This window comes from Coffea arabica, chromosome 1c (assembly GCF_036785885.1).
Source record: "Coffea arabica cultivar ET-39 chromosome 1c, Coffea Arabica ET-39 HiFi, whole genome shotgun sequence".
NCBI lineage: Eukaryota > Viridiplantae > Streptophyta > Magnoliopsida > Gentianales > Rubiaceae > Coffea > Coffea arabica.
Genome location: NC_092310.1, coordinates 18,864,954 through 18,937,042, shown reverse-complemented (window position 1 = coordinate 18,937,042; position 72,089 = coordinate 18,864,954). Strand labels below are relative to the sequence as shown.

Below are 72,089 nucleotides of genomic sequence, written 5' to 3'. Positions count from 1 at the left end.
GTGGATTGTTCTTAAGTTAAAAAAAAAAAAATAGAAACGCAAGAGAAAAGAGAAAAAAAAAACAGCATTCGGACAACAAAAATCCAAGAAGGAAGCCGTATTATTATTGCCAAAACTGCCTTGTTACTTCTTGTTCCAAACCCAAACCAGAAAATTACAGCAAGAAAAGAAAAGAATTCAAAAGTTTTGGCCAACCTCTTCTTGAAAATCTTGATCACCTTGGATCTTGATCACTTGTGTCACCTTTTGGGATTCTTGAGGGTCTTGATTATCTTGGGGTTTGAAGACTTGCACTTCCCTTCGTATAAAGAGTTTCTTGTAAGTTCTTGCATCCATACGGGGTTTTCTTGGTTTAGGAATAAATTCCTTGGGAGTTTCTTGAGCAGCCCGTGGGGGAAATCCGTGAGAGACATTGCTCACGTTGTCTTGAGACGCCATTGACTTGAAACAACAACCCGAAACTGTCTTGCTCTTGTCAAGGAAGAAGGGAGCCGAACTGTTTGTGTTTTGAGAGTAGAGAGAGAGCCGAACTTCTTGGGTGAAGTGTGCGGCTGTGAGAGGAGGTTTAATAGGGAGCAATAGCCGACTTTGGGAGGGGTTCAAGAAGGCAGAAATCTGGAAATTTCAGTGTTCCAAATCTGGTTTGTGTTGTGGGTATAGTGGGCGGCTGCCTAAGAGGGTTTATAGGGGTTTTTTTAGCCGACCTTGGGGAAGGAATTAAGAGGAAGGAATTCTGGAAATTTTCGGTTGAGGGAAGAAAGAGACCAATCTGTTTTGGGGGAAGGGTTAGGAAGTTGCTTATGAAAGGTCTCTCAAGGAGTTTCCAACTCCAACTTGTTTCCCAACTTAGTTTAGGAGACTAAGTACAACACTTGGATCACTCTTGGACACTTTCCTACCTTTTCTCATCTATTTTAGGAAACTTTCCTATAATTTCTCCTCCATTTTAGGATACTCTCCTATATTCTCTCGTCCACTTTAGGAAACCACTCCTACATCTTAGGATTCTTAGAGTTTCTTTTCTTGGCAATATTCCAAATCTGTCTACCGCCCCTAAGCCTTCCAAAACCGTCCTTCCTTCACAAAATCTCACCCAACCGTGTCCTTCACTCTTGTTTACTCTTGTGGGGAAAAGTTGGTGACGATTATTGGACTCGAGCAACATTTCTCAACTACCTAAACCAACAGGTAAAGGTACTTGGTAAGTCTAATAGAGTGAATTGAGCACTACACACGAGCGTGAGGAATACACTAAGGAAGTGAAGTGAGGATTATATTTGCACCTTCTTTGCTTGTTACTAACCTTTGCAGGGGCATCAAGAAAGACATGGAGCAACAACAAGCAACCACCGATCCCTCATTATTATTCGCCGCGATGAAGAATGAGCTCAGGCGAATCAGTGAGCAACAAATGGAGACGTTACACACTCGTTTTGATGAGTTGTCTAGGAGTCTTACACGAGGCTCTCGTTCTAGGTCCCATAATCGGAGTAACCACAACACCAAAGAGGCAAATGGCGAAGATTACTCTGCTAGTGAGGATGAGGAGCGGCCCGGGAGGCCTACAAGGGACACGCCCAAGAACGAACTCAAGGGGCTTAAGATTCAAGTCCCCGCATTCAAAGGCAAAAGTGACCCTGAAGCTTACTTGGAGTGGGAAGGCCGTATCGAGATGGTCTTCGACTGCTACGACTACAGCGAGGAACAAAAGGTTAAAGTTGCCACCGTTGAGTTCACCGACTACGCACTAGTCTGGTGGGACCAAGTGAGGACCAATAGGAGGAGGATGGGAGAACCACGTGTCCGGACTTGGCGAGAACTCAAGGCACTGATGCACAAGCAATTTGTTCCTAGCTACTACAATCGCGATCTCCGCTCTAAGCTTCAAACCCTCAGGCAAGACAACATGAGTGTGGAGGATTACTACAAAGAAATTGAGATGGCCATGATGAGGGCCAACATTCAAGAAGACAATGAAGCCACGATGGCTAGGTTTCTTAGAGGTCTCAATCCTGACCTTCAAGAAGCCTTGGAGCTCCAACATTACTTGGACATGCACGACCTTCTAGAACTCGCTATTAAGGCCGAGCGGGGGAAGAAATTAAGACGAGGAGCACGTACTTTCCAATCTTCTAACACCACTTCATGGAGGGGCAACCAACCACGAAGAGCAACCCACGAAGTTGGAAGTGCGACTACACCGACCTCTTCTACCCGAATACAAGGTACCGCCTCTACCCGTAGTGCCTATTCTACCCCTAACAAGGTTTCCGATGTATCCAGGTTTACTTCTAAGGAGACTCCTAAAGCTAGGAGTAGGGACATCAAATGTTTTAAGTGCCAAGGGTTTGGGCATATTCAATCTCAATGTCCAAACCAATGGGTCATGCTAATCACTCACAATGGCGAGATTGTGTCCGATGATGACGACTGTGAGGAGCTACCCGAATTGACCAAAGGTGACTGCCTGGATGACGACTTTACTGAGGAAGACTGCTCGCCTATACAAGGGGACGTAGGGTGTTTGGTGGCACGACGAGTGCTAACAGCCCGAGTCAAGGAGGACGAGCAATTACAACGGGAGAACCTATTTTACACCCGTTGCAAAGTAGGTGACAAGGTGTGTAGCCTCATCATCGACGGTGGGAGTTGCACAAACATGGCAAGCTTACTCATGGTTGAGAGCTTAGGACTTCCAACAACTAGACATCCACACCCTTATCGCCTCCAATGGTTGAGCGAGGAAGGAGAGGTACGTGTCTTCAAACAGGTACGCATTCCTTTTTCCATTGGAACTTACACCGATGAAGTTGTTTGTGACGTCGTGCCTATGCATGCTACCCATGTTATCTTGGGTCGCCCCTGGCAATTTGACAAACACGTCACATTCGACGGAAGGGCCAACAGGTACACCCTCTTGCATGATGGCAAACGCAAGGTTCTCACACCACTCACACCTGCACAAGTGTATGAGGACCAACTTAAGCTACAACGAGAGTGTGAACAAGACCGTCAAAGGAGGAAACAAAAGGCGGTCGACCCTGGCAACGGCTCTACTCCTGCAAGTGAGCCATCGACCAAGGGTCAAGGGAGCACACCTAGTGTTACGCGCGACAAATCACTCACTGCACCTACCACTAGGAAGCAAAAAATGATCATTAAGGCTAAGGACGTTAGGAAAGTTGTCAATTCTAATCAGCCTGTACTTCTCATGATTTGCAAACATGTGCTTTTAGATGTTGCTGAACTCGATAAGGCATTGCCTGTGAGTATGGTTGCTCTTTTGCAGGAATTTGAGGATGTTTTCCCCGACGAAGTCCCTGATGGCTTACCACCTATTCGAGGGATTGAGCACCAAATCGACCTCATTCCTGGAGCACCACTACCCAACAAACCTGCCTACCGCATTGGCCCTGAGGAGACCAAGGAGCTTCGAAGGCAAGTTGATGGTCTATTAGGTAAGGGTTGGGTGAAAGAGAGTCTATGTCCCTGCGCTGTGCCTGTGGTCCTTGTCCCCAAAAAGGATGGCACTTGGCGCATGTGCACTGACTGCCGGGCTGTAAATGCTATCATTGTCAAATACCGACATCCCATTCCTAGACTTGATGATATGCTTGATGAACTCGATGGTGCTATTATTTTCACCAAAATCGACTTAAGGAGTGGCTATCATCGAATTAGGATGAAAGAATGCGATGAATGGAAAACAGCCTTCAAAACCAAACATGGTCTCTATGAGTGGCTAGTCATGCCTTTTGGCTTGACTAATGCCCCTAGCACCTTCATGCGACTTATGAACCATGTTTTGAGACAGTTTATTGGCAAATTTGTCATTGTTTACTTCTATGACATCCTGATCTATAGTCGTAATGAGCATGAGCACTTGGAGCATGTACGATTAGTTCTTGAGACACTTCGACAGGCGCGTCTATACGCTAACCTCCAGAAGTGCACCTTTTGTACTAACGAGCTTGTGTTTCTAGGCTATGTGGTGAGTTCGCAGGGCATCAAGGTGGACAAATCAAAGATTGAGGCCATCGAGCAATGGCCAACCCCCACATCCGTCCCTGACATGCGCAGCTTTCTGGGATTGGCAGGCTTTTACCGGTGTTTTGTCAAAAATTTTAGCACCATTGCCGCCCCGCTGACCGCCATAACAAAGAAAGATGACAAGTTCCATTGGGGGGAATCACAAGAACAAGCATTTCTCACTCTCAAGGACACACTCACACATGCACCTGTGTTAACATTACCAAACTTTAACAAGACCTTTGAAATTGAATGTGATGCCTCTGGTATAGGTATTGAAGCAGTCCTCATGCAAGACAAGAGGCCGTGTGCCTTCTTTAGCGAGAAGTTGGGAGGAGCTGCATTAAACTACCCCACGTACGACAAGGAGTTGTACGCCTTAGTGAGGGCCTTGGAGACCTGGCAACATTATCTTCACCCTCGGGAGTTCGTGATACACACTGATCACGAGTCATTGAAGTACCTCAAAGGGCAACCCAAGTTAAGCAAGAGACATGCCAAATGGGTAAGCTTCATTGACACCTTCTCTTATGTGATTAAGTACAAGACTGGCAAGACAAATGTGGTAGCTGATGCCTTGTCACGTAGACACTCCTTGCTGGCCTATCTTGATGCCAAGTTACTCGGGTTCGAAATGGTTAAGGAACTCTACACAAATGATCATGACTTTGGTGATATCTATGCTGCTTGTGTTAAAAACCCGCATGGAAAGTACTTTTTGCATGATGGATTTCTATTCCATGTAGATAAACTGTGTGTGCCTAACTCCTCCATTCGTGATCTTTTGATTCGAGAGGCACATAGTGGGGGTCTCATGGGCCATTTTGGCATTGCCAAGACTCTGGCCATGTTACAAGAGCACTTTTACTGGCCCCATATGCGTAGGGATGTTGAACGCATGGATGGTAGGTATGCTACTTGTCACAAGGCAAAGTCTAAGACAAATCCATATGGCTTGTATACCCCATTACCTATTCCTCACCATCCTTGGGTTGACTTGTCTATGGACTTTGTACTAGGTTTGCCTAGATCGCCAAGGGGTAATGACTCCATATTTGTGGTGGTTGATAGATTTTCTAAGATGGCTCATTTTGTCCCCTGTCACAAAACTGATGATGCATCTCATATTGCACATTTATTCTTTAAGGAGATTGTTCGTCTGCATGGCATGCCTAGGACTATTGTTAGTGACAGAGACGTGAAGTTCCTGAGTTACTTTTGGAAGACTTTGTGGTCCAAACTGGGCACTAGGCTATTATTCTCCACCACTAGTCATCCATAAAGTGATGGACAAACAGAAGTAGTCAACCGCACACTTGGCACTTTACTTCGGGCCTTGATAAAAAAGAATCTTAAGTCTTGGGAAGAATGCTTACCTCATGTTGAATTTGCCTATAATCGAACTGTGCATAGTGCAACACAATATTCTCCCTTTGAGATTGTTTATGGCTTCAACCCCCTGATCCCCCTTGATTTGGTGCCCTTACCTTCCTCTGAGCACACAAGGTTAGATGGGAAAAAGAAAGCTGATTTTGTGCGCAGGTTACATGAAGCCGTGTGAGCAAACATTGAGAAGTGTACGCAGCAATACATCCAGCAAGCCAACAAACACCGTCGCAAGATGATTTTTGAGCCTGGAGATTGGGTTTGGCTACACTTGAGGAAAGAGCGATTTCCCAAGCAACGTCACAACAAATTATCCCCAAGAGGTGATGGACCATTCCGGGTGCTCCAACGAGTCAATGACAACGCATACAAATTGGAGCTACCTGGGGAGTACAATGTGTGACGACCTCACTTCTCCCAAGGGCGAACCCTAGGGTATCGGCGGGCCGCCTGCCTAGCTCGCGCCAGGACTCGAAATTTAAAACAATAAAAGCCAGAAAATCCAAAAGAGTACTATTTACAATCCCAAAAGAGTTATAATTACATTCTCCAAAAGTACCTACTTTTACTATTACATCCGTATAATTACAACCAAAAATCAAAATGTAGACCCTAAGAAGGATCCTAATACAAACCACCAAAAATAAAACAAACATCCTAATGGTTCAACTATTACAAGCCTCTACTATACTAGTGGGTGTGCCCAAACGTACCCGCGTCGGCCCCTGCTAAGGAAAACAAAAGGAATGGGGTAAGCTAAAAGCTTAGTAAGTAAACAGGGGCAAAAGCGTAAATTTCATGTAGCATCAATTACACAGTAAGAGTAAAGCAAAAGCAGAAAAGTAACATCACATAATAAGGATACGGGTGGCTCCAAAGCCAAGTCATTTGCCATGCGTGATCTCCTGTCGACCCTCCGTCGACCATAAATAAGGTCCGTAGAACTTCACTTGTACACCCACCGACACCTTATCACCCTCACTGGCCAATCACCTCACAAACTTGCCCAGGCGAACGAAATCACAAACTTGAGCTTGAGTCGCAAGCTCGGGTCACAAACTTGGTGACCTCAATCCAGGTTGGACTGACTTCGACCAAGCCCTAACCGGCTCGAATAGTCCATCTAGGTATTGAGTTCAACCTCAAACTCACAAAATTCACAAAATTATTCAAAAGTCACCCCGAGCCACAAGCGGCAAAATTGGCACGCGCAAGTGCGGAAACGGCAAAACGGCCGCACACGTCCGCGCGGAACGGCAAACAGAAATGGCCAAATCGGCCATCTCAAACCGTTTTGGTCAAAAATTAGGCTCGGAGTGTCGGATCAAAGTGGGTGAGACACCGTTTCGAAGCTAAGAGAAAGGGCTACAATTTTCGTGAAGACATTTCAACCCAGATCTCACTAGGTATGGGTCAAAAATGCACGAAATAGTGCCAGCTGTTTCATTGCGGGTTACCAAACAGGCCCTGTTTGCAAGACCGTAACTCACGGCACAGAAATCGAAATTCAGAAATTCCAAAGGCATTAGAAAGCTGAAACATAAGGCTAAAACTTTCATGTTTCGGCCAAGACCTGAATCTATTAAGAACAGAACAAAATTCGAGTGCCAAAGTACCCGTCAGAACTGTCCAAAAACCGGGCAGTTCTGACGATCGATATCGTTTCGATCATAACCGGAGCTACGGAACTGGGTTTTCGACGTACTTTATACCATTTCGAAGCTGAGACCAAGATCTAAATTTCTTATGAAGGAGTCGACACCCAGATCGAATGGGATCAAAACCGAAAAATCACGGCAGAAGCTAAACTAGAAAAACGCGCAGAATCAAAGGGTCAAAACAGGCTTGAGCATTTCGTCGATAACTCAGGCTACGCTAATCCGATGGACCTGAAATTTTGCAGGCATACTCAGGACCTACAAGGATACAACTTTCATGTTTTGAGGAATTCCTAAATCCGTACATAGCATTAAGAAAAATGAAGCCGAAGTTCAGTCGTTGAACTGTCCTGTTTTCCCAGATTTGCCGGCTTTGCGCGTCACAATCGCATGGTCCGTTTCTATGGTTCTTATACTAGTTTCCAACCAAATTCCTACCAATGAAACACACTTATACCAGCTTCTAAAAGGTCTATTAATGGTCCGAATTTTTCTCCTTATTTTACCACAAAATTACCAAACACAAACCATACTCCCTAACCTATCTTCATACGCACTAAAGACTTGATCTAACATCCCACTAACCAAACCCTAACCCAAAAGCCTTAGGCTAAACTAAACTAACCTCATGGAGTCTAGGGTTTCTTAACCCAAATAAGATTTTTGCTAGCAACCAACCAAATCAAGTGAGGCAATCTATCAAACACAACCACTACACATCAATTCTCAAGCAAAGCAACTAAGGAAAACATCAAGCAAGAAACCCAAATTTTCCCCCTTCTTGGCCGAATTTTCAGCAACCAAATAACACTAAAATTAACCATGAAACTTCCATATAAACATCAAATCAACCATATAAGTCCATAATCATAACATAATACATCATTTCCATGGCTTAAAGATCAAAACCCCAAAAGTTTATCTTTCAAGTAAGAGGCATACCTTCAATTAAGCTTTGTAGATGATTAACCTTCACTAATCAAGCACCCAAGTTGTTGCTCCAAGATTCAAACCCAAGATGGAAGCTAAAACTTGAAGATTTTTGAAGAAATTTTCTCACTTTCTCTCCCTCTCTCTCTCGGCTCTTCCTTTCTTTTTTTTTTCTTAGTTTTGTTTTGTTTTGTTTTCTCTTGTTTCTTATAAGTGGTAAGACAACATATAGTCAAAGCTTTGGGAGATATTTCTTATAGCTAACCAATCACAAAAATGCTTTATTTGTTGTTTAAACCCTTGCACTTTAACTTTCTCTTTCTTATACAATTTCCCTCACACATTTGATAATCTTTCAATTTACTCCATAAGTCATAACTTAATCTCTTTTAAAACATGTAATCACACTTAATTACTCACTAATCACTTTCTCATCTTAATCACTTACACTTAAGCATGCTTTATCCCACATAAAAGTAATTAAACAAGAACCTTTTTGTCAAGGGCAAAATTAGGGTTTAAACCCAACTTAAAACTTCTAATAAATCATAATATTAGGGATTTTGCTCACTTAGGGTTTCTACCCTTCTTAAACTTAATTAACCTATACAAACTGGATTAAATCCTATACTTATCCACACTAAGACACACATTCACCTTACTAACTTTAATCACCACTCGAACTTGTAACCAATACATAACTAGGGTTTAAATCTTAATCCCTACTTAGAGTTTTCGAAATACTCCCGAAACCAAACGTTACCGCCCAACTAATGAATATATCAACGTAAAACGGACTGGGGCCTCACAATCTTCCCCACTTAGGACAATTTCGTCCTCGAAATGGATTCGTTTGATCAAGGCGTACCTTCAAAGTCCACCGAAGGATTTGTCATCTCAGGTTGACCCATCGCATAGATTCTTGCTGGCCCTTTGGGTCGATTTTCCCCTGTAGTTGACGGCTTAGTTGTGGTGGTCCCTCCAGTCGGTGGTTTGAGTCCATCCTTCTGCATCTTAGGGCACCGGGCAATCAGATGTTCGGTGCTGCCACATTTGAAGCATTTGCGTATCGAACTATTCTTCCAGCAATTTTCATCGGTGTGATTGCCCCCACAGAAACCACAGGTTGACTTGGCGGCTGTACTTGCCCCTCCACGCTGGACACTCCTCGGCCCCTCTTGCACTACCTGACCCCGCACAAAGTTATTCGGGGTCCTTGCAGGTCGTGGACCATCCGTACCTTTATTTATCTTGGCAGATGGCTCGTTTCGCGAGCTTTGTCCGACCATGGAATCATTTGAGCTAGGTTGCCTCCTTTTCCGATCGCGGAAGGCTTTAACCTGTCCTCTGGCAGTCTCAATTCGCTGTGCTTTTTCTAGCGCTTGGCTAAACGTATTCAACTGAGCCGCTGCTAGCGATTCCTGGATTTCCACATTTAAACCTTGAACGAATCGACGGATTCGTTTCTGCTCCGTTAACACCAGCTCTGGGGCAAAGCGAGAAAGTTTAGTGAACTGAGTTTCGTACTCCGCCACACTCGAGGCCCCTTGACGTAGGCGGATGAAATCATCTTCCCGTTTTTCTTGCACAATGGGTGGTAAATATTTTTCATTAAACTCCCGTGTGAAGTTGATCCAGGTCCAAGGAGTCTGTTCGCGCTCCCACTTGGCTTTGATTACATTCCACCAGGCTCGAGCGGCCCCTTCAAACTGAAAGACCGCAAAGGATATCTGCCGCTCCTCTGAATACCTAAGCGCGGCAAATATGTCTAACATACGGTCTAGCCAACCCTCCGCTAAGTCAGGGTCGGCCCCACCGATAAACTTTGGGGGTGCGAATTTTTGGAATCGCTCCAAGGCACGGTCTTCACCCTCGTGATTGCCTGGATTATGTCCCGGATTATGTCCAGGATTCCCCATACCGCTTCCTTGGCCCTGTTGATTTGTCATTTGCTCTAGTAAATCGGCCATCCGCTGGATGGCTGTAGCGACTTGATCTTGCTCTGGTCCTTGTCCCCTTTCAGGGCTTCGTGCTCGCCCTCTACCTCCACCTCGAGTACCGGAGGCCATTTAAGTGCAAACGTCTATAGATCGGAACATTACACATAAACTTATTATCCGGACTATGAGCAAAAGTACGGACGTAAAGCGTACGAACAAAAGACACACAAAGGATAAATTCAAAATGCTACTCAAATATATACATAGATATACAAAATCACACCAAAAGATTTACAGATTACCGACCTCCAGTCGGTACAAAACCTAATGTACACATGAGCACTCCGGCTCCAAGATCTAGTCGGCCAACGAAATAAAGGAAGAAAGTGGTCATGCCAGTTTTAACAAAAGGAATCTACCAGCTAATCAAAAGACGAAAGCGACCCTAAACGCCTCCCCTAGGGCCCTGGTCCCCAACGGAACCTAAAGTACCAATCTCGCCTATCTGCTCTGGCCCAGTAGCTCGCGGGGGTGCCTCCGCGGCCATATCTAGCAAGACCCCGCAGTCAAACGTGATACTCCGGGCCCTCTCCCTAAGCTGCCTCTTCAAAGAGAAGAGGTGCTGGTGTGTGTCCCGGAGGTCCCGCTCCAGGCCCCTAACGCGTAACGCCTGCCAGCGGCTAAACTGTCTAGCCTCCTCAAGCTGCTCCCTCAGAGTCTCGACCGTCCTGTCGAGGTGATAACGCTCATCATCCAATGCTAAGACTATCTCGTCGGGATAGCCGTAAGTATACCAACACGCGCAGGGTCGGCGCGACACCTGGCCGAAGGGGGAGTACAAAGTGTAAGGCTCTCCCAGCCTCTGTCGATAACGGATAGCCCGCTTACGCAGCGGTCGATCCTCTGGGCCCCTCCTACTCGAACTGCCTGGGTCCATACCTACAAAACATTAAGTCGTCAGTCAACCGGCATTTCAACTTAAAAGATATCATTCAACTTAAAAGAATCCAATATGCCTAATGCCTATCGCGTATGTCCCACAATTGCCCAAGTCCTCTAACCTAGGCGCTCTGATACCAACTGTGACGACCCCACTTCTCCCAAGGGCGAACCCTAGGGTATCGGCGGGCCGCCTGCCTAGCTCGCGCCAGGACTCGAAACTTAAAACAATAAAAGCCAAAAAATCCAAAAGAGTACTATTTACAATCCCAAAAGAGTTATAATTACATTCTCCAAAAGTACCTACTTTTACTATTACATCCGTATAATTACAACCAAAAATCAAAATGTAGACCCTAAGAAGGATCCTAATACAAACCACCAAAAATAAAACAAACATCCTAATGGTTCAACTATTACAAGCCTCTACTATACTAGTGGGTGTGCCCAAACGTACCCGCGTCGGCCCCTGCTAAGGAAAACAAAAGGAATGGGGTAAGCTAAAAGCTTAGTAAGTAAACAGGGGCAAAAGCGTAAATTTCATGTAGCATCAATTACACAGTAAGAGTAAAGCAAAAGCAGAAAAGTAACATCACATAATAAGGATACGGGTGGCTCCAAAGCCAAGTCATTTGCCATGCGTGATCTCCTGTCGACCCTCCGTCGACCATAAATAAGGTCCGTAGAACTTCACTTGTACACCCACCGACACCTTATCACCCTCACTGGCCAGTCACCTCACAAACTTGCCCAGACGAACGAAATCACAAACTTGAGCTTGAGTCGCAAGCTCGGGTCACAAACTTGGTGACCTCAATCCAGGTTGGACTGACTTCGACCAAGCCCTAACCGGCTCGAATAGTCCATCTAGGTATTGAGTTCAACCTCAAACTCACAAAATTCACAAAATTATTCAAAAGTCACCCCGAGCCACAAGCTCAAGGGTTTTAGTTCCAAAATTTCTCATATACCTATGTCATGTACAAATAAGCGCGCAAATTAGGGTTTAGGTCGAGCGCGATAAAGTACACTCTCGCCTAGGTACCCTTTTACGCATAACGAAACACATAAACAACTAACACATAAGAGCGGCCTGAATACTTACTCAAAATACCAACAGTAGTATAAAGGCGGAATTCACTTTGTGTGTTGGCTAATAGTGGGCCCCACCGGCACCGCCTAGCTCACCACTGTCTGAAATCGAAGATTATGTCACAATATATCACAAACGGCAACTAACGTACTTGAAATAAGCCAAACGGCAAAATTGGCACGCGCAAGTGCGGAAACGGCAAAACGGCCGCATACGTCCGCGCGGAACGGCAAACGGAAATGGCCAAATCGGCCATCTCAAACCGTTTTGGTCAAAAATTAGGCTAGGAGTGTCGGATCAAAGTGGGTGAGACACCGTTTCGAAGCTAAGAGAAAGGGCTACAATTTTCGTGAAGACATTTCAACCCAGATCTCACTAGGTATAGGTCCAAAATGCACGAAATAGTGCCAGCTGTTTCATTGCGGGTTACCAAACAGGCCCTGTTTGCAAGACCGTAACTCACGGCACAGAAATCGAAATTCAGAAATTCCAAAGGCATTAGAAAGCTGAAACATAAGGCTAAAACTTTCATGTTTCGGCCAAGACCTGAATCTATTAAGAACAGAACAAAATTCGAGTGCCAAAGTACCCGTCAGAACTGTCCAAAAACCGGGCAGTTCTGACGATCGATATCGTTTCGATCATAACCGGAGCTACGGAACTGGGTTTTCGACGTACTTTATACCATTTCGAAGCTGAGACCAAGATCTAAATTTCTTATGAAGGAGTCGACACCCAGATCGAATGGGATCAAAACCGAAAAATCACGGCAGAAGCTAAACTAGAAAAACGCGCAGAATCAAAGGGTCAAAACAGGCTTGAGCATTTCGTCGATAACTCAGGCTACGCTAATCCGATGGACCTGAAATTTTGCAGGCATACTCAGGACCTACAAGGATACAACTTTCATGTTTTGAGGAATTCCTAAATCCGTACATAGCATTAAGAAAAATGAAGCCGAAGTTCAGTCGTTGAACTGTCCTGTTTTCCCAGATTTGCCGGCTTTGCGCGTCACAATCGCATGGTCCGTTTCTATGGTTCTTATACTAGTTTCCAACCAAATTCCTACCAATGAAACACACTTATACCAGCTTCTAAAAGGTCTATTAATGGTCCGAATTTTTCTCCTTATTTTACCACAAAATTACCAAACACAAACCATACTCCCTAACCTATCTTCGTACGCACTAAAGACTTGATCTAACATCCCACTAACCAAACCCTAACCCAAAAGCCTTAGGCTAAACTAAACTAACCTCATGGAGTCTAGGGTTTCTTAACCCAAATAAGATTTTTGCTAGCAACCAACCAAATCAAGTGAGGCAATCTATCAAACACAACCACTACACATCAATTCTCAAGCAAAGCAACTAAGGAAAACATCAAGCAAGAAACCCAAATTTTCCCCCTTCTTGGCCGAATTTTCAGCAACCAAATAACACTAAAATTAACCATGAAACTTCCATATAAACATCAAATCAACCATATAAGTCCATAATCATAACATAATACATCATTTCCATGGCTTAAAGATCAAAACCCCAAAAGTTTATCTTTCAAGTAAGAGGCATACCTTCAATTAAGCTTTGTAGATGATTAACCTTCACTAATCAAGCACCCAAGTTGTTGCTCCAAGATTCAAACCCAAGATGGAAGCTAAAACTTGAAGATTTTTGAAGAAATTTTCTCACTTTCTCTCCCTCTCCCTCTCGGCTCTTCCTTTCTTTTTTTTCTCTTAGTTTTGTTTTGTTTTGTTTTCTCTTGTTTCTTATAAGTGGTAAGACAACATATAGTCAAAGCTTTGGGAGATATTTCTTATAGCTAACCAATCACAAAAATGCTTTATTTGTTGTTTAAACCCTTGCACTTTAACTTTCTCTTTCTTATACAATTTCCCTCACACATTTGATAATCTTTCAATTTACTCCATAAGTCATAACTTAATCTCTTTTAAAACATGTAATCACACTTAATTACCTCACTAATCACTTTCTCATCTTAATCACTTACACTTAAGCATGCTTTATCCCACATAAAAGTAATTAAACAAGAACCTTTTTGTCAAGGGCAAAATTAGGGTTTAAACCCAACTTAAAACTTCTAATAAATCATAATATTAGGGATTTTGCTCACTTAGGGTTTCTACCCTTCTTAAACTTAATTAACCTATACAAACTGGATTAAATCCTATACTTATCCACACTAAGACACACATTCACCTTACTAACTTTAATCACCACTCGAACTTGTAACCAATACATAACTAGGGTTTAAATCTTAATCCCTACTTAGAGTTTTCGAAATACTCCCGAAACCAAACGTTACCGCCCAACTAATGAATATATCAACGTAAAACGGACTGGGGCCTCACAATCTTCCCCACTTAGGACAATTTCGTCCTCGAAATGGATTCGTTTGATCAAGGCGTACCTTCAAAGTCCACCGAAGGATTTGTCATCTCAGGTTGACCCATCGCATAGATTCTTGCTGGCCCTTTGGGTCGATTTTCCCCTGTAGTTGACGGCTTAGTTGTGGTGGTCCCTCCAGTCGGTGGTTTGAGTCCATCCTTCTGCATCTTAGGGCACCGGGCAATCAGATGTTCGGTGCTGCCACATTTGAAGCATTTGCGTATCGAACTATTCTTCCAGCAATTTTCATCGGTGTGATTGCCCCCACAGAAACCACAGGTTGACTTGGCGGCTGTACTTGCCCCTCCACGCTGGACACTCCTCGGCCCCTCTTGCACTACCTGACCCCGCACAAAGTTATTCGGGGTCCTTGCAGGTCGTGGACCATCCGTACCTTTATTTATCTTGGCAGATGGCTCGTTTCGCGAGCTTTGTCCGACCATGGAATCATTTGAGCTAGGTTGCCTCCTTTTCCGATCGCGGAAGGCTTTAACCTGTCCTCTGGCAGTCTCAATTCGCTGTGCTTTTTCTAGCGCTTGGCTAAACGTATTCAACTGAGCCGCTGCTAGCGATTCCTGGATTTCCACATTTAAACCTTGAACGAATCGACGGATTCGTTTCTGCTCCGTTAACACCAGCTCTGGGGCAAAGCGAGAAAGTTTAGTGAACTGAGTTTCGTACTCCGCCACACTCGAGGCCCCTTGACGTAGGCGGATGAAATCATCTTCCCGTTTTTCTTGCACAATGGGTGGCAAATATTTTTCATTAAACTCCCGTGTGAAGTTGATCCAGGTCCAAGGAGTCTGTTCGCGCTCCCACTTGGCTTTGATTACATTCCACCAGGCTCGAGCGGCCCCTTCAAACTGAAAGACCGCAAAGGATATCTGCCGCTCCTCTGAATACCTAAGCGCGGCAAATATGTCTAACATACGGTCTAGCCAACCCTCCGCTAAGTCAGGGTCGGCCCCACCGATAAACTTTGGGGGTGCGAATTTTTGGAATCGCTCCAAGGCACGGTCTTCACCCTCGTGATTGCCTGGATTATGTCCCGGATTATGTCCAGGATTCCCCATACCGCTTCCTTGGCCCTGTTGATTTGTCATTTGCTCTAGTAAATCGGCCATCCGCTGGATGGCTGTAGCGACTTGATCTTGCTCTGGTCCTTGTCCCCTTTCAGGGCTTCGTGCTCGCCCTCTACCTCCACCTCGAGTACCGGAGGCCATTTAAGTGCAAACGTCTATAGATCGGAACATTACACATAAACTTATTATCCGGACTATGAGCAAAAGTACGGACGTAAAGCGTACGAACAAAAGACACACAAAGGATAAATTCAAAATGCTACTCAAATATATACATAGATATACAAAATCACACCAAAAGATTTACAGATTACCGACCTCCAGTCGGTACAAAACCTAATGTACACATGAGCACTCCGGCTCCAAGATCTAGTCGGCCAACGAAATAAAGGAAGAAAGTGGTCATGCCAGTTTTAACAAAAGGAATCTACCAGCTAATCAAAAGACGAAAGCGACCCTAAACGCCTCCCCTAGGGCCCTGGTCCCCAACGGAACCTAAAGTACCAATCTCGCCTATCTGCTCTGGCCCAGTAGCTCGCGGGGGTGCCTCCGCGGCCATATCTAGCAAGACCCCGCAGTCAAACGTGATACTCCGGGCCCTCTCCCTAAGCTGCCTCTTCAAAGAGAAGAGGTGCTGGTGTGTGTCCCGGAGGTCCCGCTCCAGGCCCCTAACGCGTAACGCCTGCCAGCGGCTAAACTGTCTAGCCTCCTCAAGCTGCTCCCTCAGAGTCTCGACCGTCCTGTCGAGGTGATAACGCTCATCATCCAATGCTAAGACTATCTCGTCGGGATAGCCGTAAGTATACCAACACGCGCAGGGTCGGCGCGACACCTGGCCGAAGGGGGAGTACAAAGTGTAAGGCTCTCCCAGCCTCTGTCGATAACGGATAGCCCGCTTACGCAGCGGTCGATCCTCTGGGCCCCTCCTACTCGAACTGCCTGGGTCCATACCTACAAAACATTAAGTCGTCAGTCAACCGGCATTTCAACTTAAAAGATATCATTCAACTTAAAAGAATCCAATATGCCTAATGCCTATCGCGTATGTCCCACAATTGCCCAAGTCCTCTAACCTAGGCGCTCTGATACCAACTGTGACGACCCCACTTCTCCCAAGGGCGAACCCTAGGGTATCGGCGGGCCGCCTGCCTAGCTCGCGCCAGGACTCGAAACTTAAAACAATAAAAGCCAAAAAATCCAAAAGAGTACTATTTACAATCCCAAAAGAGTTATAATTACATTCTCCAAAAGTACCTACTTTTACTATTACATCCGTATAATTACAACCAAAAATCAAAATGTAGACCCTAAGAAGGATCCTAATACAAACCACCAAAAATAAAACAAACATCCTAATGGTTCAACTATTACAAGCCTCTACTATACTAGTGGGTGTGCCCAAACGTACCCGCGTCGGCCCCTGCTAAGGAAAACAAAAGGAATGGGGTAAGCTAAAAGCTTAGTAAGTAAACAGGGGCAAAAGCGTAAATTTCATGTAGCATCAATTACACAGTAAGAGTAAAGCAAAAGCAGAAAAGTAACATCACATAATAAGGATACGGGTGGCTCCAAAGCCAAGTCATTTGCCATGCGTGATCTCCTGTCGACCCTCCGTCGACCATAAATAAGGTCCGTAGAACTTCACTTGTACACCCACCGACACCTTATCACCCTCACTGGCCAGTCACCTCACAAACTTGCCCAGACGAACGAAATCACAAACTTGAGCTTGAGTCGCAAGCTCGGGTCACAAACTTGGTGACCTCAATCCAGGTTGGACTGACTTCGACCAAGCCCTAACCGGCTCGAATAGTCCATCTAGGTATTGAGTTCAACCTCAAACTCACAAAATTCACAAAATTATTCAAAAGTCACCCCGAGCCACAAGCTCAAGGGTTTTAGTTCCAAAATTTCTCATATACCTATGTCATGTACAAATAAGCGCGCAAATTAGGGTTTAGGTCGAGCGCGATAAAGTACACTCTCGCCTAGGTACCCTTTTACGCATAACGAAACACATAAACAACTAACACATAAGAGCGGCCTGAATACTTACTCAAAATACCAACAGTAGTATAAAGGCGGAATTCACTTTGTGTGTTGGCTAATAGTGGGCCCCACCGGCACCGCCTAGCTCACCACTGTCTGAAATCGAAGATTATGTCACAATATATCACAAACGGCAACTAACGTACTTGAAATAAGCCAAACGGCAAAATTGGCACGCGCAAGTGCGGAAACGGCAAAACGGCCGCATACGTCCGCGCGGAACGGCAAACGGAAATGGCCAAATCGGCCATCTCAAACCGTTTTGGTCAAAAATTAGGCTAGGAGTGTCGGATCAAAGTGGGTGAGACACCGTTTCGAAGCTAAGAGAAAGGGCTACAATTTTCGTGAAGACATTTCAACCCAGATCTCACTAGGTATAGGTCCAAAATGCACGAAATAGTGCCAGCTGTTTCATTGCGGGTTACCAAACAGGCCCTGTTTGCAAGACCGTAACTCACGGCACAGAAATCGAAATTCAGAAATTCCAAAGGCATTAGAAAGCTGAAACATAAGGCTAAAACTTTCATGTTTCGGCCAAGACCTGAATCTATTAAGAACAGAACAAAATTCGAGTGCCAAAGTACCCGTCAGAACTGTCCAAAAACCGGGCAGTTCTGACGATCGATATCGTTTCGATCATAACCGGAGCTACGGAACTGGGTTTTCGACGTACTTTATACCATTTCGAAGCTGAGACCAAGATCTAAATTTCTTATGAAGGAGTCGACACCCAGATCGAATGGGATCAAAACCGAAAAATCACGGCAGAAGCTAAACTAGAAAAACGCGCAGAATCAAAGGGTCAAAACAGGCTTGAGCATTTCGTCGATAACTCAGGCTACGCTAATCCGATGGACCTGAAATTTTGCAGGCATACTCAGGACCTACAAGGATACAACTTTCATGTTTTGAGGAATTCCTAAATCCGTACATAGCATTAAGAAAAATGAAGCCGAAGTTCAGTCGTTGAACTGTCCTGTTTTCCCAGATTTGCCGGCTTTGCGCGTCACAATCGCATGGTCCGTTTCTATGGTTCTTATACTAGTTTCCAACCAAATTCCTACCAATGAAACACACTTATACCAGCTTCTAAAAGGTCTATTAATGGTCCGAATTTTTCTCCTTATTTTACCACAAAATTACCAAACACAAACCATACTCCCTAACCTATCTTCGTACGCACTAAAGACTTGATCTAACATCCCACTAACCAAACCCTAACCCAAAAGCCTTAGGCTAAACTAAACTAACCTCATGGAGTCTAGGGTTTCTTAACCCAAATAAGATTTTTGCTAGCAACCAACCAAATCAAGTGAGGCAATCTATCAAACACAACCACTACACATCAATTCTCAAGCAAAGCAACTAAGGAAAACATCAAGCAAGAAACCCAAATTTTCCCCCTTCTTGGCCGAATTTTCAGCAACCAAATAACACTAAAATTAACCATGAAACTTCCATATAAACATCAAATCAACCATATAAGTCCATAATCATAACATAATACATCATTTCCATGGCTTAAAGATCAAAACCCCAAAAGTTTATCTTTCAAGTAAGAGGCATACCTTCAATTAAGCTTTGTAGATGATTAACCTTCACTAATCAAGCACCCAAGTTGTTGCTCCAAGATTCAAACCCAAGATGGAAGCTAAAACTTGAAGATTTTTGAAGAAATTTTCTCACTTTCTCTCCCTCTCCCTCTCGGCTCTTCCTTTCTTTTTTTTCTCTTAGTTTTGTTTTGTTTTGTTTTCTCTTGTTTCTTATAAGTGGTAAGACAACATATAGTCAAAGCTTTGGGAGATATTTCTTATAGCTAACCAATCACAAAAATGCTTTATTTGTTGTTTAAACCCTTGCACTTTAACTTTCTCTTTCTTATACAATTTCCCTCACACATTTGATAATCTTTCAATTTACTCCATAAGTCATAACTTAATCTCTTTTAAAACATGTAATCACACTTAATTACCTCACTAATCACTTTCTCATCTTAATCACTTACACTTAAGCATGCTTTATCCCACATAAAAGTAATTAAACAAGAACCTTTTTGTCAAGGGCAAAATTAGGGTTTAAACCCAACTTAAAACTTCTAATAAATCATAATATTAGGGATTTTGCTCACTTAGGGTTTCTACCCTTCTTAAACTTAATTAACCTATACAAACTGGATTAAATCCTATACTTATCCACACTAAGACACACATTCACCTTACTAACTTTAATCACCACTCGAACTTGTAACCAATACATAACTAGGGTTTAAATCTTAATCCCTACTTAGAGTTTTCGAAATACTCCCGAAACCAAACGTTACCGCCCAACTAATGAATATATCAACGTAAAACGGACTGGGGCCTCACAATCTTCCCCACTTAGGACAATTTCGTCCTCGAAATGGATTCGTTTGATCAAGGCGTACCTTCAAAGTCCACCGAAGGATTTGTCATCTCAGGTTGACCCATCGCATAGATTCTTGCTGGCCCTTTGGGTCGATTTTCCCCTGTAGTTGACGGCTTAGTTGTGGTGGTCCCTCCAGTCGGTGGTTTGAGTCCATCCTTCTGCATCTTAGGGCACCGGGCAATCAGATGTTCGGTGCTGCCACATTTGAAGCATTTGCGTATCGAACTATTCTTCCAGCAATTTTCATCGGTGTGATTGCCCCCACAGAAACCACAGGTTGACTTGGCGGCTGTACTTGCCCCTCCACGCTGGACACTCCTCGGCCCCTCTTGCACTACCTGACCCCGCACAAAGTTATTCGGGGTCCTTGCAGGTCGTGGACCATCCGTACCTTTATTTATCTTGGCAGATGGCTCGTTTCGCGAGCTTTGTCCGACCATGGAATCATTTGAGCTAGGTTGCCTCCTTTTCCGATCGCGGAAGGCTTTAACCTGTCCTCTGGCAGTCTCAATTCGCTGTGCTTTTTCTAGCGCTTGGCTAAACGTATTCAACTGAGCCGCTGCTAGCGATTCCTGGATTTCCACATTTAAACCTTGAACGAATCGACGGATTCGTTTCTGCTCCGTTAACACCAGCTCTGGGGCAAAGCGAGAAAGTTTAGTGAACTGAGTTTCGTACTCCGCCACACTCGAGGCCCCTTGACGTAGGCGGATGAAATCATCTTCCCGTTTTTCTTGCACAATGGGTGGCAAATATTTTTCATTAAACTCCCGTGTGAAGTTGATCCAGGTCCAAGGAGTCTGTTCGCGCTCCCACTTGGCTTTGATTACATTCCACCAGGCTCGAGCGGCCCCTTCAAACTGAAAGACCGCAAAGGATATCTGCCGCTCCTCTGAATACCTAAGCGCGGCAAATATGTCTAACATACGGTCTAGCCAACCCTCCGCTAAGTCAGGGTCGGCCCCACCGATAAACTTTGGGGGTGCGAATTTTTGGAATCGCTCCAAGGCACGGTCTTCACCCTCGTGATTGCCTGGATTATGTCCCGGATTATGTCCAGGATTCCCCATACCGCTTCCTTGGCCCTGTTGATTTGTCATTTGCTCTAGTAAATCGGCCATCCGCTGGATGGCTGTAGCGACTTGATCTTGCTCTGGTCCTTGTCCCCTTTCAGGGCTTCGTGCTCGCCCTCTACCTCCACCTCGAGTACCGGAGGCCATTTAAGTGCAAACGTCTATAGATCGGAACATTACACATAAACTTATTATCCGGACTATGAGCAAAAGTACGGACGTAAAGCGTACGAACAAAAGACACACAAAGGATAAATTCAAAATGCTACTCAAATATATACATAGATATACAAAATCACACCAAAAGATTTACAGATTACCGACCTCCAGTCGGTACAAAACCTAATGTACACATGAGCACTCCGGCTCCAAGATCTAGTCGGCCAACGAAATAAAGGAAGAAAGTGGTCATGCCAGTTTTAACAAAAGGAATCTACCAGCTAATCAAAAGACGAAAGCGACCCTAAACGCCTCCCCTAGGGCCCTGGTCCCCAACGGAACCTAAAGTACCAATCTCGCCTATCTGCTCTGGCCCAGTAGCTCGCGGGGGTGCCTCCGCGGCCATATCTAGCAAGACCCCGCAGTCAAACGTGATACTCCGGGCCCTCTCCCTAAGCTGCCTCTTCAAAGAGAAGAGGTGCTGGTGTGTGTCCCGGAGGTCCCGCTCCAGGCCCCTAACGCGTAACGCCTGCCAGCGGCTAAACTGTCTAGCCTCCTCAAGCTGCTCCCTCAGAGTCTCGACCGTCCTGTCGAGGTGATAACGCTCATCATCCAATGCTAAGACTATCTCGTCGGGATAGCCGTAAGTATACCAACACGCGCAGGGTCGGCGCGACACCTGGCCGAAGGGGGAGTACAAAGTGTAAGGCTCTCCCAGCCTCTGTCGATAACGGATAGCCCGCTTACGCAGCGGTCGATCCTCTGGGCCCCTCCTACTCGAACTGCCTGGGTCCATACCTACAAAACATTAAGTCGTCAGTCAACCGGCATTTCAACTTAAAAGATATCATTCAACTTAAAAGAATCCAATATGCCTAATGCCTATCGCGTATGTCCCACAATTGCCCAAGTCCTCTAACCTAGGCGCTCTGATACCAACTGTGACGACCCCACTTCTCCCAAGGGCGAACCCTAGGGTATCGGCGGGCCGCCTGCCTAGCTCGCGCCAGGACTCGAAACTTAAAACAATAAAAGCCAAAAAATCCAAAAGAGTACTATTTACAATCCCAAAAGAGTTATAATTACATTCTCCAAAAGTACCTACTTTTACTATTACATCCGTATAATTACAACCAAAAATCAAAATGTAGACCCTAAGAAGGATCCTAATACAAACCACCAAAAATAAAACAAACATCCTAATGGTTCAACTATTACAAGCCTCTACTATACTAGTGGGTGTGCCCAAACGTACCCGCGTCGGCCCCTGCTAAGGAAAACAAAAGGAATGGGGTAAGCTAAAAGCTTAGTAAGTAAACAGGGGCAAAAGCGTAAATTTCATGTAGCATCAATTACACAGTAAGAGTAAAGCAAAAGCAGAAAAGTAACATCACATAATAAGGATACGGGTGGCTCCAAAGCCAAGTCATTTGCCATGCGTGATCTCCTGTCGACCCTCCGTCGACCATAAATAAGGTCCGTAGAACTTCACTTGTACACCCACCGACACCTTATCACCCTCACTGGCCAGTCACCTCACAAACTTGCCCAGACGAACGAAATCACAAACTTGAGCTTGAGTCGCAAGCTCGGGTCACAAACTTGGTGACCTCAATCCAGGTTGGACTGACTTCGACCAAGCCCTAACCGGCTCGAATAGTCCATCTAGGTATTGAGTTCAACCTCAAACTCACAAAATTCACAAAATTATTCAAAAGTCACCCCGAGCCACAAGCTCAAGGGTTTTAGTTCCAAAATTTCTCATATACCTATGTCATGTACAAATAAGCGCGCAAATTAGGGTTTAGGTCGAGCGCGATAAAGTACACTCTCGCCTAGGTACCCTTTTACGCATAACGAAACACATAAACAACTAACACATAAGAGCGGCCTGAATACTTACTCAAAATACCAACAGTAGTATAAAGGCGGAATTCACTTTGTGTGTTGGCTAATAGTGGGCCCCACCGGCACCGCCTAGCTCACCACTGTCTGAAATCGAAGATTATGTCACAATATATCACAAACGGCAACTAACGTACTTGAAATAAGCCAAACGGCAAAATTGGCACGCGCAAGTGCGGAAACGGCAAAACGGCCGCATACGTCCGCGCGGAACGGCAAACGGAAATGGCCAAATCGGCCATCTCAAACCGTTTTGGTCAAAAATTAGGCTAGGAGTGTCGGATCAAAGTGGGTGAGACACCGTTTCGAAGCTAAGAGAAAGGGCTACAATTTTCGTGAAGACATTTCAACCCAGATCTCACTAGGTATAGGTCCAAAATGCACGAAATAGTGCCAGCTGTTTCATTGCGGGTTACCAAACAGGCCCTGTTTGCAAGACCGTAACTCACGGCACAGAAATCGAAATTCAGAAATTCCAAAGGCATTAGAAAGCTGAAACATAAGGCTAAAACTTTCATGTTTCGGCCAAGACCTGAATCTATTAAGAACAGAACAAAATTCGAGTGCCAAAGTACCCGTCAGAACTGTCCAAAAACCGGGCAGTTCTGACGATCGATATCGTTTCGATCATAACCGGAGCTACGGAACTGGGTTTTCGACGTACTTTATACCATTTCGAAGCTGAGACCAAGATCTAAATTTCTTATGAAGGAGTCGACACCCAGATCGAATGGGATCAAAACCGAAAAATCACGGCAGAAGCTAAACTAGAAAAACGCGCAGAATCAAAGGGTCAAAACAGGCTTGAGCATTTCGTCGATAACTCAGGCTACGCTAATCCGATGGACCTGAAATTTTGCAGGCATACTCAGGACCTACAAGGATACAACTTTCATGTTTCGAGGAATTCCTAAATCCGTACATAGCATTAAGAAAAATGAAGCCGAAGTTCAGTCGTTGAACTGTCCTGTTTTCCCAGATTTGCCGGCTTTGCGCGTCACAATCGCATGGTCCGTTTCTATGGTTCTTATACTAGTTTCCAACCAAATTCCTACCAATGAAACACACTTATACCAGCTTCTAAAAGGTCTATTAATGGTCCGAATTTTTCTCCTTATTTTACCACAAAATTACCAAACACAAACCATACTCCCTAACCTATCTTCGTACGCACTAAAGACTTGATCTAACATCCCACTAACCAAACCCTAACCCAAAAGCCTTAGGCTAAACTAAACTAACCTCATGGAGTCTAGGGTTTCTTAACCCAAATAAGATTTTTGCTAGCAACCAACCAAATCAAGTGAGGCAATCTATCAAACACAACCACTACACATCAATTCTCAAGCAAAGCAACTAAGGAAAACATCAAGCAAGAAACCCAAATTTTCCCCCTTCTTGGCCGAATTTTCAGCAACCAAATAACACTAAAATTAACCATGAAACTTCCATATAAACATCAAATCAACCATATAAGTCCATAATCATAACATAATACATCATTTCCATGGCTTAAAGATCAAAACCCCAAAAGTTTATCTTTCAAGTAAGAGGCATACCTTCAATTAAGCTTTGTAGATGATTAACCTTCACTAATCAAGCACCCAAGTTGTTGCTCCAAGATTCAAACCCAAGATGGAAGCTAAAACTTGAAGATTTTTGAAGAAATTTTCTCACTTTCTCTCCCTCTCCCTCTCGGCTCTTCCTTTCTTTTTTTTCTCTTAGTTTTGTTTTGTTTTGTTTTCTCTTGTTTCTTATAAGTGGTAAGACAACATATAGTCAAAGCTTTGGGAGATATTTCTTATAGCTAACCAATCACAAAAATGCTTTATTTGTTGTTTAAACCCTTGCACTTTAACTTTCTCTTTCTTATACAATTTCCCTCACACATTTGATAATCTTTCAATTTACTCCATAAGTCATAACTTAATCTCTTTTAAAACATGTAATCACACTTAATTACCTCACTAATCACTTTCTCATCTTAATCACTTACACTTAAGCATGCTTTATCCCACATAAAAGTAATTAAACAAGAACCTTTTTGTCAAGGGCAAAATTAGGGTTCAAACCCAACTTAAAACTTCTAATAAATCATAATATTAGGGATTTTGCTCACTTAGGGTTTCTACCCTTCTTAAACTTAATTAACCTATACAAACTGGATTAAATCCTATACTTATCCACACTAAGACACACATTCACCTTACTAACTTTAATCACCACTCGAACTTGTAACCAATACATAACTAGGGTTTAAATCTTAATCCCTACTTAGAGTTTTCGAAATACTCCCGAAACCAAACGTTACCGCCCAACTAATGAATATATCAACGTAAAACGGACTGGGGCCTCACAATCTTCCCCACTTAGGACAATTTCGTCCTCGAAATGGATTCGTTTGATCAAGGCGTACCTTCAAAGTCCACCGAAGGATTTGTCATCTCAGGTTGACCCATCGCATAGATTCTTGCTGGCCCTTTGGGTCGATTTTCCCCTGTAGTTGACGGCTTAGTTGTGGTGGTCCCTCCAGTCGGTGGTTTGAGTCCATCCTTCTGCATCTTAGGGCACCGGGCAATCAGATGTTCGGTGCTGCCACATTTGAAGCATTTGCGTATCGAACTATTCTTCCAGCAATTTTCATCGGTGTGATTGCCCCCACAGAAACCACAGGTTGACTTGGCGGCTGTACTTGCCCCTCCACGCTGGACACTCCTCGGCCCCTCTTGCACTACCTGACCCCGCACAAAGTTATTCGGGGTCCTTGCAGGTCGTGGACCATCCGTACCTTTATTTATCTTGGCAGATGGCTCGTTTCGCGAGCTTTGTCCGACCATGGAATCATTTGAGCTAGGTTGCCTCCTTTTCCGATCGCGGAAGGCTTTAACCTGTCCTCTGGCAGTCTCAATTCGCTGTGCTTTTTCTAGCGCTTGGCTAAACGTATTCAACTGAGCCGCTGCTAGCGATTCCTGGATTTCCACATTTAAACCTTGAACGAATCGACGGATTCGTTTCTGCTCCGTTAACACCAGCTCTGAGGCAAAGCGAGAAAGTTTAGTGAACTGAGTTTCGTACTCCGCCACACTCGAGGCCCCTTGACGTAGGCGGATGAAATCATCTTCCCGTTTTTCTTGCACAATGGGTGGCAAATATTTTTCATTAAACTCCCGTGTGAAGTTAATCCAGGTCCAAGGAGTCTGTTCGCGCTCCCACTTGGCTTTGATTACATTCCACCAGGCTCGAGCGGCCCTTTCAAACTGAAAGACCGCAAAGGATATCTGCCGCTCCTCTGAATACCTAAGCGCGGCAAATATGTCTAACATACGGTCTAGCCAACCCTCCGCTAAGTCAGGGTCGGCCCCACCGATAAACTTTGGGGGTGCGAATTTTTGGAATCGCTCCAAGGCACGGTCTTCACCCTCGTGATTGCCTGGATTGTGTCCCGGATTATGTCCAGGATTCCCCATACCGCTTCCTTGGCCCTGTTGATTTGTCATTTGCTCTAGTAAATCGGCCATCCGCTGGATGGCTGTAGCGACTTGATCTTGCTCTGGTCCTTGTCCCCTTTCAGGGCTTCGTGCTCGCCCTCTACCTCCACCTCGAGTACCGGAGGCCATTTAAGTGCAAACGTCTATAGATCGGAACATTACACATAAACTTATTATCCGGACTATGAGCAAAAGTACGGACGTAAAGCGTACGAACAAAAGACACACAAAGGATAAATTCAAAATGCTACTCAAATATATACATAGATATACAAAATCACACCAAAAGATTTACAGATTACCGACCTCCAGTCGGTACAAAACCTAATGTACACATGAGCACTCCGGCTCCAAGATCTAGTCGGCCAACGAAATAAAGGAAGAAAGTGGTCATGCCAGTTTTAACAAAAGGAATCTACCAGCTAATCAAAAGACGAAAGCGACCCTAAACGCCTCCCCTAGGGCCCTGGTCCCCAACGGAACCTAAAGTACCAATCTCGCCTATCTGCTCTGGCCCAGTAGCTCGCGGGGGTGCCTCCGCGGCCATATCTAGCAAGACCCCGCAGTCAAACGTGATACTCCGGGCCCTCTCCCTAAGCTGCCTCTTCAAAGAGAAGAGGTGCTGGTGTGTGTCCCGGAGGTCCCGCTCCAGGCCCCTAACGCGTAACGCCTGCCAGCGGCTAAACTGTCTAGCCTCCTCAAGCTGCTCCCTCAGAGTCTCGACCGTCCTGTCGAGGTGATAACGCTCATCATCCAATGCTAAGACTATCTCGTCGGGATAGCCGTAAGTATACCAACACGCGCAGGGTCGGCGCGACACCTGGCCGAAGGGGGAGTACAAAGTGTAAGGCTCTCCCAGCCTCTGTCGATAACGGATAGCCCGCTTACGCAGCGGTCGATCCTCTGGGCCCCTCCTACTCGAACTGCCTGGGTCCATACCTACAAAACATTAAGTCGTCAGTCAACCGGCATTTCAACTTAAAAGATATCATTCAACTTAAAAGAATCCAATATGCCTAATGCCTATCGCGTATGTCCCACAATTGCCCAAGTCCTCTAACCTAGGCGCTCTGATACCAACTGTGACGACCCCACTTCTCCCAAGGGCGAACCCTAGGGTATCGGCGGGCCGCCTGCCTAGCTCGCGCCAGGACTCGAAACTTAAAACAATAAAAGCCAAAAAATCCAAAAGAGTACTATTTACAATCCCAAAAGAGTTATAATTACATTCTCCAAAAGTACCTACTTTTACTATTACATCCGTATAATTACAACCAAAAATCAAAATGTAGACCCTAAGAAGGATCCTAATACAAACCACCAAAAATAAAACAAACATCCTAATGGTTCAACTATTACAAGCCTCTACTATACTAGTGGGTGTGCCCAAACGTGCCCGCGTCGGCCCCTGCTAAGGAAAACAAAAGGAATGGGGTAAGCTAAAAGCTTAGTAAGTAAACAGGGGCAAAAGCGTAAATTTCATGTAGCATCAATTACACAGTAAGAGTAAAGCAAAAGCAGAAAAGTAACATCACATAATAAGGATACGGGTGGCTCCAAAGCCAAGTCATTTGCCATGCGTGATCTCCTGTCGACCCTCCGTCGACCATAAATAAGGTCCGTAGAACTTCACTTGTACACCCACCGACACCTTATCACCCTCACTGGCCAGTCACCTCACAAACTTGCCCAGACGAACGAAATCACAAACTTGAGCTTGAGTCGCAAGCTCGGGTCACAAACTTGGTGACCTCAATCCAGGTTGGACTGACTTCGACCAAGCCCTAACCGGCTCGAATAGTCCATCTAGGTATTGAGTTCAACCTCAAACTCACAAAATTCACAAAATTATTCAAAAGTCACCCCGAGCCACAAGCTCAAGGGTTTTAGTTCCAAAATTTCTCATATACCTATGTCATGTACAAATAAGCGCGCAAATTAGGGTTTAGGTCGAGCGCGATAAAGTACACTCTCGCCTAGGTACCCTTTTACGCATAACGAAACACATAAACAACTAACACATAAGAGCGGCCTGAATACTTACTCAAAATACCAACAGTAGTATAAAGGCGGAATTCACTTTGTGTGTTGGCTAATAGTGGGCCCCACCGGCACCGCCTAGCTCACCACTGTCTGAAATCGAAGATTATGTCACAATATATCACAAACGGCAACTAACGTACTTGAAATAAGCCAAACGGCAAAATTGGCACGCGCAAGTGCGGAAACGGCAAAACGGCCGCACACGTCCGCGCGGAACGGCAAACGGAAATGGCCAAATCGGCCATCTCAAACCGTTTTGGTCAAAAATTAGGCTAGGAGTGTCGGATCAAAGTGGGTGAGACACCGTTTCGAAGCTAAGAGAAAGGGCTACAATTTTCGTGAAGACATTTCAACCCAGATCTCACTAGGTATAGGTCAAAAATGCACGAAATAGTGCCAGCTGTTTCATTGCGGGTTACCAAACAGGCCCTGTTTGCAAGACCGTAACTCACGGCACAGAAATCGAAATTCAGAAATTCCAAAGGCATTAGAAAGCTGAAACATAAGGCTAAAACTTTCATGTTTCGGCCAAGACCTGAATCTATTAAGAACAGAACAAAATTCGAGTGCCAAAGTACCCGTCAGAACTGTCCAAAAACCGGGCAGTTCTGACGATCGATATCGTTTCGATCATAACCGGAGCTACGGAACTGGGTTTTCGACGTACTTTATACCATTTCGAAGCTGAGACCAAGATCTAAATTTCTTATGAAGGAGTCGACACCCAGATCGAATGGGATCAAAACCGAAAAATCACGGCAGAAGCTAAACTAGAAAAACGCGCAGAATCAAAGGGTCAAAACAGGCTTGAGCATTTCGTCGATAACTCAGGCTACGCTAATCCGATGGACCTGAAATTTTGTAGGCATACTCAGGACCTACAAGGATACAACTTTCATGTTTTGAGGAATTCCTAAATCCGTACATAGCATTAAGAAAAATGAAGCCGAAGTTCAGTCGTTGAACTGTCCTGTTTTCCCAGATTTGCCGGCTTTGCGCGTCACAATCGCATGGTCCGTTTCTATGGTTCTTATACTAGTTTCCAACCAAATTCCTACCAATGAAACACACTTATACCAGCTTCTAAAAGGTCTATTAATGGTCCGAATTTTTCTCCTTATTTTACCACAAAATTACCAAACACAAACCATACTCCCTAACCTATCTTCGTACGCACTAAAGACTTGATCTAACATCCCACTAACCAAACCCTAACCCAAAAGCCTTAGGCTAAACTAAACTAACCTCATGGAGTCTAGGGTTTCTTAACCCAAATAAGATTTTTGCTAGCAACCAACCAAATCAAGTGAGGCAATCTATCAAACACAACCACTACACATCAATTCTCAAGCAAAGCAACTAAGGAAAACATCAAGCAAGAAACCCAAATTTTCCCCCTTCTTGGCCGAATTTTCAGCAACCAAATAACACTAAAATTAACCATGAAACTTCCATATAAACATCAAATCAACCATATAAGTCCATAATCATAACATAATACATCATTTCCATGGCTTAAAGATCAAAACCCCAAAAGTTTATCTTTCAAGTAAGAGGCATACCTTCAATTAAGCTTTGTAGATGATTAACCTTCACTAATCAAGCACCCAAGTTGTTGCTCCAAGATTCAAACCCAAGATGGAAGCTAAAACTTGAAGATTTTTGAAGAAATTTTCTCACTTTCTCTCCCTCTCTCTCTCGGCTCTTCCTTTCTTTTTTTTCTCTTAGTTTTGTTTTGTTTTGTTTTCTCTTGTTTCTTATAAGTGGTAAGACAACATATAGTCAAAGCTTTGGGAGATATTTCTTATAGCTAACCAATCACAAAAATGCTTTATTTGTTGTTTAAACCCTTGCACTTTAACTTTCTCTTTCTTATACAATTTCCCTCACACATTTGATAATCTTTCAATTTACTCCATAAGTCATAACTTAATCTCTTTTAAAACATGTAATCACACTTAATTACCTCACTAATCACTTTCTCATCTTAATCACTTACACTTAAGCATGCTTTATCCCACATAAAAGTAATTAAACAAGAACCTTTTTGTCAAGGGCAAAATTAGGGTTTAAACCCAACTTAAAACTTCTAATAAATCATAATATTAGGGATTTTGCTCACTTAGGGTTTCTACCCTTCTTAAACTTAATTAACCTATACAAACTGGATTAAATCCTATACTTATCCACACTAAGACACACATTCACCTTACTAACTTTAATCACCACTCGAACTTGTAACCAATACATAACTAGGGTTTAAATCTTAATCCCTACTTAGAGTTTTCGAAATACTCCCGAAACCAAACGTTACCGCCCAACTAATGAATATATCAACGTAAAACGGACTGGGGCCTCACACAATGTTAGCGCGACTTTCAATGTCGCGGACCTGAGCCCATTTCTTGGTGAGAAGGATCCAGATTTGAGGGCAAATCCTTCTCAAGAGGAGGGGACTGATGTGGGCATGAACCAGAGCCCAGTCCGAGCCCCATTGGGCCCTGTCACACGTGCACGGGCCAAGCTCTTCAAAGAATCCCTCCAAGCCCTTGTTCGAGTTGTCCAAGATCAACATGGAGCCCATAGAGATATTGAAGGCTTGGAAAGAGTCAATCAAGCAACTTACACATTGATCCAAGCCCATGAAGAATCAAGTGGGCCTCTTTGTCAGTCGGCCGAGTAGGGCCTTAGTCGTTGTTATTTATTTAGTTGGACTAGTTGCTTAGTAGAAGGCATGGGCCGGCCCATCTTGAAGACAAGCTGGCCGACCTTTTCCTTAAGGTTTCTTTAGGGTTTTCTTGTTATCTTTAGCCTATAAATAGGCTAGCTTTGTAAGGTTAAAGACACAAGTTTTATGAATAAAATTCTTAGTACTTTCGTTTTCTTTCTAGAGAATTCGAGCCTTAACTTGCTTTGGCAAGGGTTATTGAGCAATCTTGCGTCCTGTCCTTGATTGTTCATCCGACCTATTCCCCTGGAGTATTCACCTTCATCGGAGTGTCGTCTACCACCTAAATCCAATCGTGTCGTCCGTTTGGTTCTAGGTTCCGCAATCCAAGCGTTGGACAACCTCGCTAGATCCTTGGGCAAACGTGCTACGTGCCTCAAAACGTGTTTATCGAGGAGCGTATCAAAGGGTGTGGATGTCTAGTAGTTGGAAGCCCTAGGCTCTCCATGAGTAAGCTTGCCACGTTTGTGCAACTCCCACCGTCGATGATGAGACTACACACCTTGTCACCTACTTTACAACGGGTGTAAAACAGGTTCTCCTGTTGTAGTTGCTCGTCCTCCTTAACTCGGGTGGTTAGCACTCGTCGTGCCACCAAACACCCTACTTCCCCTTGTGTAGGCGAGCAATCTTCCTCAGCAGAGTCTTCATCCAGGCAGTCGTCTTTGGTCAATTCGGGTGTCTCCTCATAGTCATCATTGGACACGATTTCGCCATTGTGAGTGATTAGCATGACCCGTTGGTTCGGACATTGAGATTGAATATGTCCAAACTCTTAGCACTTAAAACATTTGATGTCCCTACTCCTAGTCTTAGGAGTCTCATGTGGTGCCTTAGAAGTAGACCTGGATACATCGGTGATATTGTTAGGGGTAGAAATGAAATTTCGGTTAGGCACAATACCTTGAATTCGGCTCGAAGAGGTGGGTGTGGCCGAATATCCAGTTTCGTGGGTCGCCCTCCGTGGTTGGTTGCCCTTCCATGAGGTCGAGTTTGAAGACTGGAAGGTACGGGCTCCTCGCCTTAGCCTCTTTCCTCTCTCTGCCTTGATAGCGAGTTCAAGAAGGTCATGCATGTGCACATAGTGTTGAAGCTCTAAGGCTTCTTGAAGGTCTGGGTTGAGACCTCGAAGAAATCTAGCCATGGTTGCTTCGCTCTCTTCTTGAAGGTTCGCCCTTATCATGGCCATCTCGATCTCTTTGTAGTAGTCCTCCACACTCATGTTGCCTTGAGTGAGGGTTTGCAATTTGGAGTGGAGATCTCGGTTGTAATAGCTTGGAACGAATCGCTTTCGCATCAATGCCTTGATCTCTCGCCAAGTTCGAACTCGCGGTTCTCCTATTCTCCTCCTATGGGTCTTCACTTGGTCCCACCAAACTATGGCGTAGTCGGTGAATTCAACTGTGGCAACTTTGACTTTTTGTTCCTCGCTATAATCGTAGCAGTCGAAGACCATTTCGATGCGGCCTTCCCACTCTAAGTATGCCTAGGGGTGTAATCGAGCCAAGTTGAGCTCGAGTATTGCTATACTCGAGCTCGACTCGACTCATAAACACCAAAGCTCGAGCTCGACTCGAGCTCGATCGAGCCCAAAAAATCGATACTCGAAGCTTGACTCGAAGAATTTCCTTTAGGCTCAAGACTCGACTCGATAAGGCTCGATCTTTAATCGAGCCTTATCAAGTCGAGCCTTATCAAGCTTTTTGACTCGACTTGACCAAAATATCAGATCAAAGGTGACGTTTTGGGAAGATTCAAAGGCACGCAAGTAGCTATCAGCTGGAGTAAATGAGGCATAAAATCCATGATTCATCGATACAAATACAACCAAAAGTATCCACATTCTACCTCCCACAGTTAGCATCTTTAACACCCCTAAAAATTAGATTCACCACAAAGAAGAATAGAGAAGAAAAAAGGGAAATTCCCACTTGCTGGATTGATGTCAATGAAACTTTCAAATTCAGCAATTACCCACCAACGGTAGGTGCCCACAAGAACAGCAAAAACTGGATGATTCTAATTCCTCGGACCATAGTTCCTAAGTGTGCTGCGAAAGTACCCAAACTAACCAAAATTCCCCACAAAATTCCAAAACTCAGCAAAACATGAGCTGAGCCACCAAATTGAGAGACAAACAATTATGTCAAACACCACAATATCACTAATTATCTCAAACAGCCACAATTATCTCAAACAGCCATAATATCCCAACTACCACAAGCTCAATTCAAGAAACCAATGCCAAGATCTATCCAGAAATTCCTTTTCCCCACAAATATCACTAATTACTAACTAAAGAAAGCTGCTTTAAACAAGAACATGTCAGAAAAATATATTCCTGGTTCAGAAATGGACCATAGTCCAGCAGAATTACAAGTGTTTGAACAGGATATAGAAGAATGAAGTTGAAAACTCGTCACTAACCTGACCTAGCAAAGATGACCTCAATACCACCATTAAAATGAAATCCCAGAGGCTGGAGCCTTTTACAGCAAATTGCAACAGCTCTTTCCAGGCTGTTCATTAGGCTGTCATTTTACACAGAGGAAAGAGCAAAAGAACTGGACCCACAAGCAAAACCTCTGAATCTTATACCACACACGACACGCTTAAAAAACAAGTTTTCTAGACATTTATCCTACACATTAGCATGTCATTAGCCAGCGGCCAGCCTGCTCATACTCCACAATACATAATAAGTTACGTCTCATAAATTAACAAGGTCCAAATTATGAGCTAATCTAGATTTAGAAACATAAATCTTCAAAGTTTTGGCAAGTCGAATTCTTTGATTGTCTTGACTTCCTACAAAAAGCATAGAGGTAAAAACACCAATCTCCTGCGCACATCAATACTTGAACTGTCTCGGGGTGAAGTGCTGCTCGATAGGTGTCAATTACTCTAGTTCCGGCACTAAAAGTGGCCTCCGATGCAACTATAGTTATCGGAATGGCCAATATATCGCAAGCTATTCGAGAAAGTACTGGATATGAGATTCGATTTATTTTCCACCACCCCAAACAATCAAATTCATCGAGATCTTCTCCAATCTTTTGGCGAGGCTTGTCTAAATAATCAACCAATTCTGACTTATGAGGTTCGCTAGTCTCGACTTCATCACAATATTGATCAAAATCACCCCATCTAGTCTTCTTGGTCGCATTTGTTCCTTGCCTTTGGGAAGAGCTAGAAGCCATTGGCCCTCCTGTTGGATTCGCCGCTAGAGCAACATACTCATCATATAACTCAAAGAGCACTCGGCGAATGGTGGAAATGTTATGAGAAGCCTTTGAAGGTAGATACATTTGAGGGTAGGTGAAGTCCACAACCCTCATTTTCTGTCTTGGATCTAAAATGGTAGCCACGGTCAATATCAAATTACATTCACCCTAATACTTGTCAAACTTAGTTTTCATCCTTCAAACCATGGCCCGAATGAAGGGGTCTTCATCATTGACTCGAGCATCCAGCACTTTTTTTATCTTCACCAACTCTTGAAGGAAAAGATTGCTCGTAGGATAATCTGAACCAGAAATTATATGTGTGCACTCCCAAAATTTTTCCAAGACCGAACAAACCTTTTCAACTTTTTTCCAGTCCTCAGCAGATGGGCAAAAATCGTAACTTTGCTCTCTATCTTGGAAATGGGGAAAAACATCCTTAAATTTTATGGCACAATTCAGCATCTCAAATGTGGCATTCCATCTTGTCTTATAATCGTAAAGCAACTTTTTTCCTGGTATATGGAGTTGTTGCGCAATTTCAGCAAACATCAATGCACGCCTCTCTGATCGATTCACAAATTCCACGGAATCCCTAATGGCTTTGGTGATGTCCACAATCTCAAAAATGCCATCTTGAACTACAAGGTTCAAGATGTGTGCACAGCATCGAACATGGAACAATTTTCTATCACAAAGAAGCTTTTTGGACCTGGAGATGTCATCTCTTAATATTCTAATAGCTACATCATTGTTCGAGGCATTATCAACTGATATGCCCCACTCTTTTGCACTTTTAAAAATTGAAGATGCTATCTCAACTCCTCGGTGAGGCAGTGGTATGTGTACAAAACTCAAGACATGCTTTTGTTGTTTCCAATCAGAATCAATCCAATGCCCGGTGATGACCATGTACTCGATCTTTTGATTTTTCGACTTCCAAAGATCGGTTGTGATGCTCACTCTTTCCACATTTTTCAACTTATTCCTCAACTTATTTTTTTCAAGCTCATATACTTGCGTACAATCATTTTTTGCTGTTGCTCGAGAGATTTTCTTCCACTCTGCACCGCTCGTTTCATCATAAGATTGAAGCCTTCTTCTTCTAATATGGTGAATGGATGCTCATGCATTAGCACCCAATGTGCAGCTGCCTCTCTAACTTTCTCCATGTCAAACTTTCCGCTCAAGGGTGGCAAAGTCGGAAAAGAATCATGAGCTGGCTGGAAATTTAATTTTGTTTGCTGCTCAGCCTTTCTAATGCTTGCTTTTCGGGCGGAACATCTATTCCGATATCTCCACATGCTACTTGTTTGTTTTGACTTGCCTCTTGACAGCTTTTTCTTGCAATGCTTGCAAATGGCATAATTCAATGCATTTTCCTCAACTTCGTCAAAATCATCCCAAGCCTCAGATGTTTTATTTCTTTTAGGGATCTGGAATTCATCTTCAGCTTCAGTCACTTCCTGCGTGTCTCCTCCTATTTGACCAGTTGGTTCTTCTTCTTCTTCTTATTCTTCAAGAGCAAATACTTGAACTCCAGCTGGTGTTGTATCATTACTTATGAAAACAGGGGTATCCAATGTGAATGGAGTAGTTGAATCATGAGCAGATAATCGCGGGATAGAAGATACCTCGGGAGGACTAATTGCCATACCTACAATTTACCCATAAAGTGAATATAAACATTCATTAGTACCAGCATATCACTTCAAAAAAACTGCCCAACATATTATACATTTAGCTTACCAACTCCTTCGGCATTGCCTTCTAATCTTGAGCAACTCGTTGAATGTCTAGTGCCACTTTGCATTTTCTTGTCAAAGATTCTGCCCGACTAGATTCAGAAGACATGAAGGTAGTAAGACATCCAAAACAACAAAGTGTGGTCTAAGAAGGAGCAGAAAAAGAAAAAGAATAAGCATGTGAGGTTGCTCAAATCTATAATCCAAATAAAAGCCAATCACAATTGTTGACTTTTGAGTTCCTTATATACTATACTTGTATCACCTATGCTGACACCAAAAAAAGCATCAGGGAGCTACGTGCAACATTTCATATCTAAGGGGAGCTTCTAACAATTGTGCTAAACCTCAAGGAGGCATGAGAAGCCAAAGTTAGCAAGCAAAGTACACTATCTTCATGAATGGCAGAATATTGTTAAAAAAAAAAAATCATGAACAATTGGTGATATCATTTCTAAATTGAGGCAGACATTATGACATGAACATTTGGTTACATTAAGCGACCCAACACTTCCGCAAGAACAAAAATTGGACAAAAATGACATGATGATGAAGAAGGCAGGCAGAAAACAATTTTTGAGAGCCATGCGGAATATTCGTTACTGTAAAACGAACAGAATAAGCAAGCAATAAATTTTCTGTTTGGTACTATGCTACGGAATCAAGTGCTTATATAGGAATTAATTTAGTCACTCTTGAATTTTTTTATTTTTTTTGACTGTAAAAAAAAAATATTTCATTCATTCATTCAAATCTCCAATTACAACTTTACCCAAAGATGCAGGGAAATCATTCCACCGTACAATTCTACCTACTAATCCAAGAGAAAGGTTTGAAACAAACTATTTAAGCAGCTAAGTACTGCTATGGAAGCATGGACAGTCAATAAACCCCTATTTAGAGAACAGTTCAAAAATGATTTTTACAACACCGAGGCACAGTCCAAGAAAGTTTGACAAAGCAAATCATCAAGCAAAGGATACCAGAAGAGCTGCGGCGAAAATTACCAAGACACCAACTTTAACAAACTCAGAGTAACCAGATGCGGTAATCAATCATACTACATTAGAGTAGAGGCAGGCATACCAGTAACCAGATGCGATGGCGATGGCGATGGAGTCTCACAGATGCGGCGAGCAACGGCGTCGGTGACGAACGAGAGACTGAGAGTAATGGAGTGAGGGTTTAGATCTAAATCAGTCAGAATCAGTGGTTGGTAAAGTGAATTTTTTGGCGAGGCTTTCTTCGAACAGAGAAGAAAGTCGAACGGAGAAGAAAGTCTTTTCTTCCTTTTTTTAGACATTTTTCATTTTAGGTCTTTTTCCAATTATGTTATTACTTTTTTGCCATTATAGGATTTTATTATAAAGAAGGATATATTGTAAATTTCATATAACTTATACCCATAACAGTCATTTTATAATTATAATACATATATATTATTTAAATTATAAATATATTATTTAAATAACTCTGGCTCGTCGAGCTACTCGACGAGCCTCGAGCTGGGATATTTCGACTCGAAACTCGACTCGATTTTCATTCGAGCTACTCGAAACTCGGTCGGGTTGAGTCGTTGATCGAGCTACTCACGAGCTACTCGTGAGTAGCTCGGCTCGTGTACATCCCTAAGTACGCCTCAGGGTCACTCTTGCCTTTGAACGCAGGTACTTGAATCTTACGTCCCTTTAGTTCGTTCTTGGGCGTGTCCCTTCGAGGCCTCTCGGGTCGTTCCTCGTCCTCACTAGCGGAGTAGTCTTCGTTATTCGCCTCTTTGGTGCCATGGTTACTCCGGTTGTAGGATCTCGGACGAGAGGCTCGTGTGAGACTCTTGGATAACTCGTCGAAACGAGTGTGCAACTCCTCCATTTGTTGCTCACTGATGCGTCTAAGCTCATTCTTCATTGCGGTGAACAATAATGAGTGATCGGTGGTTGCTTGTTGTTGCTTCATATCTTTCTTGATGCCCTGCAAAAGGTTAGTAACAAGCAAAGAAAGTGCAAGTATAACCTCACTTCACTCCCTTAGTGTATCACTCACGCTCGTGTATAGTACTCAAGTCGCTCTATTAGACTTACCAAGTACCTTTACCTGTTGGTTTAAGTAGTTGAGAAATGTTGCTCGAGCCCAACAATTTGTCTCCAACCTTCCCGCAAGAATAGTCACGTGGTAAGACTCCAGATGGAAAAAGAATGGCATAGGGAAATGGTAGTTTAGGCGACGGACAGCAAGGAAGATGCGCCTATGTGAATAGAGAAGGAATCCCTAGTTTTCCTAAAGTGTAGGAGTGATTTCCTAAGGTGGATGAGAAAATATAGAGAAGTATCCAAGACTAGATGAGAGAATGTAGGAGGCTTCCCTAAAGTGGATGAGAAAATATAGGAAGTGTCCAAGAATGGATGAGAGAATGTAGGAGGCTTTCCTAAAGTGGATGAGAAAATATAGGCAGGTGTCCAAGAGTTATCCAAGTGTTAGTCTCCTAAACTAATTTTGGAAAACAAGTTGGGTTGGAAACTCCCTTGATGACAACCCTAGCAACTTCAAAACTCTTTTCTCAAACAGATTCGGTTCTTTCTCTCCCTCAACCGCAAATTTCTAGAAAATTTCCTCCTTAAAACCCTTCCCCCCAAGTCGACTAATATTCCTATGGAAACCCTCTTAGGCAGCCGCACACTTTACACCCAACACAAACCGGATTTGGACCTCCAAAATTTCCAGATTTCTTCCCTCTTAACTCCTTCCCAAAGTCGGCTAACCCTCCTATAAAAACCCTCTTAGACAGCCGCTCCTTGCCCCAAGAAGTTCGGCTTTCTCTACTACAAACCAGATTTCAATTCGGCCAAGGCAGTTTTGGTCTTTGTTCAAGACAATGGCTTCCCAAGAAAATGCGAGCAATGTCACTCAAGGATCCCCCAAGCGACTTGCCCAAGAAGCTCCCAAGAAATTCACTCCTAAACCAAGAAAACCCCGTATGGCTGCAAGATCATACAAGAAGCTTTTTATTCGAAGAGAGGTGCAAGTTTTCAAGGCTCAAGATGGTCAAGAACCTCAAGGATCTCAAAGGGTGACACGAGTGATCAAGGCTCAAGGTGATCAAGATTTTCAAGAAGAGGTAGGCCAAAACTTTTGAATTCTTTTCCTTGGTGTAATTTTCTGTTTTGGGTAGGAACTCAATGTAAGAAACAGATTTGGTAATAAAGCCACGTTCTTCCTTTTCTTGTTCGGCCTTTGTTCCACCGATTTGTTTTTTTTCTTTTTTTTTTTTTTGACTTGGCAATGTAGCTACACCTGGCGGAGAGGTTTACAACCAGATTCTGGTTAGCCCTATCCTTTCTACAACCACCAGCCCCAAAAACTCCAAGATCTTATCAGGAACTTCCACGAACTTCAAGATTAATTTCAAGAAACTCAAGGAACCCTAGATTATTGTAGTTCCTCTTCAAGATTCCAACGCCAAACAAGTTTAACCACAAAATCAGTTTTAGGAAGCTACGCAAACAACTTAGATAAACAATTGGACACTTGGACAGATTTGACGACCAAGGGAAAACCCTAGTCGTACTCAAGAAACCCTAGTTGCCGCTGCTATGTTTTCTTGTTGTTTCGGCTTGGACTCTCTCAACCAAAGCTCTGAAGCCAACTGATACGTTCCTCGATCAACTCGTTTTGAGACACGTAGCACGTTCTCCCAAGGATCTAGCGAGGTTGTCCTACGTTTGGATTGCGGGACTTTAAATCAACACGAGCGGCATGTTTTGATTTAGAGCGGTAGAACGACACTCCAATGAAGGTGAATACTCCAGGGGAATAGGTCGGTTGAACAATCGTGGACAAGACGCAAGATTGCTCAAAACCCTTGCCAAGCAAATAAATGAGTCGACACTCTCTTTTAGAAAAGAAGAATCGAAAACAAAGGAATTTTTTTATTCATAAAACTTGTGTCTTTAACCTTACAAAGCTAGCCTATTTATAGGCTAAAGGTAACAAGAAAAACCCTAAGGAAACCCTAAATGGGGAGTCGGCCATCTTGACTCCAAGATGGGCCGGCCCATGTCTTCTACCAAGCAACTAATCCAATGAAAGAAGTAATAAAGACTAAGGCCCTACTCGGCCGACTCACAAAGAGACCCACTTGATTCTTCATGGGCTTGGATCAAGGTGTAAGTTACTTGATTGTCTCTTTCTAAGCCTTCAATATCTCTATGGGCTCCATGTTGGTCTTGGACAACTCGAACAAGGGTTTGGAGGGATTCTTTGAAGAGCTTGGCCCGTGCACGTGTGACTGGGCCTAATGGGACTCAAACTGGGTCATTGCGTGGGCCCTGATCCATGCACACATCAAAAACTCTCTAATTAGTCTTCGAGCATGGACTGTCATGATGTTACCTACACAATAAATCACACAGTTAGTGGTCATAGGTATAAAATATACTATAGCTTACCAGTCACGTGCACAAGATAAGGATCTTCATAATGATGCTCGTTGAAGCTAGAGAACCCCTGAATTGGGTTGTACAAGGTGGTATAGTTCGGCCCTTCTTCGCAATATGCAACTAGAACAAGCATGAAATCAGGTTGCAACTCTTTGGTCAAAGCTGAAAATTTTCGGACAGCTTTACTACCTACAAAAATGAAATAAGTTTCAGCTTGTTTCGAACCATAAATTGGATAAAGAAGCAATGGGACATCATTAGCTAAATGGTAAGAAGGTGTAGAACAAGATTTAAATGTGAAAACTCCCTTTGACACTTCAATGTGCCTTCCACCACTTGATTTAACTTGAGAATCTAGTGCGGGTTCTCTACACTCCTCATCAAAATCTACATAGAAACGATGCGATTTAGGACTTCATGCTCAAAATAAGCCAAAAATGATGAATGAACCATAGGTAGAGAACAAGAAGAAGAGTCTGGAATTTCCCTTTTACGATGAGCTCGAATGAATCCTCCAATGGCACGGACAGGTTTGAATGGACATTGTTCCATGGATTGATACCAGAGAGATTTAGCTCCTAGGAGACAAACTCCATGAAAACTCGCAAAGTATCCAAGTGACTTCGGAATGGAACATGCCATGACTAGCTTTACTTGACTTAATCTGCACAAAAGAAGAGATACTAAACAAAGTAAAGGTAAGTTCGTTAGAAAGATAATAGGCCCTCATATTTTTGCTCAAAATCAGCCCACTTTCTCTCTTCTCTTCCTTTTTATCACCCATCTCATCAGATTTGTCCATCTCTTTTTCTAGTTCAACAGCTGACCCTTTTATCTCATTACTTTCAACTCCCTCGGATTTTACCTCTTCAGGCTCAATTTCCTCATCTAGCTTTTTCTCCATCCTATAACGCTCAAGCTCCCTTTTCATGTATGCTAGATCAATACAAAGCTGGTCATAAGTAAGTGCTACAAGTACAAAACGATGACCATTAAATACGAAGGAATGCTTATTAATATGTCCGTCATATTTAACTTCTCGCCTTGACATCCATGCTTTGCCCAACAACACATGTGTCACTTGAATTGGGACTACATCACACAACACCTCGTCCATATATTTGCCGATTTGAATAGGTACAAGTGTGTGCCTAGTAACCCAAACATCACCATGTGTACTCATCAACTTGTATGGTTGAAGATGATCAATGGTTGGAAGATTTAATTTCTCAACCATGATAGCGCTTGCAAGGTTGACTTCACAACTCCCATCAATGGCCAAGCTGCAGATTTTATCCTTGACACCACAATGAGTATAAAACCAACCAAACAACTGAGATTGACGATGTCCAATTGCTCATCTACACCACGTAATGCCACTTCTTTGACTCCCTTAGGATCAGGAAGACAATGTTGAGTTAGCTTTTATGCGTCTTGTACTCGCCATGATGTATGGGGAACCTACAAAAAGTTAGCAACGAAAAGGAATTTTCCTCCCACACACAAGCTCACGCATGTACACTCTACTCTCGTGTATCACTCATCCTCGTATGTTCACTCAAAGCACTCTAATGATCTTACCAAAATGCCTTTACCTGTCGAATTGGGTAGTTGAGAAATGCCGCACAAAGATCCAACAATTTTCACCAAACTTTTCCATAAGAGTAATCAAGAAGCAAGACACGAAATGGGATGCAAAATAGGACGGAAATAGACGGATTTGGAAGGTCAATGACAGCGGACAGAAATGGAAGTGGCGCTAATGGGAACTCAAAAGTAAGAAACCCTAGCTTCCTAAAATGTAGGAGTGAGTTCCTAAAACGTAGGAGAGAATGTAGGAGAGTGTCCTAAAATATAGGAGAGAATATAGGAGAGTGTCCAAGTGAAACAAAGAAGGTATCCGAGTGTTTTGCTTAGTTTCCTAAAGTGATTTGGAAAACAAGTTAGTTTTGGAAACTCTTTAGAAAACCTTTCTTGAACAACTTTTAGAAACTTCCAAATTCCTCTCCAAGTAGACTTGCAAATCAGATTTGATATCTACCTCTTCAACCGAAATTTTCCAGATTTTCTTCTTCCAAAATACCTCCCCCAAGGTCGGTTGGAATTCTATAAATCCTTCAAGGAAACTCGACACCCTCTCACACCAACACAATTCGGATTTTTCTGGTTAGAGCTCAAATAGTTTTGCCCTTGTTCAAGTCAAGAAAATGGTAGGTCAGAATTTTTTTTAGTACTTTTCTTGGGTTTAAATTTCTGTTTTTGGGTAGAAACAGGGGGTAACAACTGATTTGGGCAATAAGAGGATGTAACGAACTGATTTGGGCAATAAAGGACTCGACCTTTCTTTCTTGTTTGCTCCCTTGCCACCCGAATCCTTTTTATTTCTTTTCCTTTCGTTTCTTTCTTTTTTTTTTTTGACTAAACACGGAACAAAAGTTCACAATTTGGCCGAATGGGAGCAATTTTCCAGATTTTCGCTAAGCCGAAACAATTCACAAGAAACAATCAGGATACTCAAGATCCTTCAAGAACTTTCAAGTAAGTTATCAAGAACTTCAAGATTGATATCAAGAAATTCAAGAAACCCTAGATTCTTATAGGTTCTCACAAGATCCACAATTACCAACAAGTTTAATCAAAATCAGATTTAGAAACACAAGTAAACAACTCAGACGAACCCATAACAACTTGGACAGATTTGAAATATAGAACCGTAGCGCAAAATAAAAACCCTAGCCGCACAAAGAAACCCTAGCCACCACCACTAGTGATTTTCTTGTGGCTTAGGCGATGACTAACGACCCAAACAAACTTGGAGGCTCAACCAGAATTTTTTTTCACGTTCCAAGTGTACACAAGCCGCGATTGATTGGACACAAACAACGAGCAAGACTATGGCAGGCTTGATGACAACGTCCAAACAAACAACAAGACATGACTTGCGGACAGATTTGTTCGACAATACAAGGCGCACTATGGATAGAAATTTAAGCCAAACGTCATCACACTTTGGTCAGGTTTCCAGGCAATAATTGGACACCAAAGACGGACAGAATTCAACGATGCAATATGTGAATCAAGTTGCGGCCAGATTTGAACACAACTACAGACAACAACTCGACACAACAAGAACATAAACGACGGATAGAATTGGAGCCAAACGATTCAAACGCAAGAAACAAGTTGTGGACAGGAATTATCAACAAACTAGACATAAACACAAAGGAGATAACACACCAACAGATTTTGTGTTCGGATGAATAGTAACGTGAATAGTGTTGATTAGGGGTGGGCAAAAAAACCCGCCGATCCGAAAACCCGATGAATCCGATTTGATCCGATCCGAAAAATAGGATACCCGATCCGATTTTTCTTAGCGGGGCAGATGAGGGTCGGGTACCCGAAAAATCGGGTACGGATACGGATCAGAAAAATAAAAACCCGCGGGTACCCGACCCGCAGGGTATATTTTATAAATATTAAAAAAGTAGGGATCATTTTATAATTTTGTAATTTTTAATTCTAAGTGCAAGTGAAGTGGCTCGCAGCCTCATATTCTAATCCTATATGATCTACTCTTCTCATTTTTTTTGAAGAAAGCGAATATTCTCGGTGAAACATGAACAAAATGAAAAAAAAAATTTGTGAAACTCTGTTATAAAAATTGTTCATCCCTTTCATCTTTTTTATTTTTATTCTACCTCCATCGATCTTTCCTGCAAATCTTGCATCAATTCAATCAAAGATTTTTGTTTGGAGTTTCAATTTTCTGTTAGCTAGATAATTAAAATATTTGTGTCATTCATTTGCAATTATATCTCTTTAATTTGTCTCTTTTATTTAGTGTAAGAAATTTATTTTTCTTTTTCATCACCTTAATACCATAAGGTCTATTCCAAAGATGTAAAGAAGTTGGGGAAGATTTTTAACATTATTTTTGGTTATATTTTTTTCAAAAATAATTAGTTCTATTCAATTCTTTTCCGAACTTGATTTCACAATTGACTTATTTGAGATGCGGTCTTGTACCATATTATCCTTGGGGAAGTTACCAAATACTTATTATCCTTGTGTTTGTTGTGTTGTAGAAGTATGAAATGTGTGAAAATGGTGATGTACTCAAAATTATTATGAAACTTCGTTTTGTCTATTAGATATTCTAATATGTACTAAATTTATGAGATCGATTTGATTATTGGATGAAATGTGTGAGAATGGTGATGTATGGACTTTAATTACAATATCTCTACCAATATTAATTGGAAAAGCATGTTTTTTTTATTGAAAAACATGTTGATATTAAGTAGAAAATAAATTTTTTTTATTGAAAAATAGTTTTTTTTAGGGGCGGGTACCCTATGACCCGCCCCTTTTTTTCGGGTACCCGCTATTCGGGTACCCGAAAATATTAGGAGCGAGTTAGGGTCGCAAAATGGCTGATCCGATATATTAGGGTCGGGTCAGCCAAATCATGTTAGGGGCGGGTACCCGACCCGTGCCCACCCCTAGTGTTGATGAACAGTGTCGGTGAACAGTATGATGAACAATGGCTTTTTTTTTTTTTTTTTTTTAAACATGGCAGCACAACAAGGAAAGCAAAAACAAAAACTATGGATATAACAGAAGATACCTTCACCAAAACTCTGAAGCCAACTGATACGGTCCTCGATCAACACGTTTCGAGACACGTAGCACGTTTGCCTAAGGATCTAGCGATATTGTCCAACGCTTGGGCTGCGGAACCTAAAACCAACACGGATGATACGAATTGGTAGAAGGTGGTAGAACGACGACTCCAACAGAAGTGACTACTCTAATGGATAGGTCGGTAGAACAATCAAGGAGCTACGCGAGATTGCTCAAACACCCTTGCCAAAGCAAGTAAAGGAACGAAATTCTCACAATAAGAAAATCGAAAGAACAATTTGATTAATCAATCGAGTCTACCCTTTATGCTTACAAAGCAAGCCTTTATATAGGCGAGACTAATGAAACCCTAATATCCGAACCCTAATATCGAAAAGCTAGATGGTCGGCCACTCTTTAGACAAGGTGGGCCTATCCGTGGACTCAATAACAAAAGGCCTAGTGGTTCGGCTATCCTTAGACAAAAGGTCGGCCGAATCCATGGCTAACAAAAGGACTAATCTAAACTTAAGACTCCTAACACTAAGGCCTAATCGGCCATGGTCCACTTGGCTCTTCACGGGTTTGGATTATCGTGTAGACAACTGGGTTATCACCTTGTGACGCCCCACTTCTCCCAAGGGCGAAGCCAAGGGTATCCACGGGACGCCCGCCCAGCTCTCGCCAGGACTCAAATACAAGTCAAATCGAACTTAACGATACATACCAAATACTACAAGTCAAAATGAAGAAAAGTCGCTTCCTTAACTAAATATTCAAATCTTACATCATGTTCACAAAAGATACATCAAGTCCCAAAATACAACCATTAAAAATTGACTAAACATTTACAACCCAGATTCCAATAAAAAATATAATCTAGTAGGCTTTTTCAAAATCTTCCAATCCAACCTGTTAAGGAAAACAAACTAATGGGATGAGTCAATACTCAGTGAGGCCAATAAACACACATGCAAACACATAATCCAAGTTGCCACAAATTACATAGTAAGTAAAGCTATAAAGTTCGAATAATTCACATTTCGAATAGGAAAAATAAACAGAAACAATTCAAGGATACTGTAGCTCTCAGGAGCTAAATTCCACGTAGTCGAGTCGAAGTCTTGATCACATTTTTCGTTGACACTCCGTCAACCACATAAGTATCAAATCCATAGATACACCACATTTCTTCGAATCCCGTCACCGTTACACCCCCTTTACCGGGCCCACTCATCAAAGTTTTTGATAATACTCGAGTATATCATGGCAATACTGCGCGAGTAATGCCGAGCAAGATCTCTCCAATAGATCATGCTCTACGAATATCTCATGGTTTGCTAAGCTTATCGACCAAGCCCATGCTGGCTCGATTAGCCAATGAGTTTGGGCGTCCCCCGAATACGAATACGAATACAAATACGAATACGAATATAAGTCGACGAGCAGCGCTCAAATCGACGATTCCAAATAGGAATCACAAATACGGATCACATATACGAATCAAAACAAATACGAATCACATCCACATTACCATGTACAAGTTGGATATGAATTCACATAGCACAATTCGAATATAATTTCATTTGAAAGAGCACGAGTGCGGTAAAGTACACGCTTGTCTCAAAATTTCAAATTTTCATAACGGATAAGAAACAGATAACCACTTAACATCAAGTTCATGCACTTGACACTCACCAATCGAAATAAGGGAGTAAGTGCGTAATCGAGCCTTTAGGTGTTCCTCTTGAGATCCTCTTGAAGGTCTCCTTGAGCACCTGAGCAAATGGTAATTGTCTATTACACACTATCGCTTAAAACCCCTAATTATCAAGAAAGATTGTACACTTGTACAATCTAAGAAAATTTCACGAAAATGAGCCTTAATTACTCATAAATCGAGACTCAAAAATGGGGTTTTAAAACACAAGCGAAATCTGATTTTCATCTTTGAAATCAAGTGTACAACGGTTTAACAATATCGAAGGAAAATAGAGAGTTCGCAACCCTCAATTTCCTTTAAGTTCGGAAATTTCAGATTTGTCACCCATAATTTGAAAATTCGTATCTCATTCTTTACAAATTCAAAATTGGAAAACTTGGTGCCATTATAAACTACTTCCAAAGTAATAAAAGTTCTTAGAAGACACTTTTCCATGATTCTAATTGGAAAATATTCGAAATTTAGCCCAAAGTTGCTGTTTTAGAAAATCAAGACAGATTTGGGTTGATTTTCGACAAAGTTTGAAAATTCGGCAAAATTCATACAATTCGAGCTAGCCTCTGAAATTTGGAACTCTATTAGAGTTGTAATCCAGGTTTGAAACAAAACAAGTGGAATGGGAATTGAAGTTTCGAGCACCAAGATATGGAAGCTCAAAGTTACCCAAATTTCCTTGTTAAACAAGGGTTTTCCAAAATCAAGTCACGAACTTTGGAAGTTTAGTTGAGCAATGAAACGGCCTCGTAATAACACCAAAATTAGCAGTATAATACTAATATATGAGGGTTGTTCCTCTACCAAATTTCATGAAGAAATAAGTACAGAAAGTGGGTTAACAAAATCATTGAAATCACAAGAAATTCTAAGGCTAAGCTGCCTTTGAACTTCCGTTTTGCCGTTTCCAAACATTTGGCCAAGGAACATCTCCAACATGGTTCATTCCAGTAGGAAATGTCCAAAATAGGTTCAAGGTACATTTGATAGGTGATTTACACCAAGAAGTTTCGGATAACAAGTCCCAAAACATCGTTAGTTTCAAATCTGTCCAAATGCATGGTTTTCCTTCACAAAACCAGTTTCGAATTTTGATCATAAATCACTCAATTCAACTCAGAATTATGCGTAGTTGATGGCGTTAGAAAATAGACTCATAAGACTATATTTTCTCAGAAGAAACCATTTTCAAAATCTGTCCATAACCAGCTCATACGTGAGCATCAAATTGCAGTTCATAATCTGCCTCCCAGTGACAAACGAAACAGGACAGCAATTTTTAAATGAATGGTTTGGCTCCCTCGAGAGGAACCAGAAAGTGCATTTTACACCAATTGAAATCTGGGAATGTCTAGTTTCCAGTGCCACAAACGGCACTTTATTCCGACATCGGAGCGATGAGTTATAGCCAAAACAAGACGACTGCCTGGGCAGTGACGGGAACAAAATTCCAATTTTCTACCCTTTTGAAATTTCAACCTTTGGGTGACCAAATCAAGTTATTTTTCAATGAAACTTTTTACACAACCAATATAACATGTAAACAACATAAACAAGCCATTAGAACCTCAAAATTTTGTACAAAAGTGGTCGAACAAGGCAGGGGTAAAACGGTCACTTTTTCCCATTGCACCTCATTTGAGTTTCCATCAATAACCCAACATTAATCCACTAGTTTAAGCACTAAATAAACATTATTACCATCAAAACACCACAAATCACTTCATATATCCAAGGTGGGAGTTCATAGAGCCCACACAACCAATTTTCCATCACAAACAAGCTATCCATATGCAAGTAAGAGTTTAAAGGTGCACTAGAACTTTCATAAATTTAGTTTCCGAGGTTTGATCGTTACCTACTTGCTTTGATGTGTACAACAGAAATTTCGGCTCTCCTTGGCTCAAGAAAAATCGCGGACAGCAGCTCCTTTTCTTAGCTAGATGAAATCTCCAAGTGTTGAGCTAAGTGTGGTTGAAATTTGAAGTGAAATGGTGATGATTTGGAGCAAGTTTAGGTGAAGAAAATTGAAGAACTTGAGTTGTTCTTCTTTGGGATGGTGGCCGGCTGTCTTGGAGAGGAAAATGAGAGTGTTGTACGCCACTTTAGATGATGAATTGAAGGGTTATGATCTAGTGTGATGCACCCAAGAGAAGCTTAATAATGTGTGGCTCAAAATGCTCCAAAAGTCAACTAAGGATAATGCGCGTACACGCGCACCTCGTGCTCGATTCCTCTCGAGTTTATTTCACTAGTGCACTAAACCTTTAATGCACTGATATTCATATAAATATTGTCCACTCTTAATTGTCCCAAAATTAGGGTCTAAAGTCTCTCAATTAAGTCGCGCGTGTGAAAACGCGTATCTCCAAATTAAGCGCGATAAAGCGAAACTTCCAAGAATTTCTTATAACGATAGTACTAATAACTGTCACTTAAGTATTTAAACATAAAATTATCTATTTTAAATCTATCCTACAAGTATCTAATTTTCCAAACATAGTGTATTCTCGAATCGATTATTAACTCCAATCGCGTATTCGCTATTTTCACTTCACGAGTTTCCAAAAATTAAATTTTGAAACGAGTCACTTTAAAATTATAAAGAAGCTATAAACTCATGTAATTAGGTCTAAATGGACTAGAAAATAATATTCAGAGTAAATGGGCAATTAAATATTTAAATAAACTCGAAATGGAATTTAAAATAATAAATTTTGCGAGTCCTCACATGAGTCGAGTTTTAACTCCTCAAATCTCAAGTTAACTTTTCTTAATCTACTATTGATCATTCTTACTTCTCCAAAATTAATACACTCTCGATTCAAATATAGCCTCGAAAAGTGTATACTCGTTGTTCTGAACTAAACAAGTTTTCGAAAAGTAAATTTTCTAGCAAAACGTTTTAAAAACATAAGAGAGGTGTTTTTCCATATAAATGGATTTCAAGTAGTTGAATTAAATAATTCGGAGAAAATAAGTAAATAACTATTTAAATAAACCAGTAATATATGACGAAAATAAGAAAATTTTCGGATCCTCACAACCTCCCCTCCTTAAAAGAATTTCGTCATCGAAATTCATATCTAGGATAATATCATATTCCTTAAGAGTTATACTTATCAAATCGATCAACAACTTACACTTTCCAACCTATATCTCACAATTTCTATTCATTCAATTAGCAATGAACTTTAATTTCCCAATAGGCGTTTTGCTTCCAAGTTGTAGGACAAGTGATCACACTTTACTTATACCATTCATGAAACTGGGGTTTACACAAGAATAATTGGTTCCAGTGTCAATTAAAACTCCAGTTTAAAAGATTCAATCTTGTAGTTCAAAACTCGAATAGAGTGATATATTGTCAGTAGAAGACTAAACTTACCAAAATTTTCGGACTTAATTTGTCCAAATCGAGTCAATCATAGCATGCGAGATAAAATCGAGGGTTTTAATGTATTTTGGATATGTATGTGGCAAAATGCAATTCAGAATTTCAAAACTAGAGTTAAAGTGTGAGAACCCGTACTTTCTTCATTTTCCTAGGTTTTAGTTTTTATTTAATCGCATGCTTTTCTACATTTGTTTTTATATAGGAAAATTTTTCCAGATAATTTTATGAGTTAATATAGTTTTTAGATGATTTTCCTAGTATCGGATAGTTTTTGAAAAATTAAGAACGTATAACGAACGTGGGACCCGCTAGTGAGGAAAGTTCGGAAAAATTCGGCCAGTTCGGTTAAGTTTTGGATACTGGGTTTAATTTACCGGGTGTTATGAGATATTTAGAGGTACCAAGTGCATAGGTGTGAGAAAGACAAAAAAAAATTTAGGCATGACATTAATGAAAGGGACATGTGTCACTTAGAGATTCATTCTTACCTTTTGACCTTTTTACCACTATTCATGCCTTTACCATTTAAACCAAAAATTGACCAAAATTATCCCCAAATTGAAGCTTCTTGGCCGGCCACCATTCAAGAAAGAAAGAAAAGAAAAGCTCTCCAAAGCTTTGCTCCAATTTTGCTCAATCTTCAATTCCAACCGGTTAATCTTACATTTGTTCCATAAAAACCTTCAAGTGAGTGCTAGTGAGGTGATTTGTGAAGTTGTTTGGAAGGCTAAGGTGTTGAATTGCTTCCTTTCTTGTCTTACAAGGTGAGTGACTAAGGAACTACTTTTGTCTTTCCAATAATGCTTAATTAATACCCTATGTGAGTTAAAGTGGTGATTTTTGGTGTGATTTCATGATTTTGGTTGAGATTGATGAGATTTTTCTATTTAAACATGATATTTCTGTTTTTGTGACGCCCCGAAAATTAGGGTTTTCATTTTATGAATCTTTTGTTGGACGAGCGGAGTAGCACAGCTTTTCAACTCGGAAAAGAAAAGAAAAGTTTCGAAAAATGGCAGGGGCCAAATCCGGCCGGAAATCCGGCCAGTTTCTGGCTGGATAGCTGGCCGGATTGCCTTGCAGTTTTGGAAAAATTGGTTTCGATTCTGCCTTGTATCCGGCCAGAAATCCGGCCAGATTCCGGCCGAAAATTCTGCCTTTTTCTTCCTTCTTATCTTATTGTTTTGGCCAAAATCTCTCATTTTTTCTTCCCTGCTCAACCGAGCTTCATAGAGAGAAAACTCTCAAATTTCCTAAGTTCAATCTTTGCCAAAATCTTGAGTTTTAACGGATGGTTTTGGAAGCTACTCCACACAAGGGCTCACTATGGTGGACTAAAGCTCTTGATGGATTGGATTTGGATGGGGTGCTCCATGTTGATAGCTTCTTGAATTTGTGAGGTAAGATGTTTAAGGAAGGTCTTTCTTGTTTTGACAATGCTATATTGGTAACTTGTAGAGGTTGAATGTGTTATATTGTGGAGTATTTCATGGGTTTAAGGAAACTATGGTGAATTTCTAATTTATTGGGCATTTTCCTGATTTTATATGAAATGCATGATTAGTGTTGGATTGATGGTTTGAAATGGTGTTAAATGGAGCCTTTATACGTTAATTCCGGTTGTTAGAGGAAAATTTCCACTTGTGAGGTGATTTCCGGTTTCTAGGGTTTAAATTGGGGATTTTCTTATGATTGGTTTATATGGCTTTAATTGAAGGGGTATTGTGGCTCTAATTGAGTATATTTGCTAGTCCATAATTGTATGTAAAATTGGGGTTGAATGGAGGTATATTTGGTATTGAATGGTAGGTTGGAAATGTGTAAAATTAAGGGGAAATGCTGTCCCATTTTTGGAGAGTATATGATTGATTTGAATTTGTGTGATCTTGACTAGTTTTATGGAAATTCTTGTGAATTGGAGGTTGGGATGATGAAATCCCATGTTAGTGGTATTTCCGGACTTTAGTAATGTGATTTCATCTTCGATTTGCCATGTATATGAGTAATAAGCTATTCTAGTGTCTTAAGGTGGAAGTTCTAGCCTTTAATCACGATTAATGATGGTTATTCGCAAATGTTGGATTGAAAGTGGAATTGCAGCTTTTATTGCTTTATTTCTGCTCTCATGTGATAAGTAGTGGTTGTCCATAGCATGATAGCTTGATATTGGGATACATGAAGCTTTAGTATACTAGTTTGGTTTACTTAAAAGAATTTCAGCAAGAGTACATGAATTCCAGCTTAGGGTCAGTCTGCCCTGTTTTTGTACTGTACATTTGACCATGTTAAAGACCGAATCAACTCTTGCTCAAAACATGAAACCTGTAGATATATGAGTTGACTACTTGCCTGCAAAATTTCAGATTGATTGGAGTACTGTAGCTTGTGAATTGACCGAAACACCCATGACTGCCCTATAACCCCTGTATCATGACAGTTTTCATTCTTTCTCTAAATTTTGACTTTTGACCCTGAAAATGTATTATTTGGCCTTGGAGGTCTTCCTAAGAATGTTGGTCTATGTCTTAGCTTCGTAACGCCATAAGATTTGTGTCAATGGGATAAGCGTATTTTCAATTGTGATTCAAATGCCTAAAGGTGGCAGGAACTTGTTAAGATTAGAATTCCTTTTATTTAACTTGATATTTGTAATCTAGGATTCTAACATGAGCAAGGCTATGATGTATGCTGGAAAAAGGTTCGTGTGCCGTGGTTGGTGAGTGAACCTTAACTATTACTCCGAAAGTTACTCTTGAAATAATTCTTGCATTGATTACGCGACTGCATCTCATTGTGTATGTGTGTGTGCCATAACATTTTGGCTCCGATGAGTTCTTGGGAAAAACTTGTGCTTAGAACCAATAGCTCCATTACTGTTTATGCACTCCTTGGAGCACGATGGCTCCTTATACCTGTTTATATCTAAGTACAAGGATTTCACTGGCTTCAAAGAGCATTATACGCACATTTGATCGCTAGTTCATGATATCAATTAAAGGCATTATTGTGAAATATATTTGATTACTGATTTTACTGTTCACTCGCTGAGCTTTTAGCTCACCCCAAATGTTTTCTTTTCCCCACAGGGATCGAGGCAAAGGAAGCACTTGTATTACGTTATTTGTGTAGCCGGATGGCATGTAACTTGTATAGTTTAGATTTGGATTCGTTTGTGTAATTGTTGGGCTAGGGTGACTGTTTGAATTTGGATTGCCTCTTGTGTAATAGCTTAGTATTAGGGTTTGTAATAAATGAATGGACTTGAATGGATGTACGTGTGTTTTCCGCTGCGTTTGTGATCTGTAATTCTTGGAGTATTTGATGTAAAATACGAGATTTATATTGTAATTTACTTGGGGACCGTAGTGATCGACTGAGTCCTGGTGAGAGCTGGGCAGGCGGCCCGTTGACCCCTCTGGTTCGCCTTAGGGGAAAATGGGATTGTTACAGTTTTAATATGAGTGTTATGGTGTGGCCATGTATGATGATTGGAAATGATGTTTAAGGAAGCTAGAAGGTGGGAAAAGTGGTTAATTGCAAGAAATTTCTGTTTTGGAAGAAAATTGAAAAGTTAGGGTTTTCTTATTTACATTCTGCCCGGCACAGTACCTCATAGTTAGAGGCTGAATTAGCCTTGGATTAAAACGTGAAAGTTGTAGGGAATGATATTTTAGAGATGCCTACAAAATTTCAGGTCAATCGGAGTAGCGTAGCTTGAGAAAAGTCGAAATTACCCTTGCTGTCCTGGTTTTACCCGAATTTGAGAATTTCATCTGTAATTGGTTATTTTGGTTAGGAATGATTCAGAATTGGTTATTGAGGTCTTCTGATGAAATGTATCCCTATTTCTAAGCTTTCGGATGGCTTTGGAATTACTAGATTTGGACTTAGGTAGCTTGTTTTATGATGGTTGAACCAGAATGCGGTGGGATAACCTGTTTTTGCGGTTCTGGGTTAGTATTCTGCATTTTTGACTTAGTTCGACTAGGAACTGGACTGAGTGACCTTTTACAATATTGTAGCCCTATATCTTAGCTTCGAAATGGTGGGTCTTGGACCTCCATCCCATAACCATAGTGCCAATGGTGTCAAAACCGCATAATGACGTCAAAAACTATTTTCCTGGTTTATAGCTTAATGCCATTTCCGGGAATGTTTCTAGCTTGATTTTCGTATTTACATGACGTTAAGCCTAGTGAACGGCTTTTGGAAATGAGATTATTCTGTATGACATGTTGGGACTGATTTGAGGAAAATAATGAAGCCACTAATGGCTGAAAAATAGGTAAACACAAGGGATATGCTGCCCGAAACTTTACTTGAAAGCTAGTTGGATTTACTTATGACTTGAGCGAAGGGTTTTTGGGTTGTTCATGCCTTTGATTATATGTGTATTTTGTGTACTGGATTCATGAAAGTGGGAATCATAATTGTTTCGCCTTGGTTATTTTAGACCTCCTTCGTGATTAAAGCTCTATTTTGGGCAAAAAACTTTTGACGTGTCTGTACTGAAACCGGTGAGTGTACCACTCCCCTCAACTGCTGTTTAACTTGATTTCTGCCCTGCAATCTGTGATTTCAATGACTGCGCTATCTGTTTATTTTGTTTGAGACGAGGGTGTACTTTATCACACTCGTTCTCTTATCTGTTCATATGCCAATTTTGGTGCGAATCTGGATCTATATCTGTATCTGTTATCTGTATCTATATCTGTATCTGTATCTGTATCTGTATTTGTTTGGACGTCGTTTGGAACTTGTATCCAACGACCTTTCTGTGACCTCTGAGTTCAATTCCTGTGGCGAAGTTACTCGAGTCGAGCCGGCAAGGGCCTGGTCGATTAGATAACGAACCACGGTAGTCTGTTTTGGGATCTTTGGGTATTGAGACCCTCGATTCCGGGTATACTCGAGTATTACCACTTCTGCTCTGTTCGATGTGCGGGCCCGGTAGGGGTATGTTTGGTGGATGGAATTGGTGTAAAGTGGGGTCTACGGACATGTTGGTTCTATTTACGTTGACGGAGAGTCAACGGGTTCGGATCAAGTACTGCAGATGGAAATCTGGCTCCTGAGAGCCATCTGTATCCTTTAAAGTGTGATGTTCATTCATTTCTTTTACTTGATGTGGATATGTGACCTATAAATGTTTTCTCATGATTTCTACTGTTCATAGTTTTGGTACCTCATTGAGCTTCAAACTCATCCCGTCCCGTTATCCTTGTTTTCCTTACGGGAAATCGTCTTTTGGACCAATGATCATTTTGAAGAACGAATTGAGCTTGTATATCTACTAGTTTGTATAGCTCCTTGAAAGTTGGAAACCCTAAATGTATTTGAATACAATGGTTCCTTTTGGTTTGTAAACTTATTACTATGTATATATTAAAGTGTTTCCTCATGTTGAAGTGAAATTTGTATTTGGGAATGTACATTCTCTCATGTCACGTAATGATTGCTTGTACCTGGTTGGATGATGACGTGGCAGCGGCCCGTCCAATTCGATTTGATTCGTGAAGTTTTCTTCCGATTTTGATGAAGTTACGAATGAGTCCCGGCGAGAGCTGGGCAGGCGGTCCGCCGAACCCTTTGGTTCGCCTTAGGGTAAGGTGGGGCTATCACATAAAGATACAAACGTTTCTTTATGACCCGAAACTAAATTTTCTTAATCAGAATTTTCAAATAATATTTTTACCACAATCATCAATATGTTTAAGAATTCTTCAAATACGTTTAAAAAGATTAATCATGCAACTCAATGCGTGGATACTAAAACACATCTATAATAAAATAACATATACAGGGAGGATATTTCAAAAATTCTCTCAAAGTTTTAAGTTAAGAGCTGCATTTGAGTAGACGTATATTTTCGAAAACACTTTTAAGAAAGATAAATAAACATGCAAGTTCATATATGCATAAATTTCGATTCAACTCCTTTATCACCCTTCACTTCTAATCCAAAAGCTAACTCTAATGGTACATAAAGCTTTGTCATTTTTTACTCTCCAATTCACTCTTATTCTTAAGGAAAGATCCGAGCCTAAGCTTTGCTCGATTTCTGATTCTTACGCAGGTTCAAGATGCATATACAAGTTACAAATACATTTAAATTTTAAAGCATGATTCTTTAAATATATCAAAAGTCATAGTACAAGTTGAGAGATCACAAACAAGCCAAGTATGTCAAAGATAGGTCATGGACAATTAAGCGCCACAAAAACAAAAGTACATGCAAGCAAATTACAAAAGACCTCACGGTATGCACCACCCCTACTATCATAGGTAGGAACAAAAGGAGAAAATCATAAGCCTAGTTAGGGAAAAATCAGAAGGATCCATGATACCAAGCCACATTATTTGAATAATTATAAATTCCAAATTTCATCCAAAACCTAAGCCACTATTTAAGTCCTTAGTCTAAAACTTCCAACGAATACGAGATTTCCTTACTAAATTCAAGATGAAATTCTTATACCGGCTAGGGTATTAAGTCGAACCAAAAGAAATGCAAAAGTGTCTCATTCCAAGCTCAACTACACTCCACTCCTCTCTGGTCAATATCGTCCCACATTTGATTAAAATATTCTCCATCCGATGTCTCACTTCTTTTACTACCCGAACTAGACGTCCGTTGACCCTTACACTTGTTCTCACAAAACATTAACCTGTTCTTATTCCCCACAAATGGAGATCTCAAGTCCAATACAAAAATCCTCCGTGCTCTGACCTTTGCCATCAGAACTTATCTCAAAACCACTCATGATTTCTATTCACATCGTAATACACGAGATTATATCCCATCCTAAGTCACAAGTATTCCCTCAGGAAAAGTATTTAGCACTCAAGTACAAGAATCCAAAACTAAGAGAATTTATAACTCAGGCTGTACGCTCCCAAGTGCAAATCAATAAAGTTTAAGATTTCTACCTGACGTACATCTCTATCTACCTCAAGTATCATGATAAAGGTTTTACGCTTACCGCTTACGCACAATAAGAGTACTTAGTCCTTTATATATATTCACGTAATTGGGACCATATCACCACTTGGCCCAAGCTCACTCTGTGCAAAGACCACGCAAAACTACTCTGATTTTTATCCCAACAAGTAGCTGCTTAACATTCAAACCAGTCCCACAGTCCGGCATCCTAAACTTTTAAGCCTAGGATACACTACAAAGATCTGAAGCCTAAGCTCTGATACCAACTGTGATGCCCCACTTCTCCCAAGGGCGAACCCAAGGGTATTTGCGGGACGCCTGCCCAGCTCTCGCCAAGACTCAAATACAAGTCAAATCGAACTTAACGATACATACCAAATACTACCAGTCAAAATGAAGAAAAGTCGCTTCCTTAACTAAATATTCAAATCTTACATCATGTTCACAAAAGATACATCAAGTCCCAAAATACAACCATTAAAAATTGACTAAACATTTACAACCCAGATTCCAATCAAAAATATAATCTACTCGGATTTTTCAAAATCTTCCAATCCAACCTGTTAAGGAAAACAAACTAATGGGATGAGCCAATACTCAGTGAGGCCAAGAAACACACATGCAAACACATAATCCAAGTTGCCACAAATTACATAGTAAATAAAGCTATAAAGTTCGAATAATTCACATTTCGAATAGGAAAAATAAATAGAAACAATTCAAGGATACTGTAGCTCTCAGGAGCTAAATTTCACGTAGTCGAGTCGAAGTCTTGATCACATTTTTCGTTGACACTCTGTCAACCACATAAGTATCAAATCCGTAGATACACCACTTTTCTTCGAATCCCGTCACCGTTACACCCCTTTTACCGGGCCCATTCATCAAAGTTTTTGATAATACTCGAGTATATCATGGCAATACTGCGCGAGTAATGCCGAGCAAGATCTCTCCAATAGATCATGCTCTACGAATATCTCATGGTTTGCTAAGCTTATCGACCAAGCCCATGCTGGCTCGATTCGCAAAGTTAGCCAACGAGTTTGGGCGTCCCCCGAATACGAATACGAATACAAATACGAATACAAATATAAGTCGACGAGCAGTGCTCAAATCGATGATTCCAAATAGGAATCACAAATACAGATCACATATACGAATCAAAACAAATACGAATCACATCCACATTACCATGTACAAGTCGGATATGAATTCACATAGCAAAATTCGAATATAATTTCATTTGAAAGAGCACGAGTGCGGTAAAGTACACACTCGTCTCAAAATTTCAAATTTTCATAACGGATAAGAAACAGATAACCACTTAACATCAAATTCATGCACTTGACACTCACCAATCGAAATAAGGGAGTAAGTGCGTAATCGAGCCTTTAGGTGTTCCTCTTGAGATCCTCTTGAAGGTCTCCTTGAGCACCTGAGCAAATGGTAATTGTCTATTACACACTATCGCTTAAAACCCCTAATTATCAAGAAAGATTGCACACTTGTACAATCTAAGAAAATTTCACGAAAATGAGCCTTAATTACTCATAAATCGAGGCTCAAAAATGGGGTTTTAAAACACAAGCGAAATCTGATTTTCATCTTTGAAATCAAGTGTACAACGGTTTAACAATATCGAAGGAAAATAGAGAGTTCGCAACCCTCAATTTCCTTTAAGTTCGGAAATTTCAGATTTGTCACCCATAATTTGAAAAATCGTATCTCATTCTTTACAAGTTCAAAATTGGAAAACTTGGTGCAATTAGAAACTACTTCCAAAGTACTAAAAGTTCTTAGAAGACACTTTTCCATGATTCTAATTGGAAAATATTCGAAATTTAGCCCAAAGTTGCTGTTTTAGAAAGTCAAGACAGATTTGGGTTGATTTTTGACAAAGTTTGAAAATTCGGCAAAATTCATACAATTCGAGCTAGCCTCTGAAATTTGGAACTCTATTAGAGTTGTAATCCAGGTTTAAAACAAAACAAGTGGAATGGGAATTGAAGTTTCAAGCACCAAGATATGGAAGCTCAAAGTTACCCAAATTTCCTTGTTAAACAAGGGTTTTCCAAAATCAAGTCACGAACTTTGGAAGTTTAGTTGAGCAATGAAACGGCCTCGTAATAACACCAAAATTAGCAGTATAATACTACTATATGAGGGTTGTTCCTCTACCAAATTTCATGAAGAAATAAGCACAGAAAGTGGGTTAACAAAACCGTTGAAATCACAAGAAATTCTAAGGCTAAGCTGCCTTTGAACTTCCCTTTTGCCGTTTCCAAACATTTGGCCAAGGAACATCTCCAACATGGTTCATTCCAGTAGGAAATGTCCAAAATATATTCAAGGTACATTTGATAGGTGATTTCCTGTGACAGCCCTGCCTTCCCCTAAGGCGAACCAAAGGGTTCGGCGGACCGCCTGCCCAGCTCTCGCCAGGACTACGGAGTGGAATCACACAAATCCTATATTACGCGCGATAGGACCCGAAAAGAATTGAACGATTGAAGACCGCCAAGCTTAAAAGTAACTTACCAAAATCACATGGGGAAAACACTTTCATATATACATGTCGCTAGGTTTACAAATCAAAGGGAACCAGTGAAACGAAATACATTTAGAATTTGCTCACTCTCGAGGAGCTATACAAAAAGAGCAAAAGAATATCTAACTAGCTCAACTCGCTTCTCAAAATCATGATTTCCAAAAGAGGTTCCTGTAAGGAAAACAAAGATAACGAGGAGGGGGTGAGCTTACGCCCAATGAGGTACCAAACATGTAGCAGAAAAATCATGGCATTTCACGTTATACAAATCAGACACACATGCCCGCTATAAAGTATGACAGGTAAACACAAGGACTCAAATAGGAAGGATACAGGTGGCTCTCAGGAGCCAGCTTTCCAGCGCAGTACTTGATCCAAGCCGGTTGACTCTCCGTCAACGTATATAGAACCAACGCGTCCGTAGACCCCACTTTACACCAAATTCTGTCCACCAAACACCCTTTACCGGGCCCGCTCACCTCAACAGAAACAGAAATGGTAATACTCGAGTATACCCGGAATCAAGGGTCTCAATACCCAAAGATCCCAAAACAGACTACCGTGGTTCGTTATCTAATCGTCCAGGCCCTTGCCGGCCCGACTCGAGTAACTAGCCACAGGGGTTGAGCTCAGAGGTCACAGAAAGGTCATTGGATACAAACTTCCAATCGACGTCCGAACAGATACAGATAGCAGATTCAGATACGCACTCAAAATTGGCATATGAACAGACAAGAGAACGAGTGTGATAAAGTACACCCTCGCCTCTATTTTATCAAAACAGTATTTGGCTCCAACAGTCATAAATCAAGAATTTCAGATGTTCAGATATTTCACATAACGGGTAGCAGGTAGTGGAACACTCACCGGTTCAAGTTCAGATACTTCAAAAGTTTTCACTTCAGATTGGCTTTAATCGCCAAGAAACCCTAAAATAATTAAAGTAAACCAATTGAAGGTTTCACATCTCAAAATCGAGTAAACAGAATGCACATGTGAGGCTCGATTACTAGTCGTATGCCTCGCCAAATAACTACTAATGCAAGGGTGCAAAACATGATTTTTGGGAACGAAAAGGTAACATGAAGGCCTAGGCTCAAACAACCCAAAAGCCGTTCATTTCTATCAAAAGTCAATTCAACTTAAAGGAACCAAACGGCCTAGAAAATTGGACAGCATTTTCCCTAAATTTGCTTACTTTTCCAGCCGTCATGGCTTCATTATTGTCCTCAGCCAGTCCCAAAGTCACACATAACATAAGTTCATTCAATAGCCGTTTAGTAGGCTCCGAGTAGTACAAGTACAATTCAAGCTAGGGAAAAGTCCGGAGATGAAAGTCAAGCCCTAAAATATTCAAATAAGACTCAATTACAAGTCATAAACCAATGCCAAATACTACCAAAATAGGGTTCCATGAGCATACGTAAGCATTAGAGGAAACCAGAAAAATCCGGAAATGGAATTAGCTTTAGCCCTGAAACAAAAACAGTTTTTGACCTCATTTTGCGGTAATGGCACCAAAGGCACTACGATTATCGGATGAAGGTGCAAGATCCTCCGTTTTGAAGCTAAGAGATAGGGCTACAATGTTCTAGAAGGCAACTTTGTCCAGTTTTGAGTGTAACAAGGTCACAAATGCAAGATACTATACCAGAATCGGAAAAATAGATTCACAAAATGCATTTTGCTGCAAACAGCATAACTCAGCCTACTTAAGTCCAAATCCAGAAATTCCAAAGCCATCCGAAAGCTTAGAAACAGGGATACATTTCATCAGAAGACCTTAACAACCAATTCCGAACCAATTCCAGCCAAAACAACTAATTACAGGCGCAATTCTTACATTCGGGTAAAACCAGGACAGCAAGGGTAATTTTGACTTTTCTCATTCTACGCTACTCCAATTGACCTGAAATTTTGTAGGCACCTCTAAAATATCATTTCCTACAACTTTTATGTTTTAAGCCAAGGCCAATTCGGCCTTTAACTAGGAGCTATAAAACCGGGCAGAATGTTCCCAATAAAACCCTAACTTTCTAAAATTTCTTCCAAACCAGAAATTGGTTGCAATTAACTACTTTTTCCACCTTCTAGAGTCATTATAGACCATTTCCAATCATCATAGATAGCCACACAATCATGCTCATATTAAAACAGAAAAATCCCCAAAAATAATAAAACTTCATCACTTCAACCACAAATCAAGAAATAATCCATAAAATTGCATCTCATACCACCACTAATCCCAAATTAAGCATCATTAGAGGGAGGAGAGTGGTTCTTCACAACTCACCTTAGAAACAAGAGAGAGAGAGAGCAATAGGTCCTCCTAGCTTCCCATATAACTCCACACAACAACTCACAAACTCTAATTGAAGAGGTTTTATGGAGAAATTGCAAGTTTCAATGGTTGGTTTTGATGATTTGGAGCAAACTTGAAGAGTTTTCTTCCTTGTGCTTAGAGTAAGAGAGAGAGAAAGAAAGAAAGAGAGAGCCAACCAAGATGGAGAAGAAAAGAGTGAATTTTTGGTAATTTTTGAGATATTTTAACCAAATGGTAAAAGCATGAATAGTAGTCAAAAGTTGCAACCACTCACAAAGTGACACTTGTCACTTCATTAAAGCATCTCTATCCTTTTGTTTCCTCTCACATCAATCGTATATCATCCTCTAATTATCTCTTAACACCCGATAAATTTAACCCAGTATCCGAAACTTAACCTAGTTGGCCGAATTTTTTCGAACTTTTCGCACTAGTGGGTCCCACGTCCGGTATATGCTCTTAATTTCTCAAAAACTATTCGATACTAGAAAAATCATCTAAAAACTATATTTACTCATAAAAATTATTTTCACAATTTTTCAAATCAATAAAATGTGGAAAAACGTGCAATTAAAAGAAAAATAAAACTTGGTACTTAAAAAAAAATTACGGGCTCTCACATTTACACCAAGAAGTTTCGGATAACAAGTCCCAAAACATCGTTAGTTTCAAATCTGTCCAACTGCATGGTTTTCCTTCACAAAACCAGTTTCGAATTTTGATCATAAATCACTCAATTCAACTCGGAATTATGCGTGGTTGATGGCGTTAGAAAATAGACTCATAAGACTATATTTTCTCAGAAGAAACCATTTTCAAAATCTATCCATAACCAGCTCATACGTGAGCATCAAATTGCAGTTCATAATCTGCCTCCCAGTGACAAACGAAACAGGACAGCAATTTTTAAATGAATGGTTTGGCTCCCTCGAGAGGAACCAGAAAGTGAATTTTACACCAAATGAAATCTGGGAATGTCTAGTTTCCAGTGCCGCAAACGGCACTTTATTCCGACATCGGAGCGATGAGTTATAGCCAAAACAAGACGACTGCCTGGGCAGTGATGGGAACAAAATTCCAGTTTTCTACCCTTTTGAAATTTCAACATTTGGGTGACCAAATCAAGTTATTTTTCAATGAAACTTTTTACACAACTAATATAACATGTAAACAACATAAACAAGCCATTAGAACCTCAAAATTTTGCACAAAAGTGGTCGAACAAGGCAGGGGTAAAACGGTTACTTTTTCCCATTGCACCTCATTTGAGTTTCCATCAATAACCCAACATTAATCCACTAGTTTAAGCACTAAATAAACATTATTACCATCAAAACACCACAAATCACTTCATATATCCAAGGTGGGAGTTCATAGAGCCCACACAACCAATTTTCCATCACAAACAAGCTACCCATATGCAAGTAAGAGTTTAAAGGTGCACTAGAACTTCCATAAATTTAGTTTCCGAGGTTTGATAGTTACCTACTTGCTTTGATGTGTACAACAGAAATTTCGGCTCTCCTTGGCTCAAGAAAATCGCGGACAGCAGCTCCTTTTCTTAGCTAGATGAAATCTCCAAGTGTTGAGCTAAGTGTGGTTGAAATTTGAAGTGAAATGGTGATGATTTGGAGCAAGTTTAGGTGAAGAAAATTGAAGAACTTGAGTTGTTCTTCTTTGGGATGGTGGCCGGCTGTCTTGGAGAGGAAAATGAGAGTGTTGTACGCCACTTTAGATGATGAATTGAAGGGTTATGATCTAGTGTGATGCACCCAAGAGAAACTTAATAATGTGTGGCTCAAAATGCTCCAAAAGTCAACTAAGGATAATGCGCGTACACGCGCACTTCGTGCTCGATTCCTCTCGAGTTTATTTCACTAGTGCACTAAACCTTTAATGCACTGATATTCATATAAATATTGTCCACTCTTAATTGTCCCAAAATGAGGGTCTAAAATCTCTCAATTAAGTCGCGCGTGTGAAAACGCGTATCCCAAATTAAGCGCGATAAAGCGAAACTTCCAAGAATTTTTTATAACGATAGTACTAAGAACTATCACTTAAATATTTAAACATAAAATTACCTATTTTAAGTCTATCCTACAAGTATCTAATTTTCCAAACATAGTGTATCGTCGAATCGATTATTAACTCCAATCGCGTATTCGCTATTTTCACTTCACGAGTTTCCAAAAATTAAATTTTGAAACGAGTCACTTTAAAATTATAAAGAAGCTATAAACTCATGTAATTAGGTCTAAATGGACTAGAAAATAATATTCAGAGTAAATGGGCAATTAAATATTTAAATAAACTCGAAATGGAATTTAAAATAATAAATTTTGCGAGTCCTCACATGAGTCGAGTTTTAACTCCTCAAATCTCAAGTTAACTTTTCTTAATCTACTATTGATCATTCTTACTTCTCCAAAATTAATATACTCTCGATTCAAATATAGTCTCAAAAAGTGTATACTTGTTGTTCTGAACTAAACGAGTTTTCGAAAATTAAATTTTCTAGCAAAACGTTTTAAAAACATAAAAGAGGTGTTTTTCCATATAAATGGATTTCAAGTACTTGAATTAAATAATTCGGAGAAAATAAGTAAATAACTATTTAAATAAACCAGTAATATATGACGAAAATAAGAAAATTTTTGGATCCTCACACACCTTCCAAACCTTCAATGTCTCGATGAACTCCTTGTTGGTCTTGCACATTCCACACAAGGGTTTGGAGTGATTCCTTGAATTGCTTAGCCCGTGTACGTGTAACTAGGCCCAATGGTACTCGAATTGGGTCATTGCGTGGGCCAAGATCTGTGCACACATCAGTACCCCAACAACTCCACAAAAGAAGGAAAAAGAATCAAGCAATTTAGAGACGATTGCAAATGATTTCTTAATGAAGAAGATGATGCAAAATCCGAAAATGCTTAAAGAATATTTGAATTATTTGCAGAATTAAGACAAAAAAGATGAGTTAGCTAGATCATCGTCAGAATCTACTTTTGATCCGTTCGGTGGTCCTTGTGCTCAAGACCCGGCAGACTTTTGACAAAGTTGTCGGCCAATTTCAAAAAATAAGGATAAGAATTTCAAAAGCAACCAATCAAGATAAGGTGTCGGCAAAAAAAGCAAAATGAAAAGGTGTCGGCAAAAAAAGTAAATGAAATTCAAATAAAAGTATCGGAAACCAAATGAAGATGAAATTACAAAAGCCTCTATAAATAGAGTTCAAAACCAGAAGAGGAGGCATCGAGTGTTTTAGCTGTTCTAAGAAACTCTCTGAAACCTCTTACTTCCATTCAGTTTTAAATTCCCTTATACTCATATTTCAATATTTCAATAAAGACATGAAGTTTGATTTCATCTCAAAGGCTCTACAATTAAAGCTTCCGTTCCAAAGATTACTCTGATTTTTTGTAAGTTTTTATTATGCTTATCTATTTAACATTATTAATTAGATTTATTTTATACCCTGGGTTGGTTCTGGTATCAGAGCCAAAACCATAGTTATTGTTATTTTGAAATATTTCTTATCTTAAATTTTTAATTCATGCATTCATGTTTAGATATCTCATTTAAAATTTTATCTTAGCATTGGTAAGACTTTGAAGCTTTGTAAGTCGGGTAAGTCCAAGATAGGATGTTCCACGCTTAGGCTTGGTTGTTCCTGATAAGATAAAAGATTAAACAAGATATTAAATATGGCAGCATTTCTTAGACAATTGAAGATAGGATCTAGTTCAAAACATACAAATATAGTACAAAGTCATGACTAGCATATGCCCGTAAATAATTCAGATTAGACTATTCCAGAAGAAAAAAATAGAACATATTTATAGAATAGGCCTTAGATTTTAAAATAGCTTTATCAGTTAAAACTCATGAAGAAACAATATCTATTCAAGAAGAATATCAATCCATTCCATTATTGAATCATAATACAATTCAAAAGTATCTTAGTAAAGGGTATAGATATATTCATATAGGATTAATCCAAGTTGCAGGAAAACCTTTATTCCATCTAGGAGTAGATGCCCCTATATGTGACAGCCCCACTTTCCCCTAAGGCGAACCAAAGGGGTGAGCGGACTGCCTGCCCAGCTCTCGCCAGGACTAACGATGCAGACCAGAACTATCTATAGCGATCCGGAACTTACAAACGAGCGTAAACAAGTCAAAATGGTAAAATAACCCAAAATAAAAAAAATGAAATCCGGAGTCGGCCATGAATAGTAACCGACCCGTCAGAACCCAACCGAAATAGCTAACAAACATTCACATCTGAACTTTGGCGTTTACAAATCAAAATGACATACAAAAGCTTTCAAAAGTTAATACATATACACGGTTTGCCAACTCAAAAGAGAAAACGCCCCAAAAGTACACTTAGGGTTTTAATACATGAGCTATACAAAAGATATGTTCATCTAGCTCAATTTGGCAGCCATTTGTCAAATCCAGACCAAAAGAGTTTATTTTCCTGTAAGGAAAACAAAAGGAACGGAAAGGGGTGAGCTTGCGCTCAATGAGGTACCAATCATATAGCCGAAAAATCATGGCATTTCACATTTTACAAAATCAGATACACATGTCAGATGTAAAGCACAGAAACCAATGATTCAAATCAAAAGGATACGGGTGGCTCTCAGGAGCCAAATTTCCAGCGCAGTACTTGATCCAAACCGGTTGACTCTCCGTCAACGTATATAGAACCAAACGTCCGTAGACCCCTCTTTACACCGAATTCCGTCCACCAAACACCCCTTTACCGGGCCCGCTCACCGTAACCGAACAGAAATGGTAATACTCGAGTATACCCGGAATCAAGGGTCTCAATACCCAAAATCCCCGAACAGACTACCGTGGTTCGTTATCTAATCGTCCAGGCCCTTGCCGGCCCGACTCGAATAACTTAGCCACAGGATTGAGCTCATAGGTCATAGAAATCCGAACAGATGCAGACATAGATAACAGATTCAAATTTTACATAGTAAATTGGCATATGATCAGACTAGAGAACGAGTGTGATAAAGTACACCCTCGTCTCGAACAAATAAACAGATTGCAGAGCAAAATCAAGTTAAACAACAATGAAGGGGAGTGGTACACTCACCGATTCAACTTCAAAAAGTTTCACTTCAGATTGGCCTTAATCGCCAAGAAACCCTAAAATAATCAAAATAAACCAATTGAAGGTTTTACTTCTAGAATCGAGTAAACAGAATGCACATGTGAGGCTCGACTACTAGTCGTATACCTCGCCAAATAATTACTAATGCAAGGGTGCAAAACATGATTTTCTTGGAAACGAAAAGGTAGCATGAAGACCTAGGCGCAAACAACCCAAAAGCCTTTCATTCTACCAAAAGGCAAACCCAACTTAAAGGAACCAAACGGCCTAGAAAATCGGGCAGCACTTCCCCTAAATCTCTTACTTTTCCAGCCATTAAGGCTTCATTCTATCCTCAAATCAGTCCCAACATCTCACACAAAATTCATCTCATTTCCCAAAAGCCGTTCGCTAGGCTCAACGTGGTACAAGTACAAAAGTTAACTAGGAAACAATCGAAATGAAAGCAAGCCCTAAAAGAGACTCGATAACGAGTCATAAACCAATGCCAACCACAACCCCAATAAGGTTTCATATGCATAAATGAGCATAATAGCAAACCAGAAATTAGAAAATGGCCTTAGTCTTGGCCCCAAATAGAAAACTGTTTTGCCCTTATTATGCGGTAATGGTGTAAAATTCTCTACGGTTATCGGATGGGGGTGCAAGACCCACCGTTTCGAAGCTATGAAACAGGGATACAACAATGTAGAAGATCACTCAATCCAGTTCCTGGCCCAACTAGGTCAAAAATACGAAATACTATACCAGAATTCCCAAAACAGGTTTGCAAAACGCAGAAAACTGTAATCGGTATATCTCAGTCCATACTAGTCCAAATGCCGAAATTCCAAAGGCATATGTTAGCTAAGACATTCAGCTACATTTCATCAGAAGACACCAACTTCAAAATCCAAACCAAAACCAGTCAAAATGGCCAATTACTATCGCAGTTTTCGCATTCTGTCCAAAGCAGAACAGCTACAGTAATTTCGTCATAACTCATTCTACATTAATCCAAATGACCTGAAATTTTACAGGCATCTCCATCACATCAATACCAACAACTTTCATGTTTTGAGCAAAGTCTAATTCGGCCTCTAACCCAGTGATCTAAAACCGGACAGAATTGGGGTTCAAGAACCCTAACTTTTCAAATTTCACACCAATTCCAAAATTGATTGCATTTAACCACATTTCACATCCACTAGAGCCATTTCCAACCATTACAATTCATCATACAAGCCCCCAACATCAAGATCATATTAAACCAGAAAAATTCCCAATAAAATAAAAACTTCACCAAAACAAACCAAATCAAGAAACAAATCATATATTCCTTCTCTCATGCCCCCATTAAGCACAAAATAAGCATTATTAGATATAAGGAAGTAGTAAAACATCACTTACCTAAGAACAAGAGGTGTAGAGAGGTTGGCCACCTTAGAGCTTCAAACAAACTTCACTACAACCCTTACTAGCACTAGAAGATAGGATTTTATGGAGTGAAATCTAGTCTAAGCTTTTGTTTATGGAAGATTGAACCAAATGGAAGCTTGCAAAATGATGAAGTTCTCTTCCTTCTTGAGGTAAGAGGGCCGGCCATCCAAGGTGAGAAAATGGGGATTTTTTGTGAAATTTTTAGATATTTAACCAATTTTGGTCAAAAGTCAAAAAAAGTGAATAGTGTTCCATAAGCTTCAACCCATAAGATGGTGACACTTGTCACACCATTAATGCAATCCTATCCTTTCTTTTCTCTCTCACATCAATCATTTCACACACTCTACTTATCTCTTAACACCCGATAAATTTTACACAGTATCCGGAATTTAACCTAATTGGCCGAATTTTTCCGAACTTTTCGCACTAGTGGGTCCCACGCCTGATATACGTTCTTAATTTCTCAAAATCTATTCGTTACAAGAAAAATCATCTAAAAACTATATTTACTCGTAAAATCCACTAAGAAAATATTTCTAAGCCAGAAAATGCAGAAATCATGCCATTAAAGGAAATAAACCCTAAGAAAATTATTAGGGATTTACGGGTTCTCACACTATATATCTAGCTTTAAGAGACACAAGACTTAAAAGATATAAAACTTCACTTTTATCTATGATCCAAACAAATGTATGTAATGGACCAATTTACTTTAATTGTGCTCCAAATTTTTCAGTAGATTTAACTAATCCACATGTTTTAAATTTAGTAATATTGGATATTCATTTACAAGGTGATGAATTTGAAAAACATACAAAAGAATTTTGCTGCGAATTACAGAATGTATTATAGACCTTTGTTTTCGCAATTAAATCCAAAATTCATTATGACTCCAACTTTAAAAGAAGAAACAATATTATTACAAGTTGATGCAGCCTACTACTTATACTTCAAAATGACTAAAATGGAATGAAATCACTATACCTAATGAATTTATAATACAAAATCCACAAATACCAAGAAATATAGAACAAACAAATCCAGAAGATATAATAGAAGAACTTGATGGAAAAATTTTAATGAGATTTTTTTCATTTAGAGAAAGATATTCAACATCAAGCTATTCTTGGATACCAGCTAGACGATCTAGTTATGAATCAATAGATACAAATTTTCCCTTAGAAAGTTCTTCAACCTTTAAGTTTAAAACTCCAGTACTAGAAATAGTTAATCAAAATCAATCAGAATATTCTCCAACACATTCTCAAATGAAAGCAGAAATAAATGTAATAACCAGAGAATATAAAATAAATCATAAAAATTACAAGAAGATTTTGATGATGAAGAAAACACAAAAAAAGAATTTGATTTTTTTAATTATCTTTTGAATATAAAGAAAAATTAATATTAGAATGGAAGAATGAACTAGAAACTAGAAAGTTTGATTTTCCTTTCTTTACTTGGTTATCATTCTACATTTCAAAAATAGGAATAGAGGATGTGTGAGGACCCGAAAATTTTCTTATTTATCGAATATTACAAGTTTACTTAAATATTTATTTATTCATTTTCTCCGAATTATTTATTTCGACCATTTAAAATCCATTTATATGGATTACGCCTCTTTTATATTTTTAAAGCGTTTTGTTGGAAAATTTACTTTTCAAAAAAAATTCGTTTAGTTTGGAACAACGAGTGCACGTCTTTCGAGGCTATACTTGAATCGGGAGTGTATTAATATTAGAGAGTTAAGAATGATCAATGGTAGATTAAGAAAGGTTCATTGAGGAATTAATACTCGACTCATGTAAAGACTCACAAAAATTTACCTATTTTAAACTCCAAATTCTAGCTCATTTAATTATTTATTTGGCCAATTGCCCCAAATATTATTTTCTAATCTTTTTAGACCTAATTAAAGGGATCTATGGCTTAGTTATATTTTTAAAGTGACTCGTTTCAAAATTTAATTTCTGAAGACTCGTTAAGTGAAAATAGTGAATACGCGATTGGAGTAAATAATTGAATCGAGGATACAATAAGTTTGGAAAAATTGGAGACATGTACATTAGTCCTAAATTAGGTATGTTATATTTAAGTGCTCAAATATTAGTTAATAATATTATCGTTATAAGAATTTTTTAGAGATTTCGCGTTATCACGCTTAACTTGGAAATACGCGTTTTTACGCGCGCGATTAATTGAAGGACCATAGACGTTTACTTTGGGACAACTAAGAGTGAATAATGATGATATGAATGTAAGTGCATTATAGGTTTAGTGCACAAGTGTAACAAATTTAAGATGAATCGAGCATAAAACGCGCGCGTACGCGCATTATTGGAGAGTTGACTTTTGTACACTTGAAACCCACAATTTCTAAGCTTCTCACGGAAGCCTCACCATCAGCAAACACTCTCCATTTCTCACCTCAACACAACCGAACAGCAAGGGAAAGAAGAAGACCAAAAAGCTTCTTCATCTTTTCACTCCATCTTGCACCAAACTACTTCAAATCTCCACCAAATTACCCCAAATTTTAACTACACTTTGCTAAACACTTGGAGAGCAACTCAAGCTAGAAAAAGAGCCTCAACTCCATGGTTTTCTTGAGCTTATTTGGGCCGAAAATTTCTGTTTGAGTCATCCAAAGAGGTAATGAACGATCAACCTCTTAATTCTTGATTTATGGAAGTTAGATTACACTCATGAGCTCTTGGATTCTCATGGGTAGCTTTAAATTGTTGTAAAATTGGTGAGTGGGCTCTATGAACTCCCACTTTGATGGAAAAACTGATTTGATGATTGATGATGAAATTAATGGTGTTTTAGTGCTTATATTAGTGGATTAATGTTGTATTGTTGGTAGAAAATCAAAGGAGGTACTTGGAGCAAAAGTGACCATTTTACCCCTGCCTTGTCCGACCACTTTTGTGCAAAATTTTGAGGTTCTAATGGCTTGATTATGTTGTTTTACATATTATATTGGTTGTGTAAAAAGTTTCATTGAAAAATAACTTGATTTGGTCACCCAAATGTTGGATTTACGACAGCTTAGCAATCTAGAAATTTACCCCGTATTCACCCAGGCAGTGTATTTGTTTCGGATATATCTTTTTATTCCGATGTCAGAATTGAATGCCATTTATGGCACTGGAACTACACATTCCCAGCTTTCTAACGGTATAAAATGCATGTTTTGGTTCCATTTGAGTGAGCCAAACCATTCGTTTGAAATCCACTGTCCTGTTTCGT

At 40.7% G+C, this 72,089-nt stretch overlaps 2 protein-coding genes across 2 annotated transcripts; both read right to left on the bottom strand.

Moving 5' to 3' along the window:
• Nucleotides 1-33,607: 33,607 nt before the first annotated feature.
• LOC140004819 (zinc finger BED domain-containing protein RICESLEEPER 2-like) lies at nt 33,608-34,654 on the bottom strand. Its single transcript, XM_072044969.1, has 3 exons — nt 34,167-34,654; nt 33,744-33,847; nt 33,608-33,657 (listed from the first exon to the last, which is right to left on the bottom strand). Exons 1-3 carry the CDS (start codon nt 34,652-34,654, stop codon nt 33,608-33,610), a joined length of 642 nt encoding a protein of 213 aa, XP_071901070.1.
• An 84-nt stretch (nt 34,655-34,738) lies between these two features.
• On the bottom strand, nt 34,739-35,452 carry LOC140004817 (zinc finger BED domain-containing protein RICESLEEPER 2-like). The gene has a single exon (XM_072044968.1). The coding sequence runs from the start codon at nt 35,450-35,452 to the stop codon at nt 34,739-34,741; it is 714 nt and encodes a 237-aa protein (XP_071901069.1).
• Nucleotides 35,453-72,089: the final 36,637 nt, after the last annotated feature.

What these genes read in the sequence shown, in the direction of transcription:
- LOC140004819 (XM_072044969.1), bottom strand. Translation starts at nt 34,654, where the DNA reads ATGAGGGTTGTGGACTTCACCTACCCTCAAATGTATCTACCTTCAAAG. An exon ending in GAGACAGTTCAAGTATTGAT is followed by an intron (nt 33,848 to 34,166) that starts GTGCGCAGGAGA and finishes GTAAAATGACAG; the next exon opens with CCTAATGAACAGCCTGGAAA. An exon ending in GGTCATCTTTGCTAGGTCAG is followed by an intron (nt 33,658 to 33,743) that starts GTTAGTGACGAG and finishes TTTCTGAACCAG; the next exon opens with GAATATATTTTTCTGACATG.
- LOC140004817 (XM_072044968.1), bottom strand. Translation starts at nt 35,452, where the DNA reads ATGGTCATCACCGGGCATTGGATTGATTCTGATTGGAAACAACAAAAG.